Source organism: Hibiscus syriacus, unplaced genomic scaffold (assembly GCF_006381635.1).
Source record: "Hibiscus syriacus cultivar Baekdansim isolate YM2019G1 unplaced genomic scaffold, ASM638163v2 tig00111092_pilon, whole genome shotgun sequence".
Lineage (NCBI taxonomy): Eukaryota > Viridiplantae > Streptophyta > Magnoliopsida > Malvales > Malvaceae > Hibiscus > Hibiscus syriacus.
Window position 1 is genome coordinate 55,090 of NW_024062979.1, and position 72,089 is coordinate 127,178.

The 72,089-nt window shown below is 34.1% G+C and overlaps 4 protein-coding genes and 3 pseudogenes across 4 annotated transcripts; 4 read left to right on the forward strand and 3 right to left on the reverse strand.

Moving 5' to 3' along the window:
* Positions 1 to 13,824: 13,824 nt before the first annotated feature.
* Positions 13,825 to 32,850, forward strand: LOC120152490 (annotated as a pseudogene).
* Positions 32,851 to 34,054: 1,204 nt separating this feature from the next.
* LOC120152560 lies at positions 34,055 to 35,817 on the reverse strand (annotated as a pseudogene).
* Positions 35,818 to 39,862: 4,045 nt separating this feature from the next.
* Positions 39,863 to 42,110, reverse strand: LOC120152541 (universal stress protein PHOS34-like). Its single transcript, XM_039164741.1, has 4 exons — positions 41,913 to 42,110; positions 41,504 to 41,613; positions 40,856 to 40,974; positions 39,863 to 39,974 (listed from the first exon to the last, which is right to left on the reverse strand). The coding sequence occupies exons 1-4, from the start codon at positions 42,091 to 42,093 to the stop codon at positions 39,896 to 39,898; spliced, it is 489 nt and encodes a 162-aa protein (XP_039020672.1). The 5' UTR covers positions 42,094 to 42,110; the 3' UTR covers positions 39,863 to 39,895.
* A 4,935-nt stretch (positions 42,111 to 47,045) lies between these two features.
* Positions 47,046 to 49,646, reverse strand: LOC120152503 (annotated as a pseudogene).
* Positions 49,647 to 50,595: 949 nt separating this feature from the next.
* LOC120152506 (probable disease resistance protein At4g14610) lies at positions 50,596 to 51,168 on the forward strand. Its single transcript, XM_039164713.1, has one exon. It carries the CDS (start codon positions 50,596 to 50,598, stop codon positions 51,166 to 51,168), a length of 573 nt encoding a protein of 190 aa, XP_039020644.1.
* Positions 51,169 to 51,192: 24 nt separating this feature from the next.
* On the forward strand, positions 51,193 to 52,632 carry LOC120152507 (probable disease resistance protein At4g27220). The gene has a single exon (XM_039164714.1). The coding sequence runs from the start codon at positions 51,193 to 51,195 to the stop codon at positions 52,630 to 52,632; it is 1,440 nt and encodes a 479-aa protein (XP_039020645.1).
* Positions 52,633 to 59,395: 6,763 nt separating this feature from the next.
* Positions 59,396 to 60,007, forward strand: LOC120152539 (calcium-binding protein CP1-like). Its single transcript, XM_039164740.1, has one exon. The coding sequence runs from the start codon at positions 59,432 to 59,434 to the stop codon at positions 59,933 to 59,935; it is 504 nt and encodes a 167-aa protein (XP_039020671.1). The 5' UTR covers positions 59,396 to 59,431; the 3' UTR covers positions 59,936 to 60,007.
* Positions 60,008 to 72,089: the final 12,082 nt, after the last annotated feature.

Consider the following 72,089-nt stretch of genomic DNA (forward strand, 5'->3'; position numbering starts at 1 on the left):
CAATGCGAATTTGTACTATCGCATCGCGATTTTCAAGAATCGCGTTGCGATTTTGGAAACTGATTTGCGATTCTGGGGATCGCGTTGCGATTTTTATTTCGCGTTGCGAATTTGTTGGTCATTTTGGCAAATCCAAAAAAAGTTGGTTAAAATCGTATATTATAACTTTTTTTTGGTCACTGAGGCGATTTTCTCTATTTTTAAATATAATCAATTTTTAAGCCCAAATAAAAAATAGCCAAATTAGTTAAAGAAAGTATGAACCCTAAGATTATTTAGAAATAAAAACTCTTCTCAAATGTAAACCTAATTAATTTTAAGTTCGTTCTTTTACGTTCGTTTGTATTCGTTTATTATTTTAACGAAATAATCATGAACAAGCTGCATTCCTTCATGAACGAACACAAACAAGAAATTTTGTTCGTTTAGTCGTTCGTGTTCGTCCATTTGTTCGGTTAAAATTAAATAAACGAACATGAACATACCCTCTTTCGTGTTCGCTCGGTTTATTTACAAGTCTAATGAGTACACATTTTTATTTTTATATATTTATAATTTATTTTATAATTTCTGATATTTTATAATTTTTATTTACTTTTAAAAGAAATTATTATTTTTTATATATTTTAGGATGATTTAAATATATTTTTAATATTTTAAAAAATTTAATAAAATTTTAAATTATTAGATTTTCTTAAAGATTAAAATTATTCATCGTATTTTCAATTAAATTAATTATATCATTGAGTTTTATAAAAAATCAATTACACTCTGTCGCGACCGTCTTTCGGTTGGGCCCGGAATTGGGCTTCGACTTGAGTGATTGAGTTGGGAGTCGCCACCGACCACTTTAAAACGAATTTAGGTGGGCCGGACACCATCTTACCTGATCTGCGTTGTACCAGAAACTTGTCGGGTTCGGGAGTCGGTTGCGATCAAGGAAGGATTAGCACCCTTGAAACGTCCTTTCGGTACCAATTAATTCGACGGTTATCTTTATTTGCGAAAATTGGAATTTAAATTAAAATTTAAATTATTCGATTCGAATTACTTACCCTTTGATCAGCTGGAATTTCTCTATAAAAAAAAGATCAAAAAACATTAAATACAAAAAAATAATAATAATAAAATTAACTAAAATAATGAATCAAAGGAGAGAAGAAAAGAAAAAGAAAAATAAATAAATTAATAAATAAATAAACTAAAAAGATAAATTGAAAAATGAATAAAAAGGAAAACAATATTAAATAAGTAAAAAACAAAATAAACAAAAGTAATAAAAAAGGCAATAATAATAATAAAATAAATTTAAGGCAAATAAGATGAAAATAAAATAAATAAAAATAATAATAAATATACTAATAAATATGAAATAAAATAAAAAAACAACATGAAGGAAAAGAATTGAAAAATAAAAAAAATGTTAAAATAGAAAAACTAAAAAAAGAAAAACGGGAATGAAATAAAAAGTTTATAAAAAAATAATAAAAATAAGGGTTGGGGACAAAATAATAATTAAACCTAAACGAGACAGTGACTAAAATGAAATACTAACAAATGTAATATCCAGAATCAAACTCTAATGAAAATAACAAAGCATATAAGAGTCATACTAAAATAAAAGAATTAAAACATTGAAGCTCAAAATAGAAGAAATTAAAAGTTTAATCCATGGCTAGAAAATAATATTACAAAGAATGAGGGACCCGTTCTGCGATCATCCCATATGTCAACCCAGAGATGCCCTAAGTCCCCTAAACGGCGTCGTTTTGGGGGCTTTAAATACCCCCTTAATTGCAATCTCGGCAGAAACCCTCTCCCATTTCTAACCTCAGCCGTCTCCTCCTTTTCTCTCCTCTCCCATTCAAACACGAAAAAACCAGACATAAAAACCTCACAAACCCTCACCCAGAAAACGTTACCTTTGTTGGCCTTTCACTTTTCCGGGGGTTTCTTCGACGAGGTGCACGCCGAGCCTTCGCCCCGAAACAAAGTTTGGAACTTTGTTTGTTTTACTTTCGGTTTAGAAAGTTTTTTCGTCTTTTGCTTGTTTTTGTAGTTCTGTTGTGTTGATGTTCACCGTTTGATTTTTTCGTTGATGGCTTTTATTTGTGTACTGTTTTGATTTTGGTTTGGTTTCTATCTTTCTCGATGATGCTCTGCGTTTCGGTGATGATGGGATTTTTGTGTCGGTTGGCCGATGTTGGTTTATGATATGTGATGGCTCGGTTTGCTGTATTGTGTTTCTCTTGGTTCGTTCTTGGTTTACTGTGGCTATGGCTTTCGATCTCTCCCCCCTGTCGGCCTCACCGGGGGCTTTTTATAGCCCCGGTGTTGGTTGTTTGGCTCCCGAAAATAACGGGATGTGGGTTGTTGCTTGTTCTGATCTTCCAGTTCATGGTACCGGCCGCCTCGGGATGGTTCAGTCCCGTTGGTGCGGCCGGAATGTGCGCTGGGCGTTGACTGCTTGGCTCCATGCTTCTGGAACCTCCTATGCGGCGCTGTGACAAGGCTGATGTTAGGGTTGTGAAAACCCTAAACCTAACCAGGCTAGATCAGGCCCAATGTTGGACCCTGGACTTGGACAGATCTTAGACCCAATCTTTGGACCTGGACCATAAAACAGAATAAATGAAATTAAATGAATAAAGTGAATAAAATGAAAAGAAATAATAAAAATACTAATAATAATATAGACTATATAATATATATATCTCAAAAAAATATTTTTTAAACTATATATTATATTTAAAAATGTTTTCAAAACTATATACCATATAGTTTTCAAAAATGATTTTAAAAATATTATATGAGTTTTCCAAAATATTTTTAAAACTATATATTATATAAAATTTTCAAAAAATGTTTTTACTTTAAACTATACATTATATTTTCAAAATGATTTCAAAAATATATGTTATATAATTTTCAAAATGTTTTAAAACTTATATATTGTATATAAGTTTTCAAAAACGTTTTAAAAGAACTATATTATATATATATTTTTGGAAACCGTTTTTTTGAAAACTATATGTTATATTTTTCAAAAACACTTTCAAAAATTATACTATATTATCGTATATATGCCTAAAATAAAATAAAAACTCAAATTCGGGTGAAAATGAGTGTCTACAGCTGCCCCTCTTTGTCCTTTTTCGTGGAACGAAAAAATAGGACAAAGATAAAAAGACACAAATTTTTGCTCGGTAGAGTTAAAGAATAACTCCCTGTCAGATTGAGCTGCGGATGACCCCTCCGTCGTGAAGTCAAGTCAATCTTGAAATGATATGGAATTGAATCGGAATGCGACTTCTTGTTGCCCAATTGTAGTCAACCTCGGTTTTTTCCTCAGTTTAAATACCTTGGTTAAAAATTTGGCTGGAAAATATTTCTTTGACTTCACCATCTGGTTGACAAGCCCTCGAGCTGAATAAAATCGAACTCGAAAAGTCTTTGTTGACAAATAGCTTTTCTCGACTTAAGCTATGTTGCTGGAAAACGATTTTTATCACTGAGGCACAGTTAACCCAGGTCTTCTTCTGGACTTGAAAATCTCGATTACAGCCGGACAGTAGTGTGATTGAGGTGTTATCGAGCTGATTAGAATCGAACACGACAATTTTATTGACAGATAGCCCTTCTTGCATTGAGCTATTCTGTAAGCCTGATTTGCCTCTAAGTTGAATATAATCGAACTCGAAGGTCTTTAGCAGATAGCCCTTCTCAACTTAAGCTATGCTGCAAATGATGTGCCTTGGAGCTGAGCGGAGTCGAACTCGAAGGTCTTTTGGTCACAGATAACCCTTCTAGCCTTGAGTTATGCTGTAAATGATGTGCCTTGGAGCTGAGCGGAGTCGAACTCAAAGGTCTTTTGTTGGCAGACAACCCTTCTAGACTTAAGTTGTATTGCAAATGATATGCCTTGGAGCTGAGCAGAGTCGAACTCGAAGGTCTTTTGTTGGCAGATAACCCTTCTCGACTTAAGTTGTATTGCAAATGATATGCCTTGGAGCTGAGCAGAGTCGAACTCGAAGGTCTTTTGTTGGCAGATAACCCTTCTCGACTTAAGTTATGCTGCAAATGATGTGCCCCCGAAGCTGAGTGTGATCGAACTTGGGGGTCTTTGGCAGATAGCCCTTCTCGACTTAAGCTATGCTGCAAATGATGTGCCTTGGAGCTGAGCGTAGTCGAACTCGAAGGTCTTTGGTGACAGATAACCCTTCTAGCCTTGAGTTATGCTGTAAATGTTATGCCCTTGAAGCTGAGTGTAATCGAACTTAAGGGTCTTTGGCAGATAGCCCTTCTCGACTTAAGCTATTCTGCAAATGATGTGCCTTGGAGCTGAGCGTAGTCGAACTCGAAGGTCTTAGTGGCAGGTAGCCCTTCTGGCCTTGAGCTAAGCTGCAAATAGTTTGTTTAAAAATGGCTTCCCTTTACGGGTCGAAAACGGTCATGATTCTTCCGGTGGTTCCCCTAAGCTGGTCTGGGAAAACCTACTGATAAATTCTGACAGCCGGATATCTTCCGTCGTGGAATTGAAATCTGGCTTGAAAGTGTTAACTGAAAACATGTTGCTCCTGGTGAGTTTGAACCGAACTAGATTCGATCTGAATTGGTTCTCGAACCCATCTGACATTGGTTCTGAGATCTGTAGTTATGTAAAGTCAGTTGAGGTGTAGCTTCTTGCTGCTGAGTTACACCATCGTTCTTTAAAGGTGCTTGCAAGTCGAGTAACCTTCCTCCTGAAGTCAAAGCTTGACTCTGAAAGCTGCAAAATTATGTATGCTAAAATGATGAATGTGATGCACCTAAGTATGTCTAAGATGCATGCAACATGAATAAATTATATGTTATTTCTTGGATGGGAGTTCCGTATTTTGCCTGCCAATTAGGTTCATGGAATCGATCGTGCCCCCTTTGCTTCTCGAGCTTGGGCTTTACAGACATTTCATATCTGAGATTGTTCTGTTTGAAAACGTTTTTCTCCTTTTTCTTGTTTCAGGAGAGAGAAATGTAAAGTATTGTTCGCAATTGAATCAAATTGTAAATGTGAGTTCAAAAAATATCAAAGGAATCAAGAGCTATTTTAATGCTTTCAGAGTTACAAATCTTTGACAAATGTTCAAAGGTAGGTTGGCCTCCTTTCTAAGGTTTTTTTGGTAAAAAATGTCATTTTTTAAATATCGCCACATGCTTTGGCACTTTAATTGGGTGCGGACAAAATGACGTAACTAGCATGATCAATTACTAGACCTTTTATCTCAGTCCTCTGAAATCTTTCATTTGTTCAAGCTTTGTAGGCTCTTCCAACAAAGGCAGTGCAAAAAATATCGGTCTAAAAATGAAATTCTTGAGTGCTTGTGTGTAGTCAACTATAACAGGTGTTCCTTAACTCCCTTAGTCCATTTTACCGAAAATTTCTTGCTTAGATAAATTTGATTTAATTTGGCGTTATCTGACTAACTGAATCCATAAAGCTGGGGTGTTTAACCAATTGCTTTAGAGGGACAGCTTAATATTATAATCACAGTTATCAAGTTAACTGAAGGGTTCATCTCATCACAGAGTCTTCAGCCTGACAAGAGCAGTGGAGCAAACACCGAATTGCCAAGTGTCCGAACAATGTCATGGTTTGAACGTAATCTACTCATAAGGCCTGGGCTTCCTCTATAACCAATTGCCTTAGCGGAATAGCTCAGTTTTTACGGATTTAATTTCCTAAGATTGTCAAGAAGAACCTGTTATAGCCTAGGTGTTTTTTGAAAGTCAAGGAATCTCATCTTTAGAGTTCAATTTTCAAGCAACTGACCTAAACTGGATTCACCTACTCGACTCCTTCATTTGTAAAGATCATCATCGTCATTGAACGTCTTAAATAAAAAACATAGTAATTGTCATATGCAAATGATGCCCCGTGTTGTCCGCACCTTATGAAAGGAAAAGGGTATATTGGTTAATTACAAGAGCAGGGTATGGTGTTTGAGGGTATATTTTGGATAAGGTCAAAGTCCTTGTTTTAAATCATGTTACTTCGTCAAAGATTCGTAACTTTGAACCGTTTACAGAGTTTCTTAATTCAAATGATATGCAAAGAATTGCAAATTTGCAAATATGATCCATTGCTTAACATCTTTTAAAGTAACATAAATTTGATTAAAATGTCTTTACAAAAACTTGAGAAAAAATGGAAGAAAAACAAAGTCAAATAGAATGCCTCAAATGATGAAATGATATTCCTCACTTGGATGCCCCCAAGTTGTTGAAGTCAATCCAGTTCTGGTTACGCATCTTTTGTACAACCCTCTTGAATGCGTAACAGTTCTCAATTGTGTGCCCTGGGACTCCGCCGTGATATTCACAATACGCATTCTCATCATACCACTTGGGGTATGGGGGTTTCATGGGTTCTACTGGATATGGTGACACCACATGGGTGTCAAGAAGTTGCTGGTAAAGCTCTTTGTACGTCATGGGAATAGGGTCGAAATGTTCATTTTCCCTCTTGGAATCTTGTTTAGAAGTACCTGACGGTACCGTTGCAGTTGATTTTGGGCTGGAGATTGTAACACCTTTGCTGAAGTGTTTGATGTTGTTAACCTCTCCATCCCTCTCCCTCATAGGAGGCTTCTTATTGGCTTCCCCATCCTTAATCTTGCCTTGCTTTATGGCCGACTCAATCATTTCTCCGGCCATAACCAAGTCTGAAAAGCTTCCTGATGTGATCGCCACCAGATGCCCGAAGTATGGAGCCTTCAGAGTCTGCACGAAAAGTTTCCAGGTTTCCTTTTCATCTAACGGTGGATGAACTTGCACAGCCAAGTCCCTCCATTTTTGTGCGTATTGCCTGAAACTCTCGTTATGCTTCTTTTCCATGCTTTGTAGCATAACTCGATCTGGCCTTATGTCGTTGATATGCTTGTATTGTTCCAGAAATGACTTGGCCAGGTCCTTCCAGGTCTTGATATTTGATCGGCTGAGTTGGTTGTACCATCGAATGGCTGAGCCCGACAGACTATCCTGAAAACAGTGGATCAGGAGTTGGTCATTTCCTCCATATCCTGTCATCTTTCGACAAAACATGGTGATGTGAGCGGATGGGCAACTGTTCCCGTCAAACTTCTCGAACTCTGGGGACTTAAATTTCGGGGGAAGAACCAAGTCAGGGACTAGACTAAGTTCCGTTGCATCGATTTCATGGTAGTCACGGTCTCCTTTGACTATATTCATTTGGTCTTCCAATTGTTTGATTTTTTCCTCCATCTTCTTCGCTTTGTCCTCTTCGTCCAAATCCGGTACATGGTAATAACCCGGATTGTCCTTAAGGTTAAATACAGAAGACGAGGGCTTTGCTTTTGCCGTCGATGAGTCCCCTCGAAGTTCTGGTAGGATTTCAGGTGAGATAACCACTTGCGGGGTAGGTTGTATAGTTACCCCTTCAGGTGAACCTGCCTCGGGCGCACTGGTCTGTTGTAGGCCAACTAACTTGGCAACGATCTGGTCAACCAAGGACTCTTGGTTCTTTGTGATTGTTTCCAGAATATTTCGACTGTTCTGGTTTATCTTGTCCTCTAACTCCTTCTGTAGTTTTAACATATTCTCCTCGATTTGTGTAATTCTGGCTTCCATCCTCTTCTTTTTCAAACGAGTGTTATGTGGATGGGGTGTGTCCAATACTTGAGGCGGTGTATCCAGTATTTGCTCCCTTTGATGAGACATGTTTATGTTAGTTAATGTGAATGCAGAGAAAATAATAAAATGCAAAGAAAATAAAAAATGCAAAATGTCTAAATATATGATGCATGAAATGTTCGAGGCATTGATCCAAAAAAATGTGCCTGTTAATCTGAATAACCCTTATTGGTGACAAAAGTGTTACGTCTGAAGAGACAAAAAACTCTTTTTGATGGTACGAATCCTGTACAGCTTCTGACAAGTTGATTCGTCTTTTTCACTAGTTGAATATCCTGTCGAACCATTCCGGCTCCTTTGGCTAAAATGTGCAAATAATGAGATGCTTGCCCCAAAAAAGATCTCGAATGACTGCATCTTCGACTTTTACTTTCTACCGAGCTTGTTTCTAACGAAAGTGTCATTGGAGCCCTCCATCGAGAGAAACTATCCGAAGCTTGCTTCTTGAATTCGTCAGTAATGGCATCTAGCTCAGCTAGTGTTTCACTATCTTGTTCTTGTAGTTTTCGAAAGGAGCGACCGGGTCAGTGACCTCTTCCTCGTCTTGCCCCTGCAACTTTTGCCTCTGAGTATTCTTTGATCACGGTTGGACTTCTGAGCTTTTTATCTCTTTGTATTATAACCCATTTGCCCATTAATGCAGATTATTTACGTTTAACAAACACATTTTTGGTGGATCAACACCCCGTTTTAAATGATGTGAATGATAAAAACATAATAAAAGAAGACAAAAAATAAAAGAGTTAGTGAGGTAAATCAAAACAATAATAAAAATGAAAAAATCCTACCCCACATGATATCTACCCCACATGCTTTAATTCCTGCCCGGGCATGATCTCTATCCCGCATGCTAATTTCAAACAAATCCTAACCGCATATTTGTCTAGTTCGCATGCTTTTGAGCAGAAAATAAAGTAGGAAATAAAATAGCCTAAGGTTTGGAATGAGGTTTTGGGGTGGGCTTTAATTCCCTGCACTCTCCCGGCTTAGGTTCTAAAAAGGTACTCGAGTTCTCCTTGCCGGTGCCCCCTTGGGCTTACCAGACCCTTAGTCCTAAACCCATCACAGGCTTGTGTGGACTAAGTTAAACTCGAGGGGACACATTCCCTTATGCCCGCACGGTGAATAAATTCACACGAAGACATAAGGTATATGAATCCCGAAGGCTACTTGCTAGGCATATGCGGTGAATAAATTCACACGAATGCGTCGCTTTCACCCCCACTTAAAAGGGTTCGGAGCTCGGGTATAGAGCCTGAGATGAAACTTTTCGAAAATCTGAGATCATTGAAAAAATGTTAGTACAACTATTTACTTGGAAAAATAATCAAAGGGCAAATAATTGGAATCGAATAAATAAATTTAAATTTAAATTTACAATTTTCGCATAAAAAGACAACCGAAAATTAATTTTGGCCTGACTCACTTACCTGTCCCCAGCGGAGTCGCCAAGCTGTCGCGACCGTCTTTCGGTTGGGCCCGGAATTGGGCTTCGACTTGAGTGATTGGGTTGGGAGTCGCCACCGACCACTTTAAAACGAATTTAGGTGGGCCGGACACCATCTTACCTGATCTGCGTTGTACCAGAAACTTGTCGGGTTCGGGAGTCGGTTGCGATCAAGGAAGGATTAGCACCCTTGAACCGTCCTTTCGGTACCAATTAATTCGACGGTTATCTTTATTTGTGAAAATTGGAATTTAAATTAAAATTTAAATTATTCGATTCGAATTACTTACCCTTTGATCAGCTGGAATTTCTCTAAAAAAAAAGATCAAAAAACATTAAATACAAAAAAATAATAAAAAAATAATAATAATAAAATTAACTAGAATAATGAATCAAATGAGAGAAGAAAAGAAAAAGAAAAAAAAATAAATAAATAAACTAAAAAGATAAATTGAAAAATGAATAAAAAGGAAAACAATATTAAATAAGTAAAAAACAAAATAAACAAAAGTAATAAAAAAGGCAATAATAATAATAAAATAAATTTAAGGCAAATAAGATGAAAATAAAATAAATAAAAATAATAATAAATATACTAATAAATATGAAATAAAATAAAAAAAAAACAACATGAAGGAAAAGAATTGAAAAATAAAAAAAATGTTAAAATAGAAAAACTAAAAAAAGAAAAACGGGAATGAAATAAAAAGTTTATAAAAAAATAATAAAAATAAGGGTTGGGGACAAAATAATAATTAAACCTAAACGAGACAGTGACTAAAATGAAATACTAACAAATGTAATATCCAGAATCAAACTCTAATGAAAATAACAAAGCATATAAGAGTCATACTAAAATAAAAGAATTAAAACATTGAAGCTCAAAATAGAAGAAATTAAAAGTTTAATCCATGGCTAGAAAATAATATTACAAAGAATGAGGGACCCGTTCTGCGATCATCCCATATGTCAACCCAGAGATGCCCTAAGTCCCCTAAACGGCGTCGTTTTGGGGGCTTTAAATACCCCCTTAATTGCAATCTCGGCAGAAACCCTCTCCCATTTCTAACCTCAGCCGTCTCCTCCTTTTCTCTCCTCTCCGATTCAAACACGAAAAAACCAGACATAAAAACCTCACAAACCCTCACCTAGAAAACGTTACCTTTGTTGGCCTTTCACTTTTCGGGGGTTTCTTCGAGGAGGTGCACGCCGAGCCTTCGCCCCGAAACAAAGTTTGGAACTTTGTTTGTTTTACTTTCGGTTTAGAAAGTTTTTTCGTCTTTTGCTTGTTTTTGTAGTTCTGTTGTGTTGATGTTCACCGTTTGATTTTTTTCGTTGATGGCTTTTATTTGTGTACTGTTTTGATTTTGGTTTGGTTTCTATCTTTCTCGATGATGCTCTGCGTTTCGGTGATGATGGGATTTTTGTGTCGGTTGGCCGATGTTGGTTTATGATATGTGATGGCTCGGTTTGCTGTATTGTGTTTCTCTTGGTTCGTTCTTGGTTTACTGTGGCTATGGCTTTCGATCTCTCCCCCCTGTCGGCCTCACCGGGGGCTTTTTATAGCCCCGGCGTTGGTTGTTTGGCTCCCGAAAATAACGGGATGTGGGTTGTTGCTTGTTCCGATCTTCCAGTTCATGGTACCGGCCGCCTCGGGATGGTTCAGTCCCGTTGATGCGGCCGGAATGTGCGCTGGGCGTTGACTGCTTGGCTCTATGCTTCTGGAACCTCCTATGCGGCGCTGTGACAAGGCTGATGTTAGGGTTGTGAAAACCCTAAACCTAACCGGGCTGGATCAGGCCCAATGTTGGACCTGGACTTGGACAGATCTTAGACCCAATCTTTGGACCTGGACCATAAAACAGAATAAATGAAATTAAATGAATAAAGTGAATAAAATGAAAAGAAATAATAAAATACTAATAATAATATAGACTATATAATATATATCTCAAAAAATATTTTTAAACTATATATATATTTAAAAATGTTTTCAAAACTATATACCATATAGTTTTCAAAAATGATTTTAAAAATATTATATGAGTTTTCCAAAATATTTTTAAAACTATATATTATATAAAATTTTCAAAAAATGTTTTTAGTTTAAACTATACATTATATTTTCAAAATGATTTCAAAAATATATGTTATATAATTTTCAAAATGTTTTAAAACTTATATATTGTATATAAGTTTTCAAAAACGTTTTAAAAGAACTATATTATATATATATTTTTGGAAACCGTTTTTTTTGAAAACTATATGTTATATTTTTCAAAAACACTTTCAAAAATTATACTATATTATCGTATATATGCCTAAAATAAAATAAAAACTCAAATTCGGGTGAAAATGAGTGTCTACACACTCAAGTTCGATAAAAAAATCAAATAAGTACATATTTCATATTAATATAATAAATCATCATGTTAGCACAATAACAAGTAATGTCAATCGAAAGAAAAAATAATATAATTAAAAATATGAAGAAAATTATTGATTTGTATTTATCACGTGGTCATAACAGAACAAGAGTGTTTAAAATTGGGGACTCGTATTTTTTGGGTACTTGAAGTATCAAGTATCTAATTCTCTAGGTATTATATTTATCGGCCCGTGTCCTAAACCGTTAAGTTTGGGTATCTATTAGTCGGGCACCTATAAAATTCAGGTATATGCATTTTCGGGTCGCGAGTACTTGATACATATATATTTTTATTTTTTGAAATTTTGTTTTTTATAAAACACATATGAACACATGAATTTTAAAAGTTCATAATACACAATCAATACACAAAATCAATCATTAGTTTTAAGGATACATATATATATATATTAAAATTTATTTCCAAAAAATATTATTACCAATCATAATTTTTAATTCGAATCTCATATTGATAAATTATTACTTTTTTAAAAAATTAAAACTTAAAAGTACATAATGCAAAACTTGAAAGAATTTAATATTTAAAGTAAAATATTAAGAAACCAATATAATTTAAAACCAATATATATTAATATTTAATTGTACCAGGTCAAGTCGGATACCCAATTATGAAATTTTTTAACACATACCCGACTCAACTATCCGGAAAAATCATGGATCAATATCTATTACTATTTTAATAAATTTGAGAATTACTATTTTATAATATTTTAATGAAATTTAATGAATTTATTAAAAATAAATCTAATAATCATTTTATTATTATTTTTATTAATTTAGAATGATTACAAGTGACATAATCTATTATATAGACTATTAACCATTTGATAATAAACGCTCAAATATCGGCTACCATTTTATTATAATTTTATATGTTTTTTTGATTAATCTGGGAAGTAAAAGACGATATTTATTCAAAGAATATTCTCAATCATTTGACATCGAATGCTCACACTCTTTTCGTTCTTCGTGCTTGAACTCGAGACTTAAAAGAATAATAACAATTCATTTACTATCGAGGTAGCTTGGTTATTCCTATAATTTTATAATTTCAATTAATTTTTTTTATAATTATTAAAAATTAATAATAATTTTATTACATATGAAATTTCAACTTTAAAATAATGATTTGAGCATAATTTAATGATTTAGAATATAATTTACTTTTTTTTTTAATTTCCTTTTTCTTTTCCTTCACTCATAGAAGGTCAGGGGAAGGACAAGAGGCTTCTTCTTTGCGCTGAAAAAGAGAGAGAGAGATTAAAAAAAGAAGAGAGTAAGGTGTGGTTTGGTTAGGTAGAATCCCTTATAATTAGGAGAATTGGAATTAAATTCTATAATTTTTTTTAGGTTTAGTTCAAGTTTTTAAAGAGAGAATTGAAATTCAACTTCATCAAGGGAGAAAAAGTAAATTTCATCCATAACATGATGAAATTGAAATTCTTTGGAGGAAGGAATATGAAATTTGACTATATTACCCTAATTAATTTTTTGATATTCGAGTCGAATTTTTTTTAAAAAAAATTGGGATCGGGTCGGGTCGGGTTTTTTTTTAAAAATTGGGATCAGTCGGATTTTTTTTTTAAAATTTAGGTTCTGGTCAGTTTTTTTAAGAGTGATATTCGGGTCGGATCGGATTTTTTTAAATGTGATATTCGGGTTGGGTTCGGGTTTAGGGTGAAAAATACCCGACCCGAAAAAAATATATAATTTTTTGTATATTTAGGAATAATTACAATAATACCCCTATATATATAATTTTTGTTCAATTAAGTCACTGTTTTTATTGAATAAAAATATTTTTTTATTATTTCGAGTCGGATCGGGTGAAACTTTATTTTGATCGGGTCGGGTCTCGGGTGGAGGTTCCCTTATTCTCGGGTCGGGTCGGGTGGACCAAAAACCCAACCTAATGTCATCCCTAATTTGATGATTTTAACTTATGATATTTATTAGTATGATTTTTATAATTTATTAAAATGAATAATCAATCAATAAAATGAAAATTTAATATTTTTTAAATATTTATAATATATTTCTACATGTAAATTATTAGATAAACTAAAATTAAACAAAAAAAAGACAATTCTATAATTTTAGATTACTAAAATCAAATCCATATAATATGTCTATTAATCAAAAAAAAATATAAAATTAAATTTCAATTAAATTTTTTACCAATCAAATATGTTTTAGATTTAGATTTCAATTCCTTTACTAATTCTAATTCCCACGTTAACGAACCAAACAGCAGACCGGAAAAACAAAAGAAAGTTTATTCAGCTTTCGTTAATGGCGTTCTATTGATCCCCCCTTCACAAAGGAAATCTTATTTAGCTCCCGCGTACTATCTCAACGGCCCGCGCTTTCATCTCTCGTCTCGTTTCCCCAAAGCCCTAATTCCAGAGTATCCCCTAAATCTTTCAATTTCAACTTCCGAGTCCTCAATCTTTACGATTCCGCGTGGCTATTTTGGGATTCGAGAAATTTTGAAATAAGAGAGCGAGAAGCTGCGATGGGCGCTCAAGAGAAATCTCAAGGCAACTCCAATTCGCTGCAGGTCAGTTCATATCTCGCTCTCCTCTTTTGGTCCCTATAATTTTTCCTTATTTCGTGCTGCTTCACTCCTTGGTGAGTTAGGTATTTAGTTTTGGCTTTTGGTGTTTTGTTTTTATCATTGGGGAATAATTGGAATTTACGGAGTAAGTGAAGTTCTTATCTTTGGATTAGTTCTAAATTAATTCTGCCTTATAGGTAAAATTGCGACTCTTTTCCCCTGTTTCATAGTATTAGTCCTTAGTTTTTGGTAACTGTTTGCTGAAGTGAATTAGCTCATGAAATGTGGTCAGAGCTGTGTTTTAATCATCAATAAATTTTACGAATGAGAAATTTGGAATAAGTTATGATTCATTTTGCTGGACGATTCTACTATAGTTGATGTCAAAAGATATGTACTAGAGTAACTAGACTGTACTGATTGCATGAAAAAATTGTTAGTCATTCTACCTGTTATCATGCTTTTTTTGGTTAGGTTGCTAGCTAACTGGGATTTTAGTTTGTTTGCTATGCTAGTTAATTGTAGATATTTTTTCTGGGGAAAATCCTGTGTGGATAGAATGGTTTTACTGTCATATTTTAACTTCCTGTTATCTTGGAGTGCAACAGGTCGTAATTATTTTTTTGATAGGAATAGGAGGTCTCATTAAAAACCTCCCTCATAGTTGCCTCTTGAGAAGAGTCAACTAGCGGAAGGAGGAAAAAAGTACCTCAATATATTAATAAACCAGAATTACATATAATTTACAACATCACCCGAAATAAAATACCAAACATAACCACTAACACTAAGGACATTCAACCTATCCCCTCCTTAGCTAACTTGTCTGCCTCCCAATTACAAGCTCTAGGAATCAGACTAACCATAATATCCCTACCAGAAATTACATCCCCAATTTCCCGAACCAAAGAACTGAAGACCGAAGGAGCCTCAGAAGGCCTGAAAATCCAATCCACTGCAGTTTTACAATCACTTTCGAGAATAAGTCTTCCCTTCAACGCCTAATCCGAATGTAGAAATAGATCAATTCCTTCTTTAATGGCTTTCAACTCAGCAAACAGAGGAGGACCAGGTCCGACATGCTTAGAGAAATAGATCACGGTAGAGCCATTCGAATCTCTCAACAGACCTCCAATTCCACCTTGCAAACCATCACTTCTAACAGCCCCATCCACATTGAATTTATAAAAATCAGGTGGAGATGGATACCAGCACAGATCCTTCTTCTTCTTGTGAAAATTGACTGCTAAACCATCTACAAGCCTTGGATCTCCTATTAATAAATCTACCTGGATGTTAGCTTTAGGAAATTTAGCTAGGAACCATTTGGCCAACCTGAATCTGCAAATGAAGAACAATGTAGAGCTCTCAAAATTCCATTTTTCAAACACCACTAAGTTCCTAGCCTTCCAAATCGACCACATAACAACACCCGGGATGAAATTCCAAATAGAAGAAGAAGCCTTCAAAACAGACCATGAACTAAGTAGAGACGGGGGATCTTTGGGCAGAACAATATTAACCTCCCATAAATTGATGAACAAATTCCACAACTCCCAAGCAACAGGACACAACATAAATAAATGGTGAATTGTTTCTTCCTCCTTTTGGCATAAAGGACATAATAACTCTTCCAAAGGAACACCTCTTTTCTTCAATTCCACTCTAACAGCAAATTTTTGGTGAGATATTTGCCATAAAAATGTTTCAACTTTTGGGGGAGCCAATCCAGACCAAACCCATTTCTTCCACTGAAAATTTCCTCCAGAGCTACGAATAAGAGCTGATCTACAAGCCTTAACTGAGAACAAACCATCTCCACTCCCTGACCAAGTTAGAAAATCATCAACATTATCAGTCAAAACAATATTATCAATCAAAGTCATTAGAGATATCCATTGATCCAATTCCCAATCGCATAAATTCCTCCTCAGACAAATATTCCAACTCCAACAATTATTATCATAGCAGCCAATGTCCACAACTTTCCCCGTTTTGTTAATCGATAAAGCATAAATCCTAGGAAATTGTTCTTTTAAGGTGAAATTATTAGCCCAAATGTCATTCCAGAATTCGATTGATCTACCATTCCCCACTTGGATCTTGGAATTGGACCTCAAACAATTCCCAATATCGTCCTTTTTTTCATAATTATTCACAATTCCTCTCCATATCCATGAATCTTACGGGTTAGCAGCCTTGTTAATTGAAAGAGACAAATTACTAATATTGTGCTTGCAACAAATCATCTTCTTCCACTGATAATGTTTATCATTTGCAAACTTCCAAACCCACTTCCCCAGAAGCACTCTATTCGCCATCGACAAATCCAGGACACCCAAACCACCCTCCTTGTACGGTTGACACACAATTTTCCAATTCACCCAATGAATCCGCTTCTTCAAGGGATCGTCACCCCAAAGGAATTTAGCCATCAAAGAATTCAGCTTTTGGTTAATCTTTAGAGGGATTTTGAAAATAGAGAGGAAGAAAATTGGTAAGGACGACAAAACAGGCTTCACTAACACTAATCTCCCTGCCATCGATAATGATTTTGCTTTCCAGCCCTCTAATTTGCTATTGAACTTCTGCAGAACTGGTTCCCACAACAGATCCAAATTTCTGTAAGTACCTATCGTTAAACCAAGGTATGTCATAGGAAGAGCCCCCACACCACAACCTGCGATCGTAGCCCATTCCTTTATAACCTCCTCATCCATATTAACTCCAAATAACTTGCACTTAGATAAATTAAGTTGGAGGCCTGACATTAAACCAAAGACCCTCAATACTCTCCTAATATTCATAATTTGGGCAGAAGAGTCCCTGCGGAAAAGTATTAAGTCATCTACGAATTGTAGATGCGTCAAATGAAACTTATTTTCCGCCCTACCAACACTAAACCCTTCAAACAGAGCACAATCAGCAGCCTTAATCAACATTAGATTCAGTAATTCCTCAACAATATTGAACAACATTGGAGACAAACTGCAGCCTTGTCTCAACCCTTTCCCCATCTTGAATTCATTAGTCGGAGAACCATTGACAAGAACAGAAATTGAAGCAGAGGAGATGCACAAATCAATCCAAGAAATCCACCTATCTCCAAAACCTATAATTCTCAGAAGTCTCAACAAGATCGACCATTCCACCGAATCATAAGCCCTTCGAAAGTCCACCTTGAAAACAACACCTTTCCTCTCTTTTTTCCTCCAATCTTCAATAACTTCATTAGCCAAAAAGGAACAGTCCAGTAGCTGCCTTCCGGGAATGAAGGCGAACTGAGACGGACTAACCATAACATTAATAACAGCTACAAGCCTTCTAGCTAGGACTTTGGAAATTATTTTATACAGACTGCCAACTAAGCTTATCGGTCTGTAATCTTCTATACCTTCAGGATTTCTGATATTTGGAACCAACGTTAGGAATGAATGATTGACCCCATGCTCCCAGTTCCTTCCATTATAAAAGTCTTCGACAAATTTCATAATAGATGGCTTCAGAGATGGCCAAAATTTCTTAAAGAAACCCATGGTGAAACCGTCTGGCCCCGATGCTTTGGCACTATCCGAGTGGAAAACTGCCTCCCACACTTCCTGTTCTGAGAATCTAACTTCAAGAAGCTTCTTTTGATCATCTGTCAATTTAGCAAAATTCAAATCAATTTTGTCCACCTCTAGGGTTGTTACCGAGTTAAAATTGTCCTTGAAATAATAAAAAACAAAGCCTCTCAACTGATCCGGGTCTGAAACAACATCCTCAGCTACCTTCAATGAAGAAATAGTGTTAAACCTATTCCTATTTAAAGCACACATGTGAAAAAACTTTGTGTTTCTATCCCCCTCAATACTCCATTTCACTCTTGACCTCTGTAACCAAATGTTCTCCTCCTTCCTATGCAAATTCCACAACTCCTTCCTCGAAACAACCAGCAAGTCCCATTCTTGAAAAGAAGTCCCCTCTTCCTGTAGCTTCAATTCCAGACCATTAATTTTGGCTTCTAATTCAGAAATATCATCGGAAAATCCCCTGTGATTATTCCTTGGCCAATTCCTAATAGCCTGCTTAGTTCCTCTAAGTAGTGAAAACAAACCCCTACCACTAATACCCTTCCTTAGATTTGATAATGAAGATTCCACCACCCCAGCAAACCCATCTTCCTCAAGCATGTAATTATAGAACCGAAACGGCTTAGGACCCCAATTTTTGCATTCTTCTACCAACAAAATTGGATTGTGATCCGAAAGGGATTTAGGAAGCATTTTTTGGATCACATTTGGGAACTGATTTAAAAATGAGCCACTAATCAAAAATCTATCCAGCCTTACCCAAGTAGGTGACTCTCTATTATTGCACCATGTAAATCGCCCCCTACTAACGATAGATCCATCAGATTTGATGACTGAATAAAAGACCTAAGCATATCCATAGAGTGCCAATTCTGAGTAAACCCACATTTCTCCTCAGGGTCTAGATAAGCGTTAAAGTCCCCCCCAAGCAGACCGGCAAGTTGATGCTTTGAACAGCACACAAAAAATCCCTAAAAAATTTCTCTTTATCAGCCTCTACTAATGAACCATACACATTGATAATGACCCATTCAAAATTGCTCATCTTGAACTTCCCTGATAATGCCATAAATCTACTACTGTTAATCTGTGCACTAACCTCAAAGTAATTCTCATTCCATAAACATATTAGACCTCTTGCTGAACCATCAGCTGGAAAAAAACAACTATCTCTGAGCAGATTACTCCCAAGCTTTCTTGTTAATCCACTTCGACAGACATTCAGTTTTGATTCCTGAAGTAATAAAATAGCAGGCTTTTCTCTAAGAACCAACCTCGACACTGCCCTGATTTTTTCAGACTTCCCAAGCCCCCTAATATTCCATGTAATCATTTTCAGTTTTGACATTTGGTTTAATAACATTCAACACCATATTCAATCCACAAGGTACAATCAGGAGGCCTTTCCAGTCCCCAACATCTCCATCCTGAAAATCTCTTCCTCTACAATTTGATTCCCCCCTTTAAAAGAAATTCCCAGCATGTCACAAACTTCCCTAGTATATTCCGCTTCCTGCCTGGCTTGAACAAAGTCTTGAGATGGCTGAGACACATCCCTAGCATGTTCCACTGACTCCCTGTCCATGCTATTAGTCACCCTCCTATATATTCTATCATGAAATCTTACTTCCACTTCACCCTCCGAACATACGCTACCCGAATGATAGGGAGCAATTCTGAAATTTCTCCTGTTCATTAAATTTTTTGACCGAGAAAAGTCCTGACCAAAATTTTTTGTAGAATCCAAACTGCTCTCCTTATCTAAGAATCTGCCATCCACCTCATGGTCACCAGATACACTATTCCTATGAAAGTCCATCTGTCTATGAGAATTTAGCACAATATCCTCAAGTATACTCCGTTGTTCGATAGCCTGCTCTACAATCAATTCGACGCCCTGCTCAACTTGTACCAATTCCTTCTCCCCCCTGAAATTATAATCACTTGCCTAGGATTATCAACTTCTACATGGACCAAAGGATTGACTGAACTGTTATTGGGCTGAAAAATGAGTTTATCTCCAATCCTTTTTACATTATATGCAGGCCCAGAAGGACAGATTTTCATTGTAGAGTTTAAGGAAGCCTCATTAACATCAGATTGGGTTTTTTCAACGGGAGAAATACTTTCTCTCAGACCTAGCCCCACGTGACCTCCCACTTGGAAAGACCTATCTTCAACAAAAACTGACAGCCCGCCATTGGACTTTTCTGCATTTGACTTTCTTGAAATAGCCTGACCCTTAGTAACTCCATTCATACCACTATTATGGCCATTATTCAGCCAAGAAATAACTTTATGCGAAGAAATCTCTGCAAAATCTTCTCCTTCAACTGCTCTTTCTGGAACACAATCCTCCTCTGACTCGGATAGGACAAAATCCCTGTTCACCTTGTTTGAAAATTTCTCTTCCATCTTCCTCCCCAGTTCCTTCGGCTGGATCAACACAAACCCCATGAGAATCTTAACTTTGAAAGATCTACCATAAGAACCTATAGTAACCATTTCTGGAACATCGAAGGGACTCTCCACCCTTAACAAAACCTTCGCAGACAAAAGGTCGTATCTCATCTTTGATTCTTCCTTAAAACCAATGAACCTTCCCCAATCCCCAGTAAGCTTCTCCAAGAAAGCCTCATTCCAACACAATAAAGGCAAACCACACAGTTCTATTTGGCACAAAGCCAAAGGAACTCCATTCTCATTTACTGCTGGAGCTAACCAATCGAAACACAAGGACAACTCTTCCTTCTTGTTCTCCCAAGCATAAGAAAATTCATCAACAGAATCGAAAGTGATGATACAAGCCTTCCAAGCATAACCCCATCTCGACACCTGGATTCCCAATCCCTCTATCTCCAAAGCTTCCTTTACCGACTCATAATCATAAGATGATTTCATTATTCATGTTAATGATCATTTCACCCACTTGAAATTGTCTGTCGCAATATGCATCTCCCACACGTTCCTCACACCAGTAGCATTACGTTTGCTACCCTCCACAAACATCTCTGACCCTTGTTCTCTTCTCTTGTTTACATCAGACCTCGCTACTTCCTTATACGTTCTGCCATCCCTGAAGCTTTGCAACGACTTTGCCTTTAACCCATTGAAAGCCAGATCCTGCTCTCTTGACTTGATCCTCAGCATACTCTTCCCATCATCAACCTCCTTCTTAGTCCCCTTCTGATACTTAGCAACCCCTACTGACAATCTCCTCCCATCGAACCATCTCCCATTCACAGACTAGATAGCTTTTTCCCTACTTTCCTCATCAACAAATTGGACAAAAGCGAACGTCGAGGACTTGTACTTTGATTTCTCTAAAAACCGCGGAATGAATATTCTCAAAATCTGACCATAAGGGCTAAAAAACTCTCTAAGCACACGTCTTGAAACCCTCTTACTAAGATTATCATTGAACACTGTCCATTCCTCAGCGGAAGCAATGGACTTTTTCGAGTTTTCTGCACTTCTCTCTCTACCTATCTCACTCATTTTTGAATTCTATAAAAGTATGTTAACTTAACAGCTTGTAATTATTGAATCTTTTTTTTTGGGTGTGGGGGTGTGGAGGTGGTTTTGAGATCAGAAGTTTTCTTGTCAGCTGTGGGATACCTTAAATAGTATTCCAGGTCCAACTTGTGTAGTTGGGACTATGAAATCATAACATTGTTTAGTGAACTAAATTTATACTCTTCATGTGTTGTATATTCTGTGAATTTCGCACGAGTTTGGGAATTATATTTAAACGTTCTCTTCTTTTCTTAGTCAAACTGTATCTTGTTAAGAGGGAATGGCTCAGGTAGCATCTAAAGGTTTAATTTCATGTCATCTGTGGGATAGCTAAAATAGTATTCTAGCTTGTGTAGTTGGGACTATGAAATGATATCATTGTTTAGTGAACTAGATTTATACTCTTCACATGTTGTATATTCTGTGAATTTCGCATGAGTTTGGAAATTATATTTAAACATTCTCTTCATTTCTTAGTTAAATTGTATCTTGTTAAGAGGGAATGGCTCAGGTAGCATCTAAATGTTTAATTTCATGTTGTGTAACACTGGAACTATGCAGTGTTTGAATGATATGATCCTTTGATACACCAGACTTTTTCAAGAAAAATATTCCATGAACCTTTTGCACCAATTAGAACCTCCATTCTCATCATTTTTACATGTCATCAATCCTCTCAAATCATAGCTTCCAAGTAACCACCCATAAAAAAAGTTTACTTGAAAAAAAAATGAAGGCTCACCCTCAAAAAGGATGAAATGGAGAAAAAAAGGTGAAGTGGGTGGTTTAGTTGGTGAGGTTGAGAATCATAGACGAGGTGGTGGGAAGGGTTCGTAAAATAAAATTTCCTTTTTCAGTCTCTGATGATTGTTTCTTTGAATTTCGCATGTCTTCGAAGTCTATTTAACTCCTATTCTTTTGGGTCAAAATATTTTCTTGTAATTTCAGCGAGTAAAGTTCTATCGTTTGAGTGAGGATGGTAAATGGGATGATCAAGGAACTGGGCATGTCACTGTTGATTACTTGGAGGTCTGTTCAAATCTTCTATTTAATTTTGGTTTTTGTGTTTTTGAATCTGGATATACTGGATTTAGGTCTTGAAAATAATTTATTTAGATTAAAATGTCTTTTTCGTTTTAAATGAATGTAATTATTATAATCAGAGATCTCATAAAAAAAAATTATTATAATCAGAGATCAGAAGAGCTGGCTTTGTTTGTTTTTGATGAAGATAATGAAACGTTGCTTTCACATCGTATCCGCCCTGATGACATTTACAGAAAACAAGAAGGTATTCTTCTGATTTAACTAATATCCAAGTATGTTGCTTGTGAAAGTACCAGTTTGATTGAATGATATGTTCATTTATCATCAGATACAATCATATCATGGAGAGGCTCCGAGTATTCTACTGAATTAGCAATTAGTTTTCAAGAGAACACGGGATGCTCTTACATATGGTAATAATGTTTATAAATTGCTTTATCCTCTTTCAATGCTTTTGATCTCAATCTTTATATCCTTTTTCTTAAAGTTCATCATCCTGGAAGTTTATGATGTCAACTTTTATTTCCCTTCTCCCTTTATTTGTGCTCTTTCTCTATTGCAGGGACCAAATTTGTAATGTGCAAAGAAGTATGCATTTCAGTTCTCTCAATGGTAAGCTTTTCTTGAAATCCTTGTAGCTCCTAACTATCCACTCAAGTTGATTAAACATTGGATCCATGTAAATGGTTAACTCTCTCAGTAACTCTTGTCGAAACAAAGACTTTATGTTCCGGAAACTGGAAATATTGTAATTTTTTTAATCAAATGATATATTTTTCTTCTGCCTTAGCAGTAGGAAAACCTTAATTAAATGGGTTCTTTTGTTGATAGGTCATGATCTTCGGCCTTGATGCAGATGCACAGAACAATCGTTTTCTGAGAATGTGCACTGTTTTTGTATTAGGCATAATGTCGAAGCTATCATTGTGCAATTTGGAATACCATCATGAACAACAACTGTTTCATATGTTATTACCGCAGGTGAAACATTTCACTCCATGAATAGTGAGTTGAGGGAATTGCCAGCTGTGGAGCTTTCAACTCTCCCCATAATCCTCAAGGTTCTAATGAATGATTCTGTCCCTTGATTGCATTCTGTTTATCTTTATTTTTGTTGCATGGCATGATTTTTGGGGTTCTTTCCTAAAAATATTTTCCGTGTTCATGTTTTTCTTCCTTATTTTATATGATTTAAGTGGGTTTATTTATTTATTCGTTTTTATTTATGCTTGTCTTGGTTTTCTCTATTTGAGCTTAGGTTATAATCACTTGTAAATTGTAACAGAGAGTAAGTGTTCTAATTTCTTTTTCTTTTACATGATGTTTTGTAGTCCCTATATTTTCTGTATGCTCTGCTTATATTTTTGGAAAGATTCTTCAGGTTATTATATTCAGGAATACCTGTTTATACTTTTTTTTTCATTAAGTTGCTCGATTTTTCCCTGCAGACTGTGACTGAGAGTGGCATTGCTGATCAGATGCGGTTGACAGAACTAATATTAAATGATGTATGCTTCTTTGAAAACTTTGTTCAAGCTTATTATTTTCTTCTGCATCTAGACCTTTTTGCAGTTTAGTATTCTGTGATTAACGCTACTTAACCATTGATAGCATTGGTATTCTGTCATATTAAGTTATTAGTTGTGGCTGTGTTCTGAAGTTAATAAATTGGTTTCCTCTGGCTTCTCGACCTTCTGAGATTGTGTAATCTCAGTGATCTTCCATGTCATATGGGAGAGAGATTAAACATCTTTTTGCTACATGTAACTATGAACTTCATTTCTGGGTTATTTTCTTATTTTTCCTATGTTTTTATTGTTTGATTTCCTGGTTTTCTTTGTTTCTGTTTCAACTTTATAGTTCAACGACTTTGTCTTGGCTTTCTACCTGTGTCAATTCTAAATATTCAGACATGCTAAACTGAGTTTGGTTTCAATGCAGCAAGATTTCTTTCAGAAGCTGATGGAGCTATTTAGAATCTGCAAAGACTTGGAAAATATGGATGATCTTCACATGATATTTAAAATAGTCAAGGGGATAAGTTAGTACACTTTCACTTGATAGCTCTTATTTTTTTTATTTTATTAACACTTGCTTGTATTTTACAGCTGATTTCCTAATCGATTTATGTTATTGGTTCTCTTACAGTTTTGCTGAATAGTTCTCAAATTTTTGAGAAAATGTTTGGGGATGAATTGCTCATGGATATTATTGGTTCCCTTGAATGTAAGTATATCTTTGTTTACAGATTTACCATAAGTGACCATTGCTGGACTGAATTGGATATTCAATTTGCAACTTTACATATATTACTGTTTAGATGTGCCTTTCAATTATAAAATCATATACAATTATTTTTTATGCAAATAACTTTTTAAATTGTCATTTTGAAAGTTCTATGTTCAATGTTTGTTTCCTCGATTTTTCCTATCATTTGATAGTTTAGCTTCTTTTAGTTAGATGGTTTCTTCTTTGGTTCGCAGACGATCCTGATGTTCCTCGGGTGCACCATCGTAATTTTCTGACGGATCATGTTATTTTTAAAGAGGTAATTTATTCTTCAATGGGTCATACTGCATACCGTGGAGGTGTATATAGGAAGTTTAAATCCGGTGAGAAAATGTAAAAAGAGTTTATTCATATTGTTTTACAGGCTGTTTCAATTAAAAATTCAATGGTCCGATCAAAAATACACCAGACATACCGAGTTGGTTATTTGAAGGTAAGGATCTTAAATGTTCACTCATGAGTCCTTCTCATGTCTTTTGTTGTGTAATTCTTGCTTCTGATTACATCATTCAGGATGTTGTTTTGGCAAGGGTATTGGATGAGGCTACAGTTGCCAGTCTCAATTCTATAATTCATTCTAACAACGCTATAGTAAGATATTTATTGCTTGTTAATATATTAGGCTGTTTGTTTCTTTCCACTTAACTAACCACGATAATGTTTTGTAGGTTATTTCTTTATTGAAGGATGACAGCACCTTTATTTAGGAATGGTTTGCTAGGTTGAGATCACCCACCACATCTGGTGAATCAAAGAAAAATCTGGTAACTTCTGACATTGAATTTTAATTGCTTAATTATTTTTCATTTGGTTATGAGTGTTGCTTCATTTACTTTGAAGCTAATTGTTATGAGCAGCAGATTCTTAGAGATATAACTTTGTTGACTTTCAGTTTTAGCCCTTCTCTTTTTGAATTTGAGTGAGATGATTGATGTTGTACTTCTTTAATCCATTTAGATGTTAGATTCTTGGCTGAAATAGCAAAAAAATCCTTCAACTTCATCACTTTGTCTAGGTAAGTCTATTAGCAAGCCTTATCAGGTGTACGAGTGCTACACTTATGAGACAGAGTGGACAGCAAAATAATTAGTTAACTAGTTTTTAGTTCCTTTACTTCAGTTATTTTCTATGCATTTGTGTTTCCTGCTTTGTATGAGGTGGTTCCCCCAATTTAATTCCTGCAGTTATATTTTTTGTTTATTAGGAGCCTATTCTTGCGCCGTTGGCGTCAGTTGCTCTTCTGAATTTACGACATCAGAAAATTTGTTAACAGTTTATACTTCAGACTTCATCTTATTCTCAAGAGGTCATCAGGTTCCGTCCTTAGAGCTTGAACAATCGCATCATAGGTTGAAATAAGAAAAAAAACCCTTACTTCCCTCATCTTCATACCCCATCGGCCCATTCCCTTGTTAAATAGACCCATAACTAGATCCAGTTCAAGAGGCCATAACATCCTTATACTTCTACCCAAATACAACGTTAACCTAAATTTTAGGCTGAAATAACAAAAAAAGTCCTTTAAGCTTTATCACTCTGTCAAGTCCTTATTTCTATTGTACCCAATATGACATTGATCTAATTTGACCAAAATATGTTATTAACCTTTAATTTGCATTGAAGTATGCACTTTACCTTTATTAGTACTTAATAGGCCCTTAACTTTTAATTTGTATGAAATCCCTTAACATAAATTTATCTTTCAGTTGATATAAAGGTTTATATGGACACAAATTGAAATCGAAGAACATGGGTTTATTTGGGTACAATAAAAGTATAGGGGTTTACTTAAGAAGTAAACAGTTTTGGAGTTTCTTTTAGTAATTTAATTTTCGCCATATATTTTAATTCATTCATAAAATATTTAGGTTTAACTGAGGTTAAATGAATTAAAGCTTAGGTCTGGGTGTACTTTGTCTAAGGTGATCGATTTTTCTGTTTTCTTCTATACATTTAAATCCTAGATTTTTTTTTAGGTCCTGAAAGGTGTTGCTTTAGGTGAGGTCAAATATTTGTATTTTTTTTATTTGAATATCTCAATGTTGTTGAGGGAGCTAGGCACACCCAAGATGCGAAGTCCTCTATAAAGCCTGAGCCTGAGGTGCAAAAGAAAAAGCGCTCGCCCGAGTAGGATATGGTGCATACATATAATAGTAAATAAATGTGTAAAATGTATGTAAAAAAATAACTAGTTAAGATAATTTTTAATAAAATACGTTTTATAAATTCAAAACACTGTTCAAGTTTAACAATTAATGAAAAATTTATAATAGAAAAATAGAAGCCAGGAGAAAAATAATTAACAGAAAGAAAAATATAGAATAATAATTAAAAAAATACAAGTCTTTACCTTACAACATGAATGTTTGAGGGAGGTTAGGTTTTGATGATTTAACAGAGTTCAACGTAATTAGCAGCTAGTATGTTTATAATTAATAAAATGAGAAAATGATATTAAAAAAAAACTTTAAATTAAAGGTTGGCTTCAGAAAACCATGGTATTTGAGTTTTTTAAATAATAAAAAATTATAAAAGGAGAAAACTTTTAAAAGTCAGTTTCAACGGGTATTCGAGTTTTAAAGGTATAAAAGAACATGAGAGAGATTTAAAACTTGGCATCATTGCTTGAGCTCAGTGGGCTTTTAAGTTTAAAAAAAAAATAAACAAAAAGGCTTAAAGTTAAAAACTGACAGCTGCTTCACCTTGGCTAGCTTTTTGTCACCTAGCCTTCAAGGCCAAAGTGCAATAAAGTGTGCTAGGGCGAGCGCCTAATAAAATCGCTTTGCCTGAAAAGATTAAAGGCGAAATCTACATATCCTGTTTCACTCTATTGCCTAGGCATGTGCCTTAATAACACTGGAATATATATTATCTATTATCTATGGCTCTTTTCATGGTTTAACTATATGATTTATTCCAATTGATTTGGCACCGATCATTTTGGCTTTTCCTTTTTTTTCTATGGGTATATTTCTTGCATGAATTTTGTAGTTTAAGCAAGAGCCTGCAGATGGTGCAGCAGCTTCAACTATTTAGGTAGGCTTTTCTACAAGATGATATCTCGTAACAACATTCTTTTCATGTTTTTATCTTGATTCCGTAAGCTACCACTTCTCCAGAACTATATTTTAAACAGTTATTTGTTTATAATTTATGACTGAAGGGTTCCTTTTTTCTGTCATTTAGGGATCTTATAAAGGAAGGTATCTTCGAAATTATCACTGATGCATTGCAGACTCAAGATAAAAAGCTTGTACTAACGGGGTAATGCAAGTTTAGCATCACTTTAATATGTTTCTGCCTTCCAGCTTAGCGTGTAAACTTTTCTCTCCTCTAATTACAGTCCTAATAATAGGTCTCAATTATGTATGCAGGACAGACATCCTCATACTGTTCTTGAATCAGGATCCAGACCTTCTGCACTCTTATGTTGTTCTTCCTGAAGGAATTCCACTTTTAGGACTTTTGGTACGTATTTTATTTGAGATTTTTGGGTGGTATGATGCACTTATTGTATCGAAGCATTACCGCTTGATGAACTTAGATTTCCATAACTGTGTTACACATGTTTTATGTGGAGATAGAATTAGAACTTAATATAGTTGTATGCTCACAGGTTAAAGGGATGATAACAGATTTTGGGGATGATATGCATTGCCAGTTTCTAGAAATTCTTCGTAGTTTACTGGATTCGTTTGCATTGTCGGGAGCCCAGGTGCCTGCCTTTATCTTTATTTTCATATGCAAGTGTTATATTTTAGTATAGGGAAATTGTATAGACTTACACTCAACCTAAATTACATTTTTTTTTTATAGAAGTTGGAGGTCTCATTAAAAACCTCCTTCGTAGTTGACTTTTTCGAATAGGAAAAGGTCAACCAGCGGAAGGAGGAAAAGAGTACCTCAATTTATTAATAACAGAAACATACATTATAAGCCTTTACAAAACAGCAAATACTTAGCCAATCCCTGCCTTAGCTAACCTGTCGGCTTCCCAATTACAACACCTAGGAATAAACTGCACTACCAAACCCCTGAACATTACATAAGACTTAATTTCCTTGATTAAATTACTAAAAAACACCGGAGAGAGACTGGGTAAGTGGACCCACTCCACTGCATTCTTGCAGTCAGTTTCCAGAATTAATCTGCCCTTTGAAGCCCAAACAGAGGAGTAGAAAATGTCGACAGCCTTTCTAATTGGGTAGGTTACATGAATTCCTCAAGGTCAATCACTTTATGTTAGGCTCGATGAAGCTTGATCGATCAACCGAAATATGCCAAGAGGGGGTGAATTGGCTTTTTGAAATTTAGGGAGTAAGGAGTATAAATATAGGAAAATTTGCATAATGATATACAGTGATTCAACTTCCTCAAAGAAGTCTACATCCACTACCTAAGCTCCTCACTTAGGATTTTCCAACAAATCTACTAATTTGTTCTTTTTCAAGGATCAAGGGTAACCTTTACAATTCCCTAGTTTTTCACTTGGCTAAACTAGAACCAAAACCCCTTTACAAAGTTGGAAAGATGTAAACAAGAAAAATCCTTACAAGGTAGGTGTTTACACAATTTAGCTTACTAAAGCACACTATTTACAAGAGAAAACAAAGAATAAAGAATGAAAACTTTTCTCTTGATGATCAATGCTTGGATATGTGTTAGTCTACTTCTTCAAATGTTATATGTTGGAATGAGTTACTAGCCATTTCTAGCCGTTGGGAGCTGACAAATCTGCAATTCTGTGCAGGGGTTTCGAAACCTTCATTTAAAATTTTGACCGTTGGGCAAGGGGGTTTCGAAACCTTTGGCAAGTTTTGCATTCTGCTCAGGGGTTTCGAAACCTCTTGAAGGGGTTTCGAAACCAGGCCCAAAATTGCATGTTTAACCTTTTAAAAACTTAAAAACTTTGAATTGTTTTTGCAATGTTTGAACAAATTCAATTTGGTCCAAAAACATTTTTGCCCTTATTTGTTATATCAAAATATTAGTTTTACACTTTAGGATCTAGCTTATCCCTTTTTCAAAATATACCAGTCTTAAGTTGATTTGTTGCACGTGAATATGCTTTTCTCTACTGTGGGTGTTGGAGAAACACAAAATTCTGTAAAAATTAGATTCAAGCATGGTTGGAAGATGAGAATCCTGAAAACAAGTTGAATTTGTTATGCATAGGGTCAATTAGAAGATGAGTTCTCACAAAAGTTGGCTAAATTTCATTAGGCTTCATTTCAAAGAAAAAAAAACTTTACAAGGCTATGTTTGATCCCCTGGTTGGTGTAGACTACTGAGAGGTGGTTGCCGTATAAATAACTTAGATATCATGGCAGAAGAGTGGTTTTCATGCCTCACTCATATTATGTCAGCTGTGAAAGTTTTGGATGTTGCATTTTGTTTTATCATATGTATCGGTTTATTATTGGAAAAATGTCAAACTTCAGATAAGATTTAATTATTTTCTTTCTGCTGATTTCATTGCTAGTTCCTTTTTTATTTACTAGTTCCATTTCTTTGAAGTGCTTGACTTCATATTTGTTTTTGTTGCAGAGAGATACGATTATTGATATCTTTTATGAGAAGCATTTGGGCCAGCTAATTGATGTCCTAATATTATCATGTCCTGATGAGGTTGGCCAGTCAACGAGTAATTTGGCAAGCAGTACCAAAAGAGTTGAAAGTCAAAATAGCACAAAGCCTGAAATTCTGTTAAACATTTGTGAATTGCTTTGCTTTTGTGTTGTGCACCATCCTTATAGAATAAAGTAATCTCTTGGATACTTTTTGTGTATCATCTAGAAAATTTTGGCATATTAATCTATTGTATTAATTGGCCTTCTCTTAAGTGTTCAGGTGCAATTTTCTCCTTGACAACGTTATAGACAAAGTTTTGTTACTTACACGGAGAAGGGAAAAGTACCTAGTAGTTGCTGCAGTTCGCTTTGTTCGAACCGTTCTCTCTCGTCGTGTAAGCATGTTCAGTTTAAGCTTTAGAATAAATTCTATCCCATCAAAGTTGAATTGTTCACACTTGCCCTTGATGCTATCTGTTGAATGAAAAATGGCATTAATGAAATGAATGAAATTGGAGGTGAAACTATTTACCATGTGAATTAGTGTCCGACTTTTCTTTTGAGTGTTTTTGGTTACTTACGGAGATGTGGGAATTAGTTTCTCAGTTTGAATATCTATCTTTTGAGATATGTGGTATGCGTATGTGGCTTTGATTCTTAAATTTTTACCTGATGTTATGTTGGATACTCATTTGACCCATTTCTCAAAGTTGACATAATCTTGGGGCCCTGAGACTCCAAATTATAAAGGACACATACCATCTCATATAGAGGTACTATGAATAATATGAATATGGTTTGCTAATTGTCAACAGAATTATTAATGGAAAGGATGGATGTATTCTCTCTTTCCTGTCTGAACTTTCCCAACTACTTGATTTGTGGTGCTTGTGAGTTTTTTTGGGGGTACTATTTTCATCTTTTGCATTTGTAAGTTATAATTTCTAGGACTGATTTTCCGCTTTTAGTAATTATTTCAATTTATTGCAAACTAACAATTTTAGGGGTGCTATATATTTTTGGCAATCTGATGAAAAGCTGTTAACATGTTTTCACTGGTTAAATTAAGCTTTCATCTTGCAGGACGAACACTTGATCAATCATTTTGTTAAGAAAAACCTTCTCAAACCAGTTGTAGATGCTTTCGTTGCTAATGGAAATCGTTACAATGTGCTGAACTCGGCAGTCTTGGAACTTTTTGAATATATCCTCAAGGTGCGTATTTATCTGCTATATATGGTGATGTTAGACATATCTTGATGATTATTTCTGCTAATAACTTTGTTCCATGCAGGAAAATCTGAAATTATTAGTTAAATATTTAGTTGATTCGTTTTGGGACCAGTTTGTTAAGTTCGAGAATTTGGCATCCATTCACTCTCTGAAAGTCAAATATGAGCAGGTATTCCAGTTACCTACCTATTTTACTGCTGACTTACATATCTAGAATTTCATTGATATTACTCGTCTGTTTGCAGTGCTTGGAAAATTGTGGAACAAAAGCGAATGTTAATGTGTTGGACTCAAGAAAACGAATTGATGAGCGTGCCCCGGAGAAAGAGGAGGAAGAATATTTCAATGAGGACAGGTATACTTTCATCAACTGAAGAACTGACTTTTTTCCCCCTGAGCCATTTCCACTATAGTGATTATATCTGGATGTATAAGCAGTGACGAAGAGGATGCAACATCTGAATCTCGCACTCGAAAAGTACAGCCTCAGCCTGTTTCATCAGATGGAGGTGCTGCAAGCTACCCATCTTTAAGGTATTTCAGTGACCTCTTACTAGATCATGGATGACTGAATGCTGTACAGTGTGCTTGGGGTTCATAATTTATATATTTGTTCTGATTTTGTAGTCCGAGATCTGGGGGACTTGTTGACTATGATGATGATGAGGATGATGAGGACTACAGACCACCTCCCAAGAAGCATAGTGAAACCTCAGAGGATGATGGAGCCCTGGAGTCTCTTCGGTTGAAGCGAAAGTTGATTTCTAGGGAGCATGAGAACGAGAAAGCTTATAAGAAGCAGCGTCTGGGTAAAAGCTCCAAAACAAGAGATAGTGTATTTGCCGCTTTGTTTTCAACCCTAAGCCACGCAGTCCTGCCAAGTAAGAAAACTGCAAACGCCGTGCCTTTATCTAGTCGATCAGCTGATGAGAGAAAAGGCTTGGGTGAGGACAATCATACAGAGAAAGAATCTATCAGTCCAAGAAGTTCTGATAGAACTATTTCAGAAGAGGACAACCACAGAGAGAAGGAACCTCCGAGAAACTGTTCAGATTGCGTGCATAGTCCCTCAGACAGTAGACAACAATTAAGCGGCGAGGACTGTCCCTTGATACCTCAAAAATCCTCACCTGAAATGGCTGTTAATGGTTCTTAAGGGTAATTTTGGAGAATCATTATGCACAGTTTAACTCGTTTTCTTGTTTGTTGTATTCGACTCAAGAATGTGCTTGGTGACTAAAGGTTATGGGTATGGATACCAAAGAAGTGGATTCAGGGAAACACCAGGAAGTCAAGAAGGAAATTCAGATTGTTTGTCAAGAGGTCGGCTAAAATTATACGCCATTATGCAAATGTCAGGACTACCACCAGGCCTTTTCTGATGCTTTGAGCTGAGCTTTGGACTTCCTGCTTTTAGCCTCACCACCAAACTGTTGCTTCTGTAGAACATTACCTGCTTTTTGGTCTTACTTTTCACCTTTTTCCTTTTTTAAAAATCAATTATTCTACTCTTTTTTCCAGCTTTGTGAACCGAGAGAATGGGCAGTAAAATTTGGCATGCACAAGTGCTAGTGTTCCCGTTGTTGAGCTTTTGTGGCTGCTGATATTAGAGGGATGATACATAAGATTAGTATTGGCCAAATTTTATTTATTTTTGGGCTGAAAACCTCATTTATAGACCCAATTGTATACTAGAATTTGGTATTGCCCTAATTTTTGAACTTTGGAGGGGTTGGGGTGGAATAAAGTGCTAAAAAAACAATGCAAGTCAAAATAATTATTCAATTAAACGTTGATAATAATTTTTTTATCATTATGCCCTAAAAAAATCTCTAAAAAGTGACTTCAATGGAAGTTACAGCTTATAATTTTAATTTAAATATCAGGAAATTAAACATTTTAATTCTTTAAAATTGTTTCTATTTCTGTTTCGGTATGCACTCAAGTTTATTAATGACTTTGTGTTCGTATTTTATCAGCTAAGCTAGAGTACATAAGTAGTTTTTTTTTTTATTAAAAGTAGAACATGTAAATAAATTTGCTTTAATTGATAAAGTACATCTATAACTTAAAACATTAGCTTAAAATCCATCCCATAAGGTTTACCTAAGGTGATACAGAAGCAACACACATATGTATGTTTTCTGTTTCATTATATTCATTTACATACTTGGCATGGTTATTGCTAATAAGACCATAATAGTTGCTCTCATGAACTAGTAGGGCAAGGAACCAGAAACGCCACGTGGTAGTGATACTGAAACTGTGAAGGCGGCGCCGCCAGTGCTGTCGGAGCAGCTGCGGGAGCAACACTGTAAAACTCATAGGGTGAAGGTATAACATGCTGTGATCCACCTGCAGAGCCATGTGGGTTGCCGCTCTTTCACTTATTACACTTGCTGTTGTGGCCAGCACCCATGACTCGATCCGAATGGTGTTTATGAGCGGCGATGTTGTGAGCCCCTCGAGCAACGCCTTGGATCTCGCCTTGAATCTTAATAGTTGCTTGTCATTTACATATGAATTCATACGTTAGTGCTCAAATCAAGCCCCAGGTTTGGAATATACATACAATAATGGGTATATTTAGATCGAAACTAGTCGATTTAGTTCGATTGATATTATTGTTGTGTAACATACAAGAAGGCGTAGGAAAAATCAAAGATTAAGAGACATTATCTGGGTTTATAGAAATTTCCAAACCGAAATCGAATGCATAGAAGTTCCCTTCCAACTGATGAGTAGTGTTTTGCCGTTCATATCAAGTGTACAACTAGTCTCGTCAGCAAAAGTTTCGAGAATAAGTTCTACCTGGTACATGGATGACATGCTTAGTTCGGCTTCCTCCATCCCGTACTGAACAAAAAACACCCTCCAAACGTCGAACTTCACGTGCCGGACCTTCCTCTCGTCGCCTTCAGTTGCTATCATGATCCGAATTCCCTCACCAAAGAACACTGATTCTATGATCTCTCTGTTGTTACTATTCTGCTTCATGCAGGTCACGCTGCAATCGAAGTATGCGCTGAAGAAAAACAGTACTTCGATGGGCGAGTTATGGTTGGCTTCGATTTCGGTTACCACCATCAAACAAGGATTCATGACTCTGAGTACCGTCATTGTATTTTCGATCCGGTTCTGCATCACGAGCAGTCTCCGGAAAGCAAAGGCTTAATACGCGACAATGGATTCTTCAGCATCGATTTCGAAGTGACATTCTCTAAGATCCAACATGTCTTGAGACCATAACAGCCTTAAAAGCAAAGGGTACTCCCAAACTCTGAGCAAAACTCGAGAGCCTCTCACCGGTGCCCTCGACTAAAGCCTTTGCTTCGGTTGAAACAGCGGTTATTTTCAGGAGCTCCAGTCGGCATTCGTGTTGTCGAGATGCAAGAGCTTGCATTAAGATAGTCCAATGAACACCGTGTCTTACTGCAAAATCATGTGAACCTTTTTCACCTCGGCAACATTTTCGACAATGGCCTGGATCCCTGCAAATTGTGTAACCTTAGCAAAAGGAAACTCTTGATGGCATGCCAATACAATGGGTTTCATGGTCATCATCGCCTCATCGATATTGAACCATGGTTTCCACTTTAAACCCTTGGACGAACTTCTTTCGATCTTCTCTCGAAGCGCTTCAGAGAAATAATAGACCACTCGCTGAATCTGATACCCGGTTTTCAACATGTAATCACATTGTCTCAGCAATCTGCTTGCACTTTCATATTGTTGGTACCCTATTTTCTCTGCAGCAGCTAGAAGAAGCACGGCAAGCTCGACATCCCTCGTCTCCTGGTCCGACAATCCTGAAAAAGAAGCATTAAAAGGATGATCAATCATGAAGATTCCGTCAACAGTTTGGCCACATGACTTTACAAACATCTCTCCAGAAATCCTCATGATTTCTTCTGTTGAATTTTTTTTATCTCGGGGCGGATACGGTTATATCATCGTCGGTTATTCTTTCCCCGTGAAAACGTTTGAATCCGTTGCCGTAGTTGTTCAGCAGTCCAAGCAAAGACAAACACAGGCTGCTGGTTCCCCTTCTTTGCCCCATCAATATCCTCACAGACTCCATAGTTGATCTGACCAAGCTCCGCCATTTCATCGAAACACGTCGGAATCAATAGAGATTGAGCATTGAAACTCACTCCATCAAGAAAACCATAATCCTTAAAATTCTGTTGCTGCTGTTGCGGATCTTGTTTCGATAAACCGAAACCTGTGGCAACCATTGATTCGTCTCCATAGATTCCATAACAAGGAAAGGAATCAACTGCTCCCATTTCACCTGACTCTTCAGCTCTATAAAATCCATTTTGTTTCCCATTATTTCCGACGTTAAAACTCTAGAATTCTTTGCCCGAAGAACTCAACTTATCTGGAGCTGCATAAATATTAAAGTCATCCCAAAAACACACATCATTCCCCATGGTATGCAGCAATGGAAACTAATACGACGAATGAAACTCAATAGAAAGCAGTCAACAATTTCAAGTAATTCTATGCTGTAAACAAGAAGATTTTGATGCTTCCAAGGTTGCCTGCATCATTTACGGTAACCAAACCATGTTACTCGAAATCGAATATGAACAAATTTCTTTTTCAAATATATGACCGATTCGGATATTTTAGACATCAAAAAAATGAAGTGTCGGAGTAATATTTACATGTCACGACCTACCTGATATCGCATTGTCGGGGATGTAATGAATCAGACAAATGCATGGTTACAATCACTAAGAAGAACATAGAATGGTAAGCAAAACAAGACACAAGAGATCAAATTGCTTTGAATAATCATAAAGTAAAACTTCGAATAGGGCATGAAATGAGATCGTACAATGCAGCCTGCAACAGAGGCTGGAGCTTTGAGGTTGACAACCAAGCAATTGACTTGCATTTTGTCCTTAATTATATGTAGTATATAATAAAATAATACTTTGAACTAAGTATGAACACATTTTCTATTTCATATTCTAGATTTATAACAAGCGGCACGTCTATATAAATGACCCGTCGTCGTTAAAAATAAAACAAATAAGTACAATAGAAAAAGAATTGAATACATTGTTACCGTGGTTAGGTCCATGAATACATTGTTCGCAAACAAACAAGACTTCAAAAGGGAGTCCGGTCACTTCGTCGTAGCTCGAGCTCGAACATTAGAAGAGAAAAACGGCATACATCAATGGTCACCTTCAATTGTCATCTCGCAAATGATATAACGGAACCATTTCTGGCTTCCGCATCGGTCGGGGCGACAAATCTCAACCTGCAATCAAAGGTTGAGCCTGTTCATGTATTGCTTTGTAGCAACCAAGACTGCATAATGGAAGCTTCGACTTGGAATCTCGATACTTGTATGTATTTGTACAATTCGGATCGGGGATAACTAGAGGGTAAAGAAATGCATAAATTACACAGCGAAATTACCAGTAAAAGCATATATAAGTCGTCAAAAGCATGAGACAGGCAGATTTGTAAGAGTACCTTGACGGCATGGCACCGAATTGAATAGCTGCGGTAGACCGATGTCTTCAGAAAATATAGCTGCGGTAGACAGATTACAACATCGAAATGAATGAGAATTCGACAAACCAGACGGCAAGCTGCATGATACCTCGAAAAGGCCACGGATATGTGCCAATTCGTCCCGCTGCTTTTTCATCTCATCCTCCTTTTTCTTTCCCTCAGAATCTTGACTCAGTATTTTTTCTGATTGCCTCAGCCTAAAGACAATTCAAAGACCCTACTAAACACAATTTCTAGAATGATAGTGAAGCAGTAGTAAAATTAATCAAAGGAGCAAGAGAAGCAACAGGTACAACCTCAGCATCCCTGGCCGCTTTCTCGGACTGCATTCTTCGTCTCTGTGCAGCCTCGGCCTTCTTCGACTGTAGCTCCACCTCAGAAAGTTCCTCTTTTTGTTCTATAATCAATGATCATTTATAAAACAAACAATTTTACGACTTTTACCATTTAAAGCTCAAACACATGCGTATATGGCCAAAAGTAAAAGTGATAAATGGAATACAGAAGGATCATTTCAACAATAGATTGAAGATCATGATGAGCAAATTCTATACAAACGATATAAGCAGGCTTAAGTTTCAGCTTATTCTCACATGAATCCAAATCCATTAGAACCATTCTTAAAATGTTGCTCTTCACTGCCACTACAACTTATGGTTGGTGTTGGTGATGACATTAAAATGTAACTATGAGTAAACAGCTGCGGAGTCACGCGCCGCCGGCTTGAAACGCCACGCCTCTTCTTCTTAACGAAACAACCGGCGACGGCTAACTCCGACCCACCAATGCTTTCCATAATGGCCACGGAATCCAACTCTTTGAACGGCAAATGACAAAAGAAAGCTCAAAATAGACAAAGCAATGGAAACCACAAAGAAATTCAATAATCATGTTTGCAATAAATGAAAAGGGAATGTAGAAATTTCAGCAGATTTTTAAATCTCACACTTATTTACTCGTATTTGGTCCTATATAAGTCTCGTCTTATTATGGTAGAAATTTCTCAAAGACTGCATTTTTTACCCTAAAACTACAACTTGGAGCTTAAGAAAAAGATTATATTTCCCAAGAAACTAGCTTCAGAGTTTACAAATTTGAAAATCAAAGCTTAGTAGCTTACTACAAGATTTTCCTACTAAACAAACAAAGGATAAGAAAAAGGTAACAAAAAATGAAGAAAATAATAAAGAATAAATGCAAACACTTATCTAATTACAAGGACTGAAAAGACCCGGAAGTTATACAGTTCAGCAATTTAGTATAAGGTTAAAATAAAATGTTATCGATTTTATTATTTTTTAAATAATAAAATTGATAAAAAATTATTTAAAATATTATTATTTTTATTTAAAATATTATTTTTTAATATTTTTAGTAAAAATACTTAATAATAATAAAATCGATAGCGTTTAATAATATTTTATGTCATTTTTATCAAATCCGATAAAACGTCTAATAATAATAAAATTAATAGCGTTTAATAATATTTTTGATCATTTTTTTATTAGTTTTTTTATTTAAATAATAATAGAACCTGTAACACTATTTTTAAACCGTATATTAAGGCCGACGAATGTCAGCAGAGGGTTTTGCTCTTCCAGAAATGGCTTTGGTAAAATATACTGCAAGTTTGCAACTATGAATTTCCTTCTTATATTTTCCGCTCCATTTTTATTTTCAATTTCTTTCTTTCATTTTTTTTAGCTTATATAACTTCCTTTTTTTTCTTATATCACAAATAAGTCCTTTTGTATACCAAATTTTTTTACATGTAAGTATATAAAGTTTTTTTTTGTCAAAATAGATACTAAAAGTATTTTATGTTAAAATAAGTACTTAAATTATTCAAAAATTTTCATCTAAGTTATAAAAATGTTGACATGTTATTTTAGATACTTATATAAAAAATGAATACTTTAAGTATTTATTTTAAAAAAAAAATAATTTAAGTACTTATTTTGATTAAAACAATAATCATAAATACTTATTTTGATAAAAAAAATAATTTATGTACTTAAATTAAATAAAAAGAGGGCATACTTTAGTTATTTTTTTTCTCTCCTAAAGTAACTAAGCCGTAAGATTTCTTTGGTAAAGGATTAACTTTAGTAATGGTCACTAAAAGTTTAATACATTTCACTTTGGCTATTATAATTGAAAAAATTATTAAAGTCACAATCATTGAGGAAAAGTTTCATTTTGATCACCATGTCCATACATAGTTAATAACAGTTGAGCTGATGTGGTACATTCATATATCGTTTTCTTTAATAAATCAATATCTAATAAGATACAACCGCGGAGCCACGGCTTGGTCAGGGTATGTATCTATCTTGAAATCTGAATTTTTTTCGATTAATTATTTATTTTACTAATGGTGCTCACCTTGAAATTTTAGTATACATCCTAAAATATAAGTTTTTCTTAGATTAGTTATTTATTTTATGGACGGTACCCACCCTGCAATTTTATTTATACTCGTCCTATTTAAAGATTTACGTTGTTAATATGTATGTATTCAACTTAAAAAATATTTCTGAATTCACCACTTAAAATAGATACGCGTTTTATCATCCTATTGGTAAGAAAATAAGGATAATAAGAAAATCTTACGTGAAATTCGAACTTATACAGTCTAGGATTTAACATGAAACTAAATTAATTTTTTTATTAAAAATAATAACTATAAGATTAGAAAAATACGAAATTATATATATATATACACACACAAATTATTAAAAATCTATTACTTTTTACCATTAATTGGTTCAATTCAGAAAAAAATTCAATTTTTTCAAAAAATATTTAATCACTAAAATGAACTTTTTAAAAAAATCTTAAAGACAAAAAGGAAATTGCTATAAATATGCAAAGCTTATTTTTTTTAATAAAAAACATTAGTTCTTTATCCCATGCAAAGACGTCAAACACGCCGGAAACCGAAAATTGTCGCCCGAAAAACGTTATCGGAGCAAGAGTCGCAGCACCTTAGTCATGGCTCTTGACCACAGTCACAGGGCAGGCACCGTTGTTCACCACATAGTTGCTTACACTCCCCATTATAGCCCTGAAATTGAATATATTTATATACGACATTTACATTTTAATTTATCATATTATTTAAATATTTTTTTGTCTTAATATCCCGTACGAGAGTTCTCTCTATTTGGGTAAAACATGCAAATCGTCCCCGACTATAGGATATTGATTATAGAGTCCATTGACTATCAAAATTTATAAAATGGTCTTTAGATTATAGGATGTTGTTTTGTTGAGTCCCCCAACTATCAAAAATTACAAAATGATCACTTGATTATTTCTTATTCCATATTCGTCCTTTTTTGTTAAAAAATTGACGATAGTCTGAGCTGGATATTAATCTCCTGTCTGAGATACAATAAAATCTGATCTTAGAATCTTAAACAACTATCATATCTCATACAATAGATTGATCACATGATTATTTCTTATTCCATATTCGTCCTTTTTTGTTAAAAAATTGAAGATACTATTAAAATTACAAAATGATCATCTGATTATTTCTTATTCCATATTCATCCATTTTTGTTAAAAATTTGACGATAGTCTGAGCTGGATATTAATCTACTGTCTGAGATACGATAAAATCTGATTTTAGAATCTTAAACAACTATCATATCTCATACAATAGATTGATACCCAACTCAAATTGTCATTAATTTTTCAACAGAAAATGACTTGCTTGGAACATAATGAATAATCAGGTAATCATTTTGTAACTTTTAATAGTCGAGGGACTCAACAAAGTAACGTCTTATAGTCGATGAACTATTTTGTAACATTTAAAATAGTCAGGAGACTCAATAAGTAATGTCATGTAGTCGAATGACCATTTGTGTACTTTATCTTTTGTATTTATCAAAATTTTAATATGCTATCAAAAAAATTTATTTGATGAAATGTTTAGACCTTTTAAGCTTGCCGAGGCCTCTATTTCCTACAATCATGCAGGTGAGAGGGATAGCGTCAATGGCTTCACATAACTGCTCACGTGGATCACCCCAATATACTTTCATCAGAACATCAACCTGACAATCATACACAATTTTCAGAAAAATAAATAAATAAATATATTTCTTAATACATTTAATTGTAAATTCCACAATAATCGTTTTATTTGATTAGAATATTTTATAAATAATTGTATCGTTAAATATTAAACTTAATAATGATATGATTTGATATAATAATAATTTTAATCCTTAAAATTTATATAGTTTATAAATTTGATCTTTATTTTAAATAATCCAGTAAATTAATATTTAAAAATCCCATCGTTTTAATCTTTTTTGTTCTCTTAAATTACTTATTTTCCTCCTAAAAATATTACATTGCTTCGAATTAAAACAATAACAATAGAATATATAAGTTTTGAAGATTAAAAAAATTGTTATTATAAGTTATATTAAATATGTATTTTAGTTTTCATAAAAAAATAACCCTATTTATAATAATATTTCAAAAAATCTATTCATAATTTTTTTAAAAAAAATCAATATTTTTATTACTAAACTCATGATTGAAGTTGATGAAAGATTTGGGGTGAAGAAATGTTACATCTTTTTCCTTAGCAACGCCGCTAACGAAGTCTACGATTTCAGGGTCATGCTTGACTCCATACTTCTTCATGATAGCAGCATCGGACAGCTCCATCAAAGGGATAAAAGCTTCAATAAATAGATCAACAAATGCTCATTCAACACAAACATTACTAATATGTTATATATTTATCAAGAAACTCAATGGTTTAGTTGTAAAAATATGGAGAGGGGATTGAGTGATCAAATTGTTAGAGCTTGAAAGTTGGATAATTGAAGCATTAATCATTGTTAGAGGTTTAATGTCTGGGTAACCGAAACGTTAGCACTCCAAAAAATTAGTGACCAAAACATTAACTCCCTAAAAGTTGGATCATCATTTAAATAATTTTCCGAAAAAGAAAACAGGAGAAGGGAAGATAATATACGTGAACCGGTGACTTCCCAGAGCTGCATCTCGCCCTTCTCGTAATGCGCTTCGGGCCGTATGATAATAAGGATAAGATGATCCCCTTTCCGGATAACGTTTTCCATCGCCCATTTTAACGCATTCTTGCTACTCGGCGAGAAGTCCATAGCCACCCCGACTCTCCGTTCTGCCGCCGCCATCTCTCTTTCTCTCTCTTCTTGCTAAGGGGGCTTTTTAGATTTTTTGTCTAATGCTTTTTTCCTCTTACGGATCGATCTGTGAAGAATTTTGCTGAGAAAATCGCAGTGTTTTTTCCGGCTTCAAGAATGGAGAACAGGGGAATAAATAGGGAATCGATGAAGATGGAAAACGGAAGGAGCGTGAGTTTAGTGAAAGAACAGGGACGAGATCCGGAAAAGGTCTTTGGGGGAGCACACGGTTGGTGTTTTGGCGTATGGTGTTCCGATCTTTTTGAAACCGCTCGATGGAGAACCGGAAGGATTTTGATTGAGATCGAACGGTGAGGATTGTGGATGTTCCATAATGCATGGTGATTATGTTCGTTGGTTTAATTGCTCTGAAACTCCCTGTATCTTTGTTTCTAACAATTGTAACCCTCTACCATAATTCCATTTTTTGTTTGTTTGAAAATAACAATATATTCAAAAACATAAACAATTTCACGAATCCAAACAGAAATATCATAATCAAACTGTATGGGGTTTAGTTTACGGAATATAAAATTATTTTTAGAAATAATATTACTATAATATAATATTATTATTGAAATATTATATTATACTGTTTTCTTTATTTAGTAAAAATGTAAAATTATAGTGTTTAGTTAGACGGATATAAAATTACTTTTGAATGCATGTTTTACTTAATTATCCTTGTGATCTATATATATATATTTAAAGAGTTAAACTTTAATATAAAATTATAAATATTTGAATGATAAGTCATAGAAATATTTTAATTATTATATTATCTAATTTTTTTATAAAAAAATACATTTAATATATAATTAGTAAATTGAACTTATATTTTTAAATAATTTTCGTAAGTATCGTATCTATTTATATAAATATAATATGAAAAAAATAATTTATGATCTCAAGTTGACAAAGATATAATTTTTAATGTATAAGATCTATTTTTAATAACTTGAAGTTAGATATCAATTTAAATAATTATATTTTTACAATAATATTATTTGTCACATCATAAATGATAAATAATTAATATATTGAATATTAAAAATATAAAATAATTCTAATAATCAAATTTATTGATATTTTACTAAATTAAACTCTTTGAATATTATTATCATGTTTATAATTTTGAGTAAATGATAAAAATGAGAATCGAGAAGGATCATTATAAAAGAATTCATTAGTTTAGAGGTATTATTGTCCAAAACGGTGGGAATTATCTAGTACTTAAGAATTTGTTCGTGGGAATGCAATTCAAAAAAAAAAATTCTTTTGATAATTATATTTTCTGCGAACCAAATGTCTCCTAACATTAAGGAGGTTGTGTAAGCATAACGAGCGAGTAGGGATGGGCATGGGACTCGAACCCGACCCGATCGGGTAGGGTTTTTTTATAAAACAAATTGGGTTCAGGTCGAGTCGGGTCAGGTTTTTTTAAGGTGATGTTCGGATCGGTTCGAATTCGAGTTTAGGGTGAAAAATATCCCACTCGACCGACCTGAAAAAATATAATTTTACCTTATATATTTATGAATAATTACAATAATACCCCTCTATATATATTTTCCCCCAATTAAATCACTATTTTTATTGAATAAAAATAATATTTTTTTATTATTTCGGGCCGGATCGGTTTTAGATTTTATCTCAAAAAGTTAGGTTGGGTTCAGGTCGGGTAGATGATATATATTTTTCGGGTCGGGTCGGGTGAAGGATGTAAAGTTTTCGGGTCGGGTCGGGTTGGCCGAAACCCGACCCCTGCCCAATGCCCATCCCTGCGAGCGAGGGCATTCGTCGCATCATTGACCGATCAACGCATGTGTTGAACAAGGAAGTTTGCATACAAGTTAAGAGTGGCCCGAGCTTCGGTAAGGATAGAACGCAACACAAACAAATCACGACGATGATCTTCGAGTTGAGAACGACATATTGACACTCAATAATGCCAGAAGAAGCAACAAAAATAAGTGACATTCGAGCACCCACACCGACTGCGTGTGATTCAATGTTTTCTATTACTTTCGCATGCCACATCATCTCTTTAATAATAGATAATGGCGTTGTGCCCACTTTATAACAAAATCTATAATTTTCTATTATATAACATTTGAGAGTTTGATGTCTAAAAGGATCATTTTGATATAGTTTAATGTATATTTATGAATTTTACCTTATAAAATAGTAGTGAATATCAATGTTTGATATCTACTTTCATCTAATGCAATTTTTTTTAAAATTTATATTTTTTAAGACTGATGGATGAGTGAAAATAAACATGTGAAATTATCTTATTTTTTTAATTAAATATATTTTTATTTCCTATTTTAATATCGAGCGTTTGTTTTCAATCACTCAATTATCCCCTAAAACTCTGTAAATTTAAAAAAAATTTAAAAAAATTGAAAGAATATATATATATATATATATTCAATTGGGTTAAATATAAACTTTTATTACAAAAATTAGATCGAAAGATTTTTTTAATTTAAATTAAATAATAACTGGTGGAGAAATGTAATATTAAGATCACATTCGAGACCCCAACCGTAAATGCCAAGAAACATAGCAGATTAGATGATGCCCCCCTTGACCATGGTGTCGTTGAGGCCATTGGTGTCTCTCCTTAGCGCTAACAAACGTCGTAATTGTGAAATAATTAATTATTTTTCTTGGATAATTATGTTAAGAACGTAGTATAGAGAAGAAGGGTGTCGGTCCACTGAGATTTGGAAATTTTTAATATCAATATGAATTGATCTTTAACCAAGAAATCTATAAAACAAGAAAATTAAAAAATGGAGGGTTTATAATAACCAAGTAAATTAAATTAAATAAAACTAAAGTAAAAACAATAAAAATAGAAAAAGTAAATTGTAGAAAAATCAATGATAAGAAATAGCCTTTAGCTTCGCTTCGTTTCAATCTGTCTCGATCACTGAAATAGATTTTACTTCGGATACTCGTTGGTTACAGTCTACAAGAACCAACCATTGTAAATTGCTATTTTCTCTAGTTAACTAATTTCCAAAGCCAATCCTCGAAATCTAGCACTTGTTTGGATTAATATCGACTATCGATATTGACGCCAATGTTGGTTTAAGAACTGGAAAAGTTCGTTCTCGGATTATGGTGTCTCAATGAGAATCGAACCCGATCTTGATTTCCCTTAGCGGACTGCCGCTAAGCTTGTTCTTAGGGAATTGAACTTGCTACAAGTCGATTATCCTCCCCAACTGTAGATCAAAACTTCGATCAAACCAACGCACGCTTTTTGGATTGAAAGTGCTAAGATGTTTGAAGGAAGGCTGATTGCCTCCCCCTTGTATGCCGAAAATCAAGAAAGAAATCTGAAGATATAAAGGGCTTCTGTAATTCTCACGAGAATGGATTGAGTCTTCGCTTAGCCGTCAGCTAAAGAAAAGTTTAGCCAAGCATGTTAGAATTCATGCTTGGTTGTAGAAAAAAGAAGATGAAGAAGAAAAAAAAAAGCAGAACCAATTCTATACTGAATTCTAAACTTTTACTTCCGTCAAGCTTCACCCCGAAGGGTATTTATATATTGAGAAAACCTAATGAAAATAAATTACTAATCCTCAAGAAAATTAAAACACTTAAATTCCTAATAAATACTAAACTAAAAACCCTAAAATAAACAATTAAAATCCTAAGCAAAATAATAAAATCTAAGATGTTTGAATTTAATTACAGCTTTTAATTCCTAAAGAATTGTGCTTGGATTGATCTTCTAAACAGAGTTGGCGTCAGCTTCTCCCAAAAAAAAAGGAAAATCTCTTTAATTCACCTTTTAATTGTTGTTTCTTAGAAAATAGAGTACATCATAAATTCGAACATAAATAACCCAAATTAGCACTATAAAAGGAGTTAACACGGATTAATTAATAATAAAATATTAACCAAATAAAACATTCATCAAATTTTCCCTCACTTATTCGATGCTTGTCTTCATGCATGCCTTAATCAATTATCAAAATCTCAAATAAATTAATCTTTCATCTCAGAATGTACCGAGGAAAACCAAATAAGATAATGATTCGGAAACAAGATAACAATTAAGCAAATAGACATAACTAGTAAGAATTTTAATATAAATTAAATGAAGTAAATAAATAAGAATCAAACATTTATGTTTAAACTACTTAACTCACAATGGAACATAAATGTTGAATAAACATCTAAATAAATTAAAATACCATGAAAAATATAATCCAAACACAGCATTTTAAACCCAACAACCCTAGCTAATTTAATTAGTTTATGGTTGGGTTCAAATCATTCGAAATTATAAACCAATCATTGAATACATCGAAGGGAAAGAGAGAGAGAAACTAAAGAGAAGATGATGTGATTCTTCTTCGTTGTCTGCTAGCTAAGATTGAGCAGCGCGTCGTGTTAAACCTCCATCAATGGATTAGTGCAGTCAAAGTTCGTCCTCAACCCTCTTATGACGATTGACGACTGACTCTCATGGTGAGAAAAGATGGAATTAGAGTTTTTCTTTTTGTTTTTCCTAATTGTGCGAGTATAGGGTAATCTAACGTTAGAGTCACTTTTGTTTCAATTTTGTTCAATTTTCGTCATCGGAATTTAAAAGATTATGTTTCGATCATTTACGTTATTGACTTGTTACAATTTGGTCATTGATCAAATGCGAAAACGAAGTATTTCAGATTCCCCGGTTTCTCGGCTTTTCTCTCTCTTCACGTTCATCCATTCATTAGTGATTAAATTTGGTCATTTCTAGGGTTAAATGTTCTAGTATTCAATGTACATTTTTTAAAAAAAAGGAACATGTTTGTCTGAGGAACAATTCAGTCACTGATTCAAGAGCCTAGTAGAGTTTGATCCATTTTTCTTAAAATACTCGTATCTAACATCTATATCCGTATCCGAGATGTTTTTACATGGATACGGATATGATTGTTCAAACATACGGAACTCGGGGTCGGGTCGGAGTAGCATATGTATCATCTTCCTTTGAGATCCACCATCATTGAGAAAGGATTCGATTGGGTCGAATCGACTTCTTTGTTAGCTGTCTCTTCATAGACGGAGATCGTTGATGTATGTGTCTCATAAGCATCATTGGCCTTATCTTCAGCCACTTCGACTCCTCCCGGGTTTTCTTGCAATTGAAGGCAGAACTCGAGGTTCCAAAGCACGTCGCCGATCGAAGGTCGATCGATCCCTTGATCCAATAAACACTTTCCGGCTATCTCCGTGTATATCTTAAGGCACTCCGGGTTAATCTTTCCCTTGAGATGTGGATCGATGATATGATGGAGTGTTCCTTTCCTTTGGCAATGCTGAGCGTAATCGGCCAGACTAACTTGTTCTTTCGCCAAGCTCGAATCCAGTACTGGCCTTGCGCACAATACCTCGAACAGGACTACTCCAAAGGAGTAGACGTCGGATTTTTCGGTCAGTTGTTGTCTACGAAAGTATTCAGGGTCCAAGTAACCGAAGCTACCTTTCACCATTGTACTTACGTGAGTTCGGTCAAGATTCGAACCGGTTTTCGATAGTCCAAAATCGGAAACTTTCGCGACCCAATTCTCGTCTAATAAAATGTTTGTAGTCTTAACATCTCTGTGTATGATGGTATGCCTTGCCCCAGTGTGAAGATAATGAAGTCCTCTAGCAGCTCCAATGCATATTTCCAATCTTTGCTTCCAAGACAAGGGAGGCTTATTAGTCCGGTACAAATGTTCCCTTAATGTCCCATTAGCCATATAATCATACACCAATATCATCTCCCCGTCTTCTTCGCAAAATCCGATCAACGAGACTAAATGCCGGTGCCTGAGCTTCGAGAGCATCTCGATTTCGGTCTGGAATTCGTGAACGCCTTGTTCCGAAGACGGGTTTGATCTTTTGATAGCAACTTTAGTCCCTCCATCTATAGTACCTTTATAAACCTTGCCGAATCCTCCGACACCGATAACATGTGATTCACTGAAGTTCTTGGTTCCATTTTTTATATCCGATAACGAGAAATGCCTGCAGAGACCGGCGGCAATATTCATAAGGTGGCTTCCGGTACTCGGTTTCCCGGTCGTTCCCGATTTACGGGAACTGCCGTAATCAGGCAACGGGTTGACGGTTTTGCCAGGACCAACATTATGCTTCTTTTTCTTAACAAAAACAACCAACGCTACCACTAAAGCACAACTAGCAACCCCTCCAGCAACCCCACCAATCAGTTTTCCAACTTTAGATTCCGTTGTTGCAAACTGTTTCTCCGCCGCTTCGGCATTAGTAAGCATTTCCGACGGCACCGGATTCGGACCGGCCAAATTATCTTTCGTGTTGTTAACTTTGTAAATCTCCAATCCGTTAAGGATCGAATCGTAACGCTCCGGCCTAGAACGTTCGTCGGGATGCAATGCCACCCAGATCTCATTGGTCCCATTTTGAACATAGATTGCATAATCTTTATAAACCGGCATGCCCAGAGAGCCAGACCATGCAATCACATCAGCCCCAAGTTGTGCTGTTTGATTGTTAAGAAAAATATCAAACACTCTTTCATTGATTCTGGTAAGCAGAAACTCACAAAAATGTAACCTGACAACATGTGAAATCTTCATCAACCTGAAAGATCCAAGTAAGGTTGTATTTCTGATTAACTTTCGAATCCGGTCCCATCGACCGCGCCGTACTGTACACACCAACCGGGGCAATGTCTTCCTTTACATCCTCTGTATATTCAATCTTAACCTTTTTATCGGCCTGAGAAGTGACACCAATGGCGGAACCGAACAAATACGGCGAGTCGTCGTACCATGCTCGAGTAAGGCCAGAATCGTTGTTCGGTGTGATGAACTGTCCGCCTACGTTTAACCGGAACATCGTTTGCAGATTTGAGCTTTGTAGATCAAGAGTCTCACTACTATATCCAACAAGAACAGCAGGCCGGTTGAATATATCAGGCATAGGGATCACTTCAATGCCATTGATGAAACCATATGACTCTTTACCGGGAGTGATCGTAACGTTGAGATTGCCCGATCCGGTCGACGTCAAAGAGAATTCCCTTAATATATATGCCTGTGTGAACGCTTTTGCGGTCACGGCCGCGCTGAAGTTATGAAGAAGCGTGACCCCGTTGGCGAAAACGGAGAAATACGAGCCGAAAGGGTCGAGGTTGGCGTAAGTAGTGGGGTAAAAATGGAGCCGAAGCCATAGGCGACTGTTCGTAAAGATCGGGAACTTGTACGACGTCGACGATGATCGGAAAATCCGAGCATTCATGTATGGAACTGTCGATGGCAAAGAAGGGTCCTGGAATTGAGCCGCGGCGGCTTCCGTATCATCTTTCTTTCGGATGAAGATAGAAACTTTTGGTCGGGAATCCATTTTCGTCCGTCGGAATCGGTGCCGTCTTCGCCGCCGCAAGAAAGGACGTAAGCCACGGGTTCGGATTCGGGGCCATTTTCTGCAAGAACATGAAACGTGTTCATGGTGAAGGAACAACAACAACAGAGTGCGAAAAACAAGGAATTGGAGATGGATTTCATGTTCGAGAGAATAATTGGAAGAGAAGAAATGAGAAAAATGGACAAAAGCAGGGGACCTGCAAATCCTCTTTAATTCAAGAAAATCATGAAATCCATAGATTTTGTTGGGAAGCTTGGAAGAGATAAAGGTGAAGAAGGATGCATGAGGGACGTCAAAAAGAGTGGTGATTATTTGAGAGTATAACGTAAAATTTTGCTCTTCTTAAGCTTTTAGGCTACCATTTTTTATCTTTTTCTTTTTTTAATATTTCGAAAACCATAAATTGAAATATATTTAAATTTTGAGTTAATTACGCTACATGCCCTCGTTATGATGATATATATGACATATCATTTAATTATTGATGTGACACGTATTGTATTATTTATTTTAAATAACGTGATATATGACATATCATCGTTTTAAGTGATCTGACATATTCATATCTTCACCTTAAATAATGTGATATACTTATCACAGTATCATCTTGAATAACGTAATATATATCACGTTAGTAATTTAATATATCTGAAAGTATTACATCAATGATATGTGTTATCATTGATTAATTAATAGTTTATATCTATTTATTTTAATAAAAATTTAAAATGTTAAAAGTTAAAATATTTTAAAGAAAATAATATAAATTAAAATTTCTATTTAAACTATCCTAGATATCGTTAAAGGGATTTCTATTTTTTGGATTGTAAAATTAAAGTGAAGGAAATGAGAACTAGATCCTAACAATCTCGCCATTGAGTCTCTATTCTGTTAAATATAATTCAGTTAATGGTGGGATTCATCTTTGTGCCGAGCTCTTACTCGTGGATGTTTTCGCGGATGATGTGTTAAAGAGGATAAGGGAAGTTGAATAACTTATTCAACAAGGTAAATTCCATGAAGGTTTGGTTGTTGACAATCCTTAACGGATTGGACAAGTTTTGTCGACGATAACTTTATCAGGTGAAGATGCAAAGGCGTGTGTTGAAGAGATTTGGCAACGCTTGCTGGATGATGAGGTTCGGAAGATGGGAGTTTGGGGGATGGGTGGCTTTGGGAAAACAAGCATATATACGAAAGGTTATAAACAATCAACTCTTAAAAGAGACAGGGAAGTTGTATATTGTGATTTGGGTCAGTGTATCCAAGCAGATGAGCATTCCTAAACTACAGAAAGACATTGCAAGTAAACTCGGAGTAACTTTTTCCGGTGATGAAGATGAAATAACAAGGGAAAGCATGTTGTTTGAAACTTTTTCTCGAAAGAGTAGGTTTGTGATGATCTTGGATGACCTATGGGAGAAGATTTCCTCTGAGATTATAAGAATTCCTGACCTGTGTACCGGTAGTAAATTAGTGTTGACAACGCGATCATTGGATGTGTGTCGGCAGATGGGTTGTAAAGTGATTAAAGTAAACCCTCTTGAGGAAAGGCATGCATGGAACTTATTCTTGGATAAAGTACGTGTGGATATTCTAAATATTCCAGGATTAGAAGCAGTTGCAAAATCAATTGCTAAGCGTTGTGCGGGTCTATCCTGAGCAATAGTCATTGTAGCTGCTTGTATGAGAGGCATTGATGACCTTTTCGAATGGAGGAATGCACTAAACGAGTTAAGTGTTTACAAGAAAAGTGTTGGGTTGGAAGATGAGGTGTTCCGTCAGTTGCAGTTTAGTCATGATCGTTTAAAGGATCCAAAAATTCAACAATGTTTCCTCAGTTGTGCGTTATATCCTGAAGATTTCAGCATCAGAGAGAGAGTTCTTATTCGATTTTGGATTGCAGAAGGACTTGTAGAAGAAATGGATAGTAGGCAGGAAGAGTTTGACAGGGGTTGCACAATAATGAATAGATTCTTGAATAATTGTTTGTTAGAAGTTTCTACTCTTATCAAATATGGAAGACATGTAAAGATGCATGATCTTGAAAGGGAGATGGCATTACACATAACAAGCGTGAAACCTCGATTCTTCGTAAAAGCTGGCATGAGATTAACAAATCCACCAGATGAACAAGAGTGGAGCAAGGATCTGGAGAAGGTTTCATTGATGGGGAATTGGGAGTTAGAAATTGTGTGTCCCTTGGAAATGCCACCACCAAAATGTCCAATGCTAACGACATTGTTGTTGTCAGATTGCGGTATAATGAGTATTCCAGATGGATTCTTCAATCATATGCCTAGACTCAAGATTCTTGATCTTTCAAAAAATCCCATCACGAGTCTGCCCGATTCGATATCAAATTTGAAGTTTCTCGCTAGGTTATCACTTTATCACTGTCTAAATCTAAAGAAGGTGCCATCGTTGTCGAATCTTCAAGTTTTAAAGGAGTTGGTTCTTGAAGCAACAGATATCAAGTCTGTCCCTCATGGGATGAAAAATATGTTGAGTCTCAAGTACCTAAATCTAAGTTGGAGTTGGAACCTTATTGTGATCCCCAATGGAATTCTGTCGAGTCTTTCTTGCCTTCAAGAGCTGATCGTTGGTGATACGTTGATAAGAGGAGAAGAGGTTCATGGATTGAACAAGTTGGAATTCCTTGAAGGTCGGTTTTATGACGTGCACGACTTAAATATGTATGTCCAAGCTTTACATGATCGAGAAGAGCCTTGTGAATACCAGATTCGTGTAGGCGAAAGAGGATGGGTGGTGACATTTAATTCCAGGAAATACATTGAATTATGTGGTTGCAATATCTATTCCAATCAGAGTATGCTTCCACGCGACATTAAGGAACTGTATATCAAGAACTGCTATTTTGATTGTAGTGAAGAACACCTTTTCTCCAGGTTTATCCAAGTCTCACTCGGCAACTTTTCCTCTCTCAAATTTCTTCAAATATCTGATTATCGAAATGTGAAGAAGTTGTTCTCTCCAAACTGTGTGCCGCTACACTTACAACAGCTTAGAGTTTGGAACTGTGATGAACTAGAGGAAATAATAGCATCAGAACGTGAATGTTGGAAAGCGGAATGGTTACGGTGGAATTTCGTCTACCAAACTTAAGGCAACTGGAATTGATAGATCTACCTGAATTGAAGAGCATTTGCGGTGTCGGTGGAGTACTGGTGTGTCAAACTCTGGAAGAAACCCGGGTAGAAAATTGTCAAGTTAAAAAGGATGCCTTCGAGTCTTCCCCAACTTGATAATCTCCAACCATCTGGACCTCTCTCTCTCAGTATTTATCTAAAGCCAAAGGAGTGGTGGGAATTAGTGGAATGGGATCATCCCTTCACCAAGTCTCTTTTGGGGCCGTTCTTGAAGTCCAACTGGTAGTGTGTAATCCAGACATATAGTTAAGAGCTGTATTCAACTTATCAGATGCTGCAATACACATGATTATATTTCATGTTTGTGTTGATTGAGCTCTTTAGCATAGGGTGGATCTCTCATGTTTCTGTTGATTCTGTGAAAGGAGTGCCGGTGTGATTCGTCATGGAAGTGCAGTTCTGGTCCAGAGTTCTCTGATTCCATGTTGGAGTGAGAAGGGTTGCACCATCGATTCATGATTCAAATACGAAAAGCCGAAAACAGAGAAAGGTAGGCTACTTGATAGTCCCATTTATGCATATTGTGTCTTATGTTCTTTCTTTATTCATTTAGGGATCATAAATATACAAGCTGTTAATAAGAAAAGGTTCCAAAAGACGACGGAATCTTCATTTTTCTTGTTCTTATGAGACTTCTCAAACTTTATTAGTTCATCTCAGGTAGAACTCAGAACAGTTCCACTCATGGCTCGCTATGATCTGTACAGAACAATGGGCTCGGCACACGAGCTATGTTCACGGCTTCTGTCATCGAATTGGAAATTCCAACTGCAGGTCGACCGGTATCATGTTTCGTTTTAGTATTAGAAGGCCCTTATTCTCACTCAGATAGCATATGGATACAGGGTCCTCGAGGTCAGTATCGTTCCATCGGGAAACACATTCCGGGAGACATCCCGGACCACACTTCAGCTCATTTGAGGTCACTGGTAGTGTTACCGTTTCCATCGACATCGTTTGAGCCGATAGAATGAAACAAGGAGCACACCCCAGAGAACAACATTCTGGGACCGTGAGATTTCCAGAACCACCTGGTCCTGGTCCTTCCTCCATAGGGAGCTCGGGGTAAACAATTACATGTTCATCATTGGCCTGAACCATGTGGAACCTAGTAGCCCAGCCGAACCCAAAGAATCTGATCTTATTCACGAATATTGTGTTTTGGATTTTTATTGATTTCATTCTGTCGTGGGATATTTTATCGGTTATTTTGAGAAGGTTAAATTTCGTCCAAAAATTCATAGTTTCTCTTTAAGAAGAAGAAGAAGAAGAAGAAGAAGAAACAAACTTCCCACTGTTACGAGCAAACCAATATCAAACAGACTGCAGATTTCATCATCTCAATTCGCAGTTTCAGGAATTTAGCAGGACGTTATTCACTGCGCCTGTCGATACAGATCAAAGGCGAAGCGACTCAATTTCCCTGCAAATAATATACGCCTCTTCGAAGATGGGCCAAATTCCCTTTAAACTATCATCATCAGTTTAAAGGGATCCCATCAAGAGGAGCTTTCTGGAATTCGCTTTGAAGAACACAGAAAATCTTTAGTGATTAACATGGCGGATGAAAACAGAGAGGGTAATAGAAGAATATAACCCATTCAACCATTAGGCATCTTTGCTGCCAAACAGGGTAAACTACATATTTAGTACTCCGGCTATACTTTTTTTCTGTTTTAGTCATCAAACTATTATTTCTTTCAAAACAATTCCCTATTTTATATTTTGATTTCGTTTTGGTACCATTAAAAATTTAATAGAGCAATTGAAGTGGTGCTTTGGTTTCAATGATAATGTGGTATTATCTTATGATGATATGCCAATAACACCGTTAATTTTTAAAATAAGATAATTAGCTGACCAAAACAGGAGCTTAAGTTGTCATATAAGATTTTAGGGGGCACATGAAGCAAATGTTATTTTTGGATGTACATATTTACGTTTGATTAGAATAAAACACTCTCACAACCTTGAAATTCACAGCTTAGGAGCCTAGGATTTTCCTTGTTTGATTAGAAAAATGTTGATAGCATCTCTTGTCTTACAGAACAGTAAAACGTTTTATACTTCCTATGTTCTTCGCAGAGATGGAACGATATAATTTTGGTTTAATAATATTTTGTTTTATGTAAAAATAAATATTTAAATTTAAAAATATAAAAAAATATTAAATATTTAATCAAGTAGGGGTCGAACTAAAGAATGATAAGTCTTTGTTCTCAAATTTTTGGTATAATTACAATTTAAGTCATTGTAAGTTTAAATATTAGACAAATTAGAAGTTGTATTTTGAGTTTTGAGTTTTTTTTTAATTTAGGGTGAATATAAGGTAATATATGTACAAAGACTTTCAACTTTCAACTATTTGACAATGAACGCTCATACCCCTACATGCGTACTTGAACTGGGAACCTCAAGGATGACAACAATCCCTTAATCACTAAGATCGCTTGTTTCATATTGAATTTCGAGTTTAAATACCTAATAAGTCTTTATATTTTTCTTAAATAATCTAATATTTCGGTCACTGTCAATATTTAATTCTGGCTCTCTATCTCTGCTATATGAGATGATGGGGATAACTAAATTCAAATTAGTTCATTTTTTTTCTTATCAGTTCTTTGATCATTCGATGACTTGTTAATGTATTTGTGATTATTGTCAATTCTTAATTTTTTTTATTTCCCTGAATTTTATCTTTAAAGCATATTTTTTTTTTTGGAAAGCTGGACAAACATACTAAAAAAATAAATTTAGGAATAGCTTCATAATTAATAAAAACAATGTATTTATAATGCATTCAAATTAAATTATTCATTTTATTGATAATTATAAAAAATGAATGACATTAAATTTGAATAATAATAAAATTAACTCAATAAAAATAAAAAATAAAAATCAATAAAATTTATAATGTGGGTATTCTTTACTAAAAATATATTTTAAAAAATATTTTCAGAAAAATTTATCAAACAACGAAAATGGAATTACGCAGCCTCATCCAAATGCCAAAAAAATATTTTTTGGAATCTATTTTCCAGAAATTATACTTTATTTTCCAAAAAAAAAAACAATTATAATGAAACAAAAATGCCCTTATAGTTTACCACAGAAAAACCATTAGCATCTTGAAGAGAGTATAAATGGCCAAGCCCCCAACTTTTAAATGCAAGATTTTCAAACCCAGTTAAAATGTCCCCTTTCTTATTTTTTCTAAAGGCACAAATTAAACATCCTCGGTTGTTAAAAGGGTTGTTGTTTTTCCTAGAGATTTTAGATTTGAGCACAACATTTATCGTTAAATAGTTGAGAGTCTTTCAAACAAATGTTACGTTGTAATCACCCAAATAACTTAAGGAGTTGTCTGAGTGATAAAAAGAATATTATTCTCTTTAGATGATTCAAATCGAAACAACCTTACTTTTAAGTTTGTGTAAATTTAACCATATTTAAAAATAGACCCATATTGCCTTATAATGATTTTAGAATCTCTAAAAAATGGACCAAATTAAAATATGGTATTAGTTCATGTAGTATGAATGAGTTGTGGATTTAATCTCCATGATGCTCTAATTTTCAAAACAATAATTTTTTTAAAAATTTATATGGGCTATAAATAACCAAATCACATTATGAGATTACCAAAACTAATATATAATACAAGGGCTAATAGTATAACTTACAAGTTATAGTATTTGTTCTAGTAACTTTTAACTATTTGATAATAAACGCTCAAATATCATGTAGTCGCTGATGCTCGAACCCGAAATCTTTAAGGATAAAAACCATCCTTTTAATCAATGAGGTCGATTGATTCGTGTAAATTTAAAGAATAAAATCTTATTAATGTCGATTTATATATATATATTTAAAATTATGTTATGTATATTATTTTTTTATAAAATAAATGAACATGCTAATTAATAATAAATAATTTGTTCATGAACATAAAAATATAAATTTAAACAATGAATAATAAATAAACTTATTTAACATCGTTAAATATAAAATAATTAAATATAAATATTCATAATTATAGTATATTCAAATAATATAAAAATTATAAACAACAATATTGTTAATTATATAAAAATAAAACCATATATTAATTTTAAAAAATTATGATAAACATAAAAAATTGAACAAATGTTGTTCTTGTTATATTATTTAATTTCAACATCCATTTTCAAAATCATTCATTTAACTTAATAAAAAAATATAAACGTATAGAACATAAATCAAGGATAGATAAAGAGGTACCGAAGTGATCGTATATATGAAAATTTTAAATTTTTATATAGTTTATATAATTTTTATTGATGATTTAGTTTTACACAGTTTAAAATTTTATTTTTTTATTTTTTTCATAAAATTTCATAAAATTTCATATTCTTGATATAAAATCAGTTGATGTATCGATAGAATAAGATTAATTAATGTATTAAATAGGGCTGAGTAATGAAATCGAGAAAATCGAAAAAAATGACACGAACCGAGTAAAACGGTTCGGTTCTGTTCGGATTGACCTTATACGGTTCAGTTTTGGGTTGGTTTAAACATTCAAATTTTTAATTCGATTCGGTTTGAAATTTCCATATGGAACCCATTTATTCCATATTGAATCGAATAAACAATTTTGGTCAGTCCAGCCGATTACCCACTTACCCTTACCCATAAGCAGTAAGCTCAAATGCCTAATTAAAGTAAATACAAAAAAAACCATAAATCTTTCGGTTTATGAAAAACCGCATTACCGAACCGAACCGAATTGAAAAAAATCGGTTTCACATATTTCAGTTTCAGTTTAAATTTTTAAAAACCGTTTATTGCGGTTCGGTTCAATTTTTAGTAAAAAACCGAACCAAATACACCCCTAGTATTAAAGAATCAGATGCTTCAATCAATGGATGCCGTGTGTTCCAATTTCGAATCACTTTTATATAGTCATAGTATATCTATAGTATTTTTGTTGTGCACAATAGATACAATCAATCATTAAATTATTATTTTTTTTGAAAAATTGATATTAAAAACTACAATATTAGATAAAGCTAATATAATTTTACGCCGAACAAGTACACTTGGTCGGTTGGTCAACCTGATCGTCTTTGTTCCTTCGTATTCTCTTAGATCATGAGTTATAGACTCACTAGGAGCATTTCTCTTTCTTTTCCTATAGTCTTCTCTTCCACTCTCTCTAGATAAGATTAAGATTAGATTTAAAATTTTTCAAAAAAAATAAAAATTTATACTAATATATATATGCTTAATTCAAAAAATACTATATTCTCTTAAAATATTTTTGATTAAAGTAAGTATTTAAAGTTATCACTTTTTTTCATTTAGATGCCTAAAATATTTTTTAGTCAAAGTAAACGCCTCAAGTATACAACTTTTTCGTTTAGGTATCTAAAGTATTTTTTACTTAACGCAATATGAGAACTTTTAAGAAACTAAATAAATAGGATTATATATATTAATTACTTACTTTGATCAAAAGAATACTTTTGTGTACCTAAATAAAAACATTTCGACTTCAGTTAATTTGATAAAAAGACTTTAAATATGTAAATAAAAAATGGTAACTCTATTAATTTGACCCTAAAACTATAAACAACATAATTTGACTTTTAAACTTTCAATAAAAATATTTTATCAAAAATTCAAACATCAAATTAACATTTAATCTAAAATTTAGGGGTTAAATTAATATTTTATCTAAAATTCAGAGGCCAAAATAATTTTCTATCTAAACTTCAGGGTCATATTAAAATTAAACACCTTACAAATGTGCCAAAACTAGTGATACTTAATATATCATTGACTAATATATTTTAAATTGACAATACAAGTGAACAAAATATTATATAATATATCAATAACATAAGTAGGTCTATAAATGAACCGAATAAACACGAACAGGGGAATGTCTATATTTGTTCGTTTAACTTTAACCGAACAAATGAACGAACATGAACATAAACAAACAAAAAAATTCTTGTTTGTGTTCGTTCATGTTCATTCATTTAAATGATAAATGAACAAAAATGAATAAATATAAATGAACGGATGTAAACGAACACAATAAATGAACATAAACAAACATAAATGAACAAACATAAACAAACATAAACCACAACAACAATAATCACATAAAATTCATTATTATAAGTTGCAACTTCATAGTTAATTTGTATTTAATTGTTTTGGGCATTTTTATTTGTATTTAAAATTAATTGAATTTTAAAATATTAATAGGTATCATATTAAAATTTATTGTGCCTTAATATTTTAAATGAGTTTAGAGAGACTGGGCTAAACATAAATGAATAAACATAAACGAACGAACATGAATGAACATAAATGAACGGACATATTATCAAACATTCATGAACGTAAATGAACGACCGAGCCCACTGTTCGTGTTCATCCATTTAATTAAATGAACACAAAATATTTTTCATGTCCGTTCGTTTAATAAATAAATGAACTTTCAGCCGAACGGTACTCAAACAATTCGCTGAACGTTCGATTCATTTACGTGCCTAAACATAAGTGATCAAAACGTTAATTTTTTTTTAAATTTCGATGATCAAAAGTGATTCCTTACAAAACAAAGATGTCCGTTTTTTATAGTTTACCCTATTTTTAAAGAAAGTATCACGCATTAAATTTTAGCTTAACCCCTTAACCTACAAAAAACGTTCTAACTTCCTAATTATCCTTCTCGGTCTGTTTATCTGTTCCAACAAACCATGACTACATCCGACAAAAACATAATCCGTTCGGAGAAGACCGGTCCGGCGTTCAGGTCGGCATTCGAGGTTCTCGACGGAGATGGCGATGGGAAGATTAGTGGAGAAGATTTGAAGGGATTCTTTGAAGCTGCGTTTTCCTTTCCCAACGCTGCTTTCCACGACGTCGACGACGAAATGATCGGAGCGATGATTTCGTTGGCGGATTCCAACAGCGACGGGTTCGTCGAGTACGATGAGTTCGAGAGAGTTTCGGGGTTGTTGGAGCCAAAACAAACGGCGGCGGGGTTTGAGGTGATGGGGGATGCTTTTAAGGTTATGGACAAAGATGGAGATGGGAGATTGAGCTATGAGGATTTGAAAGATTATATGGAATGGGCTGACTTATCTGTTGAAGACGAAGATATCAAGGCTATGATCAGATTTGGTGGCGATGAAAATGATGGTGTTTCTTTCGATGGTTTGCTTAAGATTTTGGGTGTTGATTTTGGTGCATATAATTAGAAATTAGTTGTTCAAATTGTGGGATTTGTCCTCATATTTCTTTTATATTTTACTTATCCTTATTGTTGTATTGATTGAGAAATCCGATAAGGAATGGATAGAATAGCGAGGGACCCTTCTAAAAAACTTAAAATTACTATATATTTTAAAATATATATATGTATTTTTATTGAAAATATATTTTTTCCGCCTAAAAAATTATAAATTTAAGGGTGTCCCTTTGAAATTTTAAAAGTTCAAGTTTATTCCCTAACATAAAATTATGCGTTCGTTCCTAGATCTAATGAACCCATAATCATCTCTTAAATTTTAAATTCTTATATAATTTATATATCTTTTATTAATAGTTAATTTTTATATTGTATGCATTTACATCTCTTAACATAAAAATCATACATCCATGTTCCATTATATTGATAATTTATTTTCTGCATATTCTTTTTAATTTTTCCTTTATATATATATATATATATATATATATATATATTAATTTTCTAATTATTTTCTAATTATTTTTAACGATTTGGTGATATGATAACCCAAAAATGGTAGCATGTCAAAGTCTTATTATGTTGGGATTTATGAAACTCAATTGATCAACCGAAAAAGTGTCAAGAGGGGGTGAATTGGCCAAATAAAAATTTTGGGAGTATGGAGAGAAAGGATAGGAAATTTGCACAACGATTTAGAGTGGTTCGACTTTTCAACTAAGTCTACATACACTACCTTAGCTCAACACTAAGGATTTTCTAACAAATTTACTAATTTGTTCTTTATTTTTCTAGGCTCAAGAGTAATCTTTTACAATTCCCTAGTTTTCAATGGCTAAACTAGAACCACAACCCATTTTACAAAAAAATAAAGAATGTAAACAAGAAAACCTCTAAAAGGTAGGAGTTTATAATTTAAGCTCACCAAAACACCTATGTACAAGAGAAAAGGAAAAATAAGAATGAAATAGTTTTTCTCTTAATGTGGATTACTTGGATAGGTGTTGTAATATTCTTCAAGTGTCTTGAACTTTATTTTATATGTTAGAATGTGTTTGTGGACGTTTCTAGTCGTTGAGGATGTTTTGGAGCCGTTGGGATTAAAAATCTGCAAAAAATTAAATTGTCCAGACACAAGAGTATCAATACTCGGGCTGGGACTATCGGTACTACTCTAATGAAAACTAGCTGTTATATGACCTTTGGACAGGGAGTATCGATACTAGGGTTTGGAGTATCGATACTACTACAAAGTAGTATCGATATTCCTTAGAGTATCAGTACCAACTTTGGCTACTGGAATCTTAACACATTTAAAATCAAAGGACAATATCGGTACTACCAAGAGAGTAACGATACTTTCCTTACTTTGGGTATCAATACTACAAAAACAATATTAATATTGTTCATGTGGTATCGATACTGTAAGTACATTATCGGTACTGTTAGTCTTGAAATTCATTTTGTGTTAAAATTCAAGTTTTATGAACTTTGAATTATAATTGAAAACTTTGTATAAATTCAATTTAATCTAGAAACATTTTGCCCTTAAATTTGTTATATCAAAATAGGTTAAACATATTATTTAGTTTATAGTTAAATTTTAAATTTGTTCAATTGATTGAAATCATTAACGAAAGGCTTAAATTAATTGTTTAATCCATCTCACGTGGTTTCTATACTATATAGTTTTAACTATAAATTTTGGTCATAAAAATCATAGTTTAAGTTTTACTTTCGATATTATTTAATTATGGAGTCGATCATTATATTACTATAATCCTAATCCCCTGAACCCTTGTTTTGTATATATTTACCGAAAAATAATAGATATTCTCAATCATCTATTTCACTTATCCAAAGATCTTGAAAAGATATAAAATTAAAAAATTTACATTATATGTAAGTGGATTCTCATATATATATATATATATATATATATATCCGCTTTGAACTCTTTTTTTTTAGAACAAATTAGATAGGAGTAGGGATGGACATGTGACTCGAACCATTTTAATCTGATCCGACCCAATTAGGTTGGATTTTTTTTTTAAATTTCGAGTTCGGATCAGGTCGGGATTTAATGGACAGCCGAAACCAACGAGTTACCAACAAGGATATCATCCGTGCCATTAAAGACATTAGCAACGTCCCTATTATCCGTCTTGAACTCTTTTTAGTGCAACTTAATTTTTCGATTATATTTTAAATTTATTGAATGATTTAATTAAAAGAGAATATTATTCTTTTTAGAGAATCCGAATTTGAGCAGTTGTATATACAATATATGTATATTATTATTAATTGACTAAAAAATCGAACATTTATTATTTTATAATTACTTCAAACATTTATTATTATCCTTGTTTAAACAAATAATAACAATTAAAAGTGATAGTGTTTATTATGTTTAATTGGTTTACAAATTTTACAAAGGAGTCAAAATTAGTTGTTTTTTTTTATCAATTAAGTTAGTCATTCATTAATGATCGGTTGTTCCACTAAAATAATATAAAATTATATTTATTAACAATCTTGATTGCAACTTGGTATGTGATATGACTTGAATGAGATCCACAATTTTCCCATATTATAAGTAAAATAAGAAACAATACCATGGAATCAATTATTATAATATATAGTTAGATAAATATAGAAAATCTATATATAAACTCTAGGTGATAAATTTATTTATTAATACGAAGAATTAATTTTATCGAGTTTTGATAATTCATCGAATTTGAGATTTTGTCTCGAACTCTTCAAACTTTTAGAATTCATATCAAGATGAAAGTTTTCTTTATAATGAATTAACTATCCCTATACATAAATATAAGAAAGTACGATTAGAAAAGTTATTCACGAGAATTCCTCTTATATTCTTCTATTTTTTATATTAGTGAGAATTTTTATTTTTCTTTTTTTCCATAATTTTTTCTAAAAGATTTTTTTATATAAATTTGATTATTATATTTTTGGTTACCTTTTTTAACAAATATATTATTATCTTCTAGCAAGTATTATCATATTTAAATATAGATATTCTTTATCAATCTAACTGTATATTATAATAATTGATTTTATATTACACAGCAGACCAAATAACGCATATATCAAACACAAATATCAATTAAAACTGAAGGTTTCTTTCTGGGAACTTAATCAACATGTGTGCCATACATGGCTGATATTCTAACATGTTAATTAATCCATTGTTATTCTCGGACCATACACACACATATATTTATATCTAAACAAAGTCTTGACAAGTTTCAAGCATCAAAACTTGCGACTATGGTGTTTTCTTGGGCTTCGGAGCATAAGGATTGTCTTCATTTATGTAGACATGATGGACTCGATCGTGCGGATGGGTATTACCTCCGTACTGACCGAACGTCGGGTTAGTGTCGTCGTCTTCCTCGTCAGCCAAACTCGCAGAAGTACCTCTGCCAGCGTCGGCTTTTCGACCAAGACGGCTACCGGCTACGAGCTCGTCGTCGTATGGACGGGATATGCCTCCATCAACTCCCAGAGTTGTCAAGAGCAAAACCAGGGCAAGAAAGATCATCACTGAGTTCTTCATGATCATAAAAACTGTTTTTGTTTTAGCACCTGAAAACAAACAATTAGTTTCAAATTTTCCATATAAATACTTTTTTCTAGGGTTTATGAGAATAAAAACAGAAGTGATGAAGAAGAGAGAAACAGAACGTAGCTAAGTATATATGTATATATACATACCACATTCTTGGATGAGAAAAATATTGAGTGTGAGGAGGGAAGAACCCTGGGGTTAGGGTTTTATAGCCATAGATGGGGATTCTGTTTAGAGTTCATCGTGGTTGTTTTTTTTAGCACTAAGAGGTTACAAGGTCAGGTGGGGGTACCACAATGTTGCAAAATCATTGGTTCAGGGCTATATGCACAAAACTTTGTAATTATTATTAATTGTAATAATTTACTCTTTTATGATTTTCCATTTGTAGATGCAAGTTGGGTAATTGACTATTAGTTAGGGTACAGTACACAAATGGTAATCAATTATATGACATTGTTTTGTTGAATTATCTGACTATTAAAAGTTATAAAATGATCACCTGACTATTCATATGTTCCAAACTCATCCTTTTTTGTTAAAAATTTGATGACAATTTGAGTTGGATGTTAACTTATTGATTGATATATGATAGTCGTTTGAAATTTTGGGATCAGATTTTATCATATCACAGATAGCAAGTTAACGTCCAGCTCAAACCATCGTCAATTTTTTAATAGAAAATTACAAATTAGGAACATATGAACTAATCTGATTGCATTGTAAACGAACCATAACAAGGGATTAAACTACCGAAAGACCACCGATAATCGCAAATCAGAATTGAGCGTCGTGAGAAAATTATCTACGAACACAAATTGTGTATCCAAGTTTAATATTAGGGTCTATGTAACGCCCCAAAATACGGGTTAGAAGTTTCCATTTTTTATTGGGCCTTAGAATAATTTTCCCTTAGTTTATGAAGCTTTGGACCCAATGGGATTTGGTTTGGGCTTAAGATGAAAGTGAGAGGACCAAATGAGTAATTAACCTAATTATTCAAACAAAGGATGAAACCCTTTATTGTTTGATGATACAATATGATATCACGTCAATTGCACCGTTCTCTTTTTCATCCCATGCTTGTCTTCTTCCTCTCTACTCTTTGTTTTCATTTCTCTTCAATAACCAAACAAAGTTAGAAGTTTAAAGACAAGCCCGATCCTGATATTTTAAGGACCCTAGGTCAGGACGTGATAACAAGAAGACAAGTGGAGCCCACACCTGGTTCTCCTCACAATCATCAAAATGGAGCCCATTGGATTACCATGTTTCCGAGTGTTTGAAATAAAAAAAAATGATGTTTAAAAATAATTTTTTAATTATTAAACACTTAAAAATATTTTAAAAAATGGACCCTTTATATTGTGTCTGCAAACACCGAACATTACACGCGTAATGTAAGACAAAAGTAGTCAATATCACAATTTACTATAAATATGATAGTTTACTATAAAAATAAAGGATATTTACAATGTTTTCGAGTGTTTGAAATAAAAAAATAATGTTTAAAAATATTTTTTTAATTATTAAACTTAAAAATATTTTTAAGAATGGGCCCTCTAAACCTGGGCCCTAGGCGGTCGCCCTCCTCAACTATGCTCAGGGCCGGCCCTGTTTAAAGAAATTCAAGCTTCCATTGTGAATTCCTAAGGTAGATTCATAATCCTCATCCTTCAAGCTTTCATTCAAACCCACTTTGGTAAGATTTGACTTAGTTAGCCAAAAATAGGTTTTAGTGGGGGTTTGTAGAATCCTAAGTTTTGGTTCGTTTTATGAGATTTAAGTTGTAAGAAAACGTTTTTAGCATCTTCCTAAGGTTTAAAATGAGCTAACAACTCATTAAACTTGTTTTGATTAGTGCAAGAGCAAGGGGAGAACTCAAAGGCTAGAGGCAAGGAAAAGTTAGTCTTTGGGTGATTTGGGAACGTTTTTCAGTCACCTAGGTTACACAATTCTAACTTGTCCATACCACATGTAGGCCATTTAATATGCATGGAAGGTATGTTTAGCTCATGAAAGCATGCTAGAGTAAATTCATGGTGAAATCCGTATTTGTTGTTTGCAAGCATGAAAGTTGATACCTTTTGACCTCTAAGACCTCTAATAAGACTTTAAAAATGTTTGCTAGTCCTAGGGGAGTTAATCAGTGAGTTTTGGGTGTGATTTTGTGCTCAAAACAAAGCACTTCAGCCCGTCAGTATCGGTATTGTTCTTACAGTACCGATAATGTTCTTCGTGAGAGGCCAAAATAAGGCTATTTTGTAAGGGAAATATCGATACTCTATGCAGGGATATCGATACTCGAGGTCTAGTATCGATACTCGGAGGCTTAGTATCGATACTGAGGCATTTTTAAAAACAACGAAGGCAAATTTAGTATCGATACTCATAGGAGTATTGATACCCAAGGTAGAGTATCAATACTCCCCATCGGAGTATCGATATTGATGCATTTTTCAAAACATCGAAGAAAATTTTGGTATTGATACTCAGGTGGGTATCAATACCCAAGGGTCAATATCAATACTGTTGGCCCCGTATCAGTACCATCACTGATTTTTGGGTAATTTTGGTTTGTTGGTTCGGGGGTTTGAGCTTGGGTGTTTTGAGTTCATATACGCTACAAGTATTCAATGCAAGTGAAAACAAACAAGTTAACTAATTTCTCACCTAGAAATCAAACAAGATAGGATGACATAAGATTGACCTTTATATGATGCCCGAGAAACGGCTAGGACATTCGAGTTACTCTAGCATTATGACAATCATCATTTGTTTGTGAATATCCATATATTTTCTGTTGGTACGCATTTGATGCACGTAAATTTTGGGTCATGCCAATATGAATTTCGATGCACATAAATTTCTAAATCGTACTTTATGCTCAACTAGGTTCGAAATGTGAACTTTCGATGCAATTACATTTCGGTCCTCACCCCGAGCTCTCGAGTATTCTATATAGACTAAGGGCTATAAGTTCCGATGCACGTAAATTTTGGTTCTTACCCTGAAGTTATCATATTCTAGATAGGATAGTGTGTTGTTCGTGATGCACGTAAATCCTTCTGACCACACCACTTGGCTTATCTCATATTTTGTTATTTACTTATGTATGTTTATGACTTTGCACACCGGCATATTCATGAAATGAATGCATATAATATTGCATAGTTATTTTTGTGGTACTAAGCTTGTGAGCTCAACGTATGGAATATGTTTCCGTGCGCAGGTTAGTAGAGGATCGTCGAGGAGCCTATTACATTAGTACATTCCAGGTCATATGTTTGCAGAGTATGTCTCGAGTCTATTTTAGTGTGCATGTATTTGTATGGACCTTTTTATGACCGAGTCATAACTCTATTTTCATTTATACTCTATGGATGTATTTGTACGTGTTGGGAGACTCTCATATTTTGTAAACTTGATTTCGATTCTGCTTAATTAATGATGAATAATTTTGATGTTATTAAATGTTTTAAAAAAGAAATTTTTGGGTTAATCATTTCGGTGGTTCCGTGTGGCATCGTAATCCATTGATCTTCCGGTCGGATTGGATTAAGGTGTTAAAGTCTAAAGTATGGAAGATCAACGAGATAACAAATAGGTGTCATCTTGCTGATCAGTCAATACGACATCAAATCCAGTTCTGAAAAAAGATCAAACAACCGAAAACGTGTCATAAAAGTAAAAAAAAATGTCACAAAGGCATAGTTATTAGACACTAAAAACACAAAAACATAAACATTCATATGAGAAAGTAAATACCCTAATAATTATATGTTTCTACTATTATTAATTATATCCAAACATACTTTTAATAAATTACTTAATCGTGTATTATCCAAGCTACAACAATGGTTAAGGGACTTGTTCTTCTTTGAGGTCCCAAGTTTGAGCACCACATATGTCAAGGGTATAAACGTCCATTGTCAAATGATTGAGAATCTTTAAACAAATATTGTCTGCTATACTCCCTTATATATACAAAATAAATCAAAAAATTACTTAATCGTATCATTAATTTAACTCAAGGAAAAAAATCATGGTTATCAAAATCGGACCGGATCGGCCTGTTCAACTGGTTGAACTGTGAACCGGTGGCCTATCCGGTCCGGTTACCTCACAAAACCGGTCTGGCAATGAACCGGCTGAAAACGGTAAAACCGAGGTGAACCGACTGAAAATCGGCAAAGCCGGTTTGAACCGTCGGTTCACTTTTTTTCTTTTTTAAAAAAAATTAAACCAAACGACGTCGTTTGTTCAACGAGCCAAGTCAAATTCGAGTATTGTTGAGCTCGACCCGAACTCGAAAACTTTAAAAGTAAGCTCAACTCGACTTAAAAACCCAAGAGCTAAAAATTATCAAGTTCAACTCGAACTCAAAATATAATATTAAAACTTGAACTCGAAAAGGCTCGAACTCAAAAAAAAATTAAAAGTTCGATTGAAGCCTAAAATTTGAGCTCAATTGAAGCGAAAGAATAGTTTGCTATATGCTCACCAAAAGGCTCCATGATTTTGAATGTCAAATTACCTCTATTATTTATAGAAGTAAGTTGGGATGCTCTTCTATGTTTCTCAGTCATGTGGGATTGTTTTTTTCTCATATTTTTACTCTTTAAACTTTTGGGATGCTCTTCTATTTTTCTTAGCCATGTGAGATTGTTTTTTTTTAAAATAAACCAAATGACATCATTTGTTATGATTTTTTTAAGCCACAATTTTATTTTTTTTATTATAGTTATATAATTATATTTATTATTTAATATGTTTTACCTTAAATATTATGTTGTAGTTGATTTGAATCATTTTGTTTCAGTTGCTTTTATGGTTTTTAATTTATATATGTTATGACTTGTGATATTTTTATACCTTTTAATATTGTAAACTTAAAAAAATTGTTACATATATATTAATATTACTTTGAATATTATGTAAAATTTAAAAAAAAAATTATTTTGGTTGAACCCGGTTGAACTAGCGAACTAGTACCTTCACCGGTTCAATGTCCGGTCCGATTTTAAAAACATTGAAAAAATAGTAATTTTCAAGTATTTAGAACTCAAATTTTATTAATATTTTAATTTTTTTTAAGTATTTGGACTTCTAAAACCACGTGTATCATGTATACTTTCGAAAAGTTTGGCTCATATGGACGTTTCGGTAATTTCATTCATAAAGAGTATTTTGATAATTTAACACATAAAAGTATTTTAATAATTTAACACATATGCAAGTATTTTGACATATAGAACTTCAATCTAGGCCTAATGTATCATTTTAGTGGATGAGTCTACGGTAAATGCCATTTACCGATGTATACCACTAACGTTAGATACCACTATACACTACTAAATTGTTATATGTTTTAAATATTTGAGGGATTTAAGTTGTAATTAATCATTTTTAAGATAAAACTTCAACAATGATAGGATTTTAACTGTCGTTCTGTTTTTCAATCAGTTTTGAATTTTAAATATCATTTAAATTAACAAGTATTTTTTAGATAATATTTTAATTATTAATTTAATTCAACAATAATTTTATAAATTTATAGTGGTTGGAGGGTTTTTCATATTCCCAAAATATTAACTCGTTTCTTCTTGTTATTAGCAAAATAAAAGTCAAATTCAGAACATAAAAATAAGATAATATCAGGCATTATAATAATTCCGAACGTTAAGAGAAACCAAAACCAGCACCATAGTTGAAAACTAAAAAAAAAATAACACTTCCTATATTTAAAGCCTTAAAAGATACAAACTATTTATATGATCATAGCAAGATGTAATCACGGACGGAGTCAGAATTAAATATTGGCAGGGGCCGAAATATTATACAATTTAAGAAAAATATAAAGATTTATTAGGTAAAACTCGAAATTCAACATGAACTAAACGATCTTAGTGATTAAGGGATTGTTGTTATCCTTAAGGTCCTGAGTTCAAGCACGTGTGTAGGGGTATGAGCTTTCATTGTCAAATAGTTGAAAGTCTTTGTACATATATTACCTTGTATTCACCTTAAATTTAAAAAAAAAAAACTCAAAAATTAAAAGACAACTTCTAATTTGTCTAATAATTTAAGCTTACAATGACTTAAATTGTAATTAGACCAAAAATTTGATAACATAGACTTGTCATTCTTTAGTTCGACCATACTTGATTAAATATTTAATATTTTTTAAATTTAAATATTTATTTTTACATGAACCAAAATATTATTAAACTAAAATTATATCAAATATATAAATTTTAATAGGAGTCGAGGCTCCCTTGGACGGAGCTCCGTCCCTGGATGTAATAACCTTTTATATGACTACATTGGGATGTATAAAGTTAAAATTTCTAGTGGGATGAAGCACTAGGTTCCTTGAGCAATGTCAGAAGTTCAAATACTGGCGTTTGAGAATATAACAAATTGGGTTGGGAGGGTTACCCTCGCATTTGCAGTACCCGATCTGGATTAGTCGGTCAATAGATCAGATGGGACAACGAACAATGCATAACTTTAAAATGTCACCTGACTTTATATGAATTTATAGGAATGCCCTACAAGTTAAGAAAAACATGTAAAATCCTTCTAAAAAAAATAGATCCAATTTCAATGATTTTACTCTTATGTGCTATATCCCTCGCCGACCTTATACTCCACAGCGAAAACCTGATCAAGATGGAAACAAGTTTCACGATGTTTGATGTCTTGTTTGGGCAAAGGTAAAACGCGTAGGGATTTGCGAGAAGACGAACGGCGTCGGCAGTTGATCGTTGACGGCAAAATTGATTGAAAAGAAAACGGGTTAATATTTTGGGAATATGAAAAACCCTCCAACCACTATTAGTTTATATAATTATTGTTAAATTAAATTAATAATTAAAATATTATCCAAAAACTACTTTTTAGTTTAAATAATATTTAAAATTCAAAATTGATTGAAAAAACGGAACGGCAGTTAAAATCCCATCATTGTTGACGTTCTATCATAAAAAGGATTAATTGCAACTTATATCCCTCAAATTTCTAAAACATATAAAAATATAATAGTGCATGGCGGTATCTTGCGTTAGTAGTACACGTCGGTAAATGACATTTATTGTATAATTTTCCCATTTTAGGAGTGTGGGGAGACACAAACTAGATCCGGATATGTATTTTGGGTCATTTGGCTGTAAAATGACTCGGAAAAGTCACATTAAGACCTTGCTTTTAAAACAAGGGTAAATTATGTGTTTAGTACGTAAACTATCAATTTTGGTCCATTTTAGTATCTAAACTTCCATTTTTTTATAATCATATCTAATACTTAGTTTTTGTTTCATTTTAGTGTCCCGCCGTTAAAAACTTTAGTTTTTGTTTCATTTTAGTACTTTCGTTCAAAATTTAACATTAAATTTTGAAAAGATTGAAAGGTTAGGTACAAAAATGGACCAAAACTGATAGTTTAGATATTAAACTCATTATTTTTTTAACGGAGAATATGAAAATGAAATGAAGACTAAATGTTAGGTATGATTTTAAAAAAATGAAAGTCTAGATACTAAAAAGGATTAAAATTGATGGTTTAGGTACTATATACATAATTTACCCTAAAATCAAAGGGTCAGTTTCAAAATGTGAGGGTCAATTTTAAATCAAGCCCGAAACACAAGGCTTGGTTTTGAGCTATTGGAATTTCAGTTTCGGTATCAGAACTCTCGATTTCGAAATCCACACTTCAAAACTCAAAAGTTGAGTTGGAGAATACCCAAAGGCATCCCAACTTGAAATCGAAACCTTCAAACATTTCTTATATTTTTAATTTTTTGACTGTCGGAGGTCTTCCACGGAAGCTACTCTCAACCTGGCGTTGGGGGCAGCCTACTATCCTACCTCCTATTACCCCATTGCATATGGGAATTGGGTTTTGTTGTTGTTGTTGTTTTAATAAGCAGTGAATGAATGGATTTGAGTCCAGTTAAGTTTTGATCGACCCGAATTTCATCTAAATATTTTATCTTTTTGTGTCACTCAATCAAACTAGAATTTAAGAAGGTTCCACTGACTTGTTTTTTTTTTTTGAGGTAAAATGTCAAATCCAAACCGTCATATATATATATATATAATTTTTAATTTTATTACGTAAAATAAGGGTCTAATTGAAAAAAATAAAGATATGTATTATCGCAACTATCTCTAAATATACAAGAGATAATTATACTATTATCTTGAGTTAGGTCAAATATTTTTCACCCTAAATTCAACCGATCCGATAAAAAAATAACCCTATAAAATTGGGTAAAGTCAAAACTAGGGTTGTAAATGAGCCGAGTCGAGCTTGAGTATTGTTGAGTTCGACTCGAAAACTCACAAGCCTAAAATTTTCAAGCTCGACTCGAACTCGAAAACTGAAACTCGTAAAAGTTTGAAAAGCAAAAAATCTTAACTCAATTAAAGCTTCAAACTCGAGCTCGAACCTAAAATTTAAATACATAAAAACTTTATACTGCAATTAAAAAAAACCAACACATAAATGTTAATATCAAGTAGCTCGAGTCGAGTATCAAGTAGCTCGTTTTGGCTCGTTAAG

Bases quoted from the DNA above. Each gene is read 5' to 3' on its own strand.
- LOC120152541 (XM_039164741.1), bottom strand. From the start codon at position 42,093: ATGGCGGCGGCAGAACGGAGAGTCGGGGTGGCTATGGACTTCTCGCCG. The intron at 40,975-41,503 runs GTAACATTTCTT...TATGATTGTCAG, and splicing joins GCGTTGCTAAGGAAAAAGAT to GTTGATGTTCTGATGAAAGT. The intron at 39,975-40,855 runs GTCTAAACATTT...ATTCAATTTCAG, and splicing joins GGCCTCGGCAAGCTTAAAAG to GGCTATAATGGGGAGTGTAA.
- LOC120152539 (XM_039164740.1), top strand. From the start codon at position 59,432: ATGACTACATCCGACAAAAACATAATCCGTTCGGAGAAGACCGGTCCG.
- LOC120152507 (XM_039164714.1), top strand. From the start codon at position 51,193: ATGAGAGGCATTGATGACCTTTTCGAATGGAGGAATGCACTAAACGAG.
- LOC120152506 (XM_039164713.1), top strand. From the start codon at position 50,596: ATGCAAAGGCGTGTGTTGAAGAGATTTGGCAACGCTTGCTGGATGATG.